Raw genomic sequence first — 72,089 nt, 5'->3', positions numbered from 1 at the left:
CTCTGTGCTATTCTATTAGTTAAACTTTTCGAAATGAAAACACAAATGTCGATAAAAAATTACTTTAAAAATGTAAAAAAAATATGGCGATTTTGAAAGCTATTGTGAGCAGAGGAGAGAAAATGACAAAGCAACATTTAAACTCATGAGTTGAAAAAAAAACTTACAATGCAAGGATAAGAAAAAAAAAGAACAACCTGACAGACAGACAAAGATCAGTACACACAACCGAAAATAGAAAACGTAGGACTGAGCGACACTAATCCCTAACCCTTTTTAAACTGGGATGATTCTCTAGAAGGGGAAGCATTTTCTGCTTCAAAGCAGATATCAAATTAGATGTTTAGGTCGTTTTAGCTTAACCAATTATTCAACGTTTGCGTTTTCAAATGATTTAAATCCCCATTTACAAAATTCACTTGGAAACAAATATGCCCCTACTTTGCTTTCCTTCCGCCGTGCAGTACATCCCATCAATTTGGCTATACGGGTTGTACAAGTTCATATCCACGTCCAGTTAGAATGTGGTCGAAAAACACAACGCCTCGAGTAAGAAGATCACCAATCTCTCTGCACAATTAAGATCATAATATTTTTTCTTTGTGGTTGAAAAAAAGCATTGTGTCAAACATATGGTAATTCTCTAAATATTTCATAAAATCAAATATTTAAAGAATTCAATTTTTTTTTCTCAAATGTCTCAACATGCAAAAATTGCGATTCACAATTAGTAAACGAAAAGAAATTGATTCATACTTTACTCTTAACTACAAAAAAAGAAGATGTGGTATGATTGCCAATGAGACAACTATCATCAAGATACCAAAATGACACAGAAATTAACAAATAAAGGTCACCGTACGACCTTCAACAATGATAAAAGCCCGTAACGCAAAGTCAGCTATAAAAGGCTCTTATATTACGATGTTAAACAATTTAAACGAGAGAACCAACGGCCTTATTTACGAAGTATATAAATAAAATTAACATCAAACAAATATGTAACACGTGAACAGACGACAACCACGGAATAACAGGCTCCTTACTTGGTATTGGCACATACATAAACAATGTGGCATGATTAAACATGTTATTGGGATCCCAACCCTCTCCTAACATGGGACAGTGGTATAACAGTACAACATAAGAAGGAGCTATACAAATCAGTTGAAAAGGCTTAACTCATCAGACGGAGAAAGATACAAGTAGACGTGGGCGGGTACTTGTACATTCCAGCAACTAAAAGACAGTAGGAACAGATGTAAGAGTACTCGCAGTTAACTGGCAGCTAGTTCAAAGTCACTAACAACTTTAAAAAAAATCATAAATCTGAGACTTATTTGTCAATCCGTACACATTCAACATTCAACAGATTTAGTGTCAAGACGTCATCAACAGTAAGAGAAAAACATGACCTTGTCCAATGCCAAGATACATGTACCAACAGATTGTAAATCCATGAATTTCTCAATTTGTCAACAAAGTTTTGAGAACATTCTTGTTCTAGGTTTTTGTTGTCTGATTCATATTTGTTTTTTTATTACATTTTTGTTTAATTTCTTTTCATACCTGTTTATATTTATAAAAAGATGTGATATGGTTGCCAATGAGACAACTATTAATCCAAGTCAGAATTTACAAAGGCAAACCTTTATAGGTCAAATTACGGTCTTCAACACTGAGCCTTCTTTGATTGTTTATTGTTTGTCCGCTTTTGCATTGGTTACTTCGTTGTTTTTACAAAAATACCTATCAAATAGGATCTATCTCGTAAATTTTAGCAATATGTGCTAGACAGATAGTATCCCTTCAACATGTGCTGTTGAACATTGGTTATCCTTGACAAACATTGCAATTGAATATGTCAACAATTTTGAACGAGGTGATGTTACTGCAACTATTTTGTGTTTATACATATGATTTTAAAAATAAATAGTGAGTGTACATGAAATGGCTTACAGTGCCTTTAAAAAATGAATGATAATTACAAGTAACAAAAAAGTTGGTATATTATTTGTATTATTGTTGGAAATACTTGACTTTGAAACATTGGAAAACAATAACTGAAAAAGTGTCTTCTGAATTGTATCAATACAAAGTAAACCTATATAATAACAGAATTATAAGTATAGCTGTGTATTATGTTCTATGACACTTGGGCATTTCATAGCATAGTATGCACATTTAATTGTGTTATTATGTAATCGGCATGTCATTCAATATCAATATTGTTTAACAATATTAATGTTGCTTTTGATGTAATTTTATATTACCATCATATGATGGATGTGCCACTAACATGATGGTAATATAAAACTTGACAGAAATAGATGCAACACATATTTCACAGATTACTATTTTTTCAGTTTCTGCTAAGGGGGTACTTTTTTTTCCCATTTATTGTATACGATCCTGTATAGATTCTTTCATATAACACAACTTGAAAAAGCATGTAGAATGACTTAGTCGTGTGTGTAATTCCATTGCAATCCATTTGAGAAATTTTCTTTTAGTTGAATCTTGATTTAAATAGCCCCATGTTTGTAATTGTATGTGTTAAAGGCTGTAAATGTCTGAATAGATTACCTAAGCTGTATTATGCAAAACGTTTAGGATTTTGTTAAATTGGTCCTCAATGCTCTTATGCTTCGTACTTTATTTGGCCTTTTAAACATTTTTATTCGAGCGTCACTGGTGAGTCTTTTGTAGTCAAAACTCAAATGTGCCGTATATAAGAAAATTCAATTGTGGTTTCTATTATCAATTTATTTACAACTACCGGGTCGATGCCACTGCTGATAGAGATTTATTTCCCCGAGGGTATCACCAGCCCAGTAGTCAGCACTTCTGTGTTGACATTAGTTATCATTGATATGTTCATAATTATAAATTAAAATTTGTAATATTTGAAATACTAATATGTTTTTACCTGAGGAATAAATTATCTTAGTTGTATTAGGCAAAACATTTAGGATTCGTTGGTTCTCAATGCTCTTCATATTCGTACTTTGTTATGCCTTTTTTTCATTTTTTTTATTCGAGCGTCACTGATAAGTCTTGTTTAGACGAAACGCGCGTCTGGCGAATATATTTAATCCTGTTATCTATGATGAATTTATATCTATGTCCACTTTCAATCAATCAGAGTGTTGGATAAAGATCAAGAAGAAAGGAAAAAGAAGAAGAAGAAAAAGAGAGATTTTAACGCACCTTTTATTGTCTTCACAAAAACATGTGTCACCACATCTGATGATGGCTGGTGCTTTTTTTTTTATCTCTCTTGTGATGTCATGCTGTAAGGTGGTTGGGTAGTATAAGTGTACCGCACATCCTTTTGTATTGAATTAACGTTCTTTTACAGTTGAATTGAATATTAATAAGTAAAATCACTAAAAATACTGAACTTAAAGGAAAATCTAATCGAAAAGTTCATAATCACATGGCAAAATCAAATAACAAAACACATCAAAAACGAATGGACAAAAACTATCATATTCCTGATTTGGTACCGGAATTTTCAAATTTAGAAAATGGTGGATTAAACCATGTTTTATAGCGCTTACCGTCTCACTTTGATGACATTTTCATCAAATAATAATCAGTGGAACTAGGCAAATAATATTCAATACTCAACTATGGAGTGTGTGTGCCCTTGAAACACAATTATCTTTTAACATCGATAGGAGATGATCTACACGTGAGTGTCGTTAAAATTTAAACGGAAACGTCATTTGTACTTTGAATAACGACCAAGAGGAAAATGATCATGTATATTTGTGGTACATTGTTTTTGGTCACACATTATATCAACTCATTTTTGAAGTATCTTATTTTTCATCTTCAAAGGATTGATTTGATCAAGTTTTACTTACTGAAATAAAAATGGCTGCATTTAGAATTTGCGCGTATATTGTAAGTTTGTTTTTGACGTGAAAGGACGAGCATTTTCACCTCGTTAAAAGTCAATATAAATATAAGACTTAATAATGCCTTTACATGTCAAAATTGACATAAAGCATGGCATGACAGAAATATTTCTCAAATAATGATTAAAACATGGACAACACAAATATCAACTGGAATGACCGAACTAGTTAACGAACTTCATATTCTATAGATACTAAATAGCGATGTACTGTTTGACTATAAATGACACTCTAAAATTACGAACATCGATCTGTTATCTACATACTGTTTCATATTATTTGACAAATAAAGAAAACGTTGTATGCATATGTGATGACAAAATGAAGCTCGTTTGTTGTATGCGACGATATTATGGTAAAATGTTAAAGTTGTAATTGTGTCATAACTTTAACAATGAGTTGGATAAAGTCAGGAAAAGCTTTTACTGAGATTAAAACAAACTTCAACCTTAAACTTATAAAATTGAGAATGGAAATGGGGAATGTGTCAAAGAGACAACAACCCGACCAAAATAAAAAAAACACAACAGCAGAAGGTCACCAACAGGTCTTCAATGTAGCGAGAAATTCCCGCACCCGGAGGCGTCCTTCAGCTGGCCCCTAAACAAATATATACTAGTTCAGTGATAATGAACGCCATACTAATTTCCAAATTGTACACAAGAAACTAAAATTTAAATAATACAAGACTAACAAAGGCCAGAGGCTCCTGACTTGGGACAGGCGCAAAAATGCGGCGGGGTTAAACATGTTTGTGAGATCTCAACCCTCCCCCTATACCTCTAACCAGTGTAGAAAAGTAAAAGCATAACAATACGCACATTAAAATTCAGTTCAAGAGAAGTCCGAGTCTGATGTCAGAAGATGTAACCAAAGAAAATAAACAAAATGACAATAATACATAAATATCAACAGACTACTAGCAGTTAACTGACATGCCAGCTCCAGACTTCAATTAAACTGACTGAAAGATTATGATTTCATCATATGAACATCAGGCACAATCCTTCCCGTAAGGGGTTTAGTATCATACCATCATAACATATATGAGAAGAACATAACCCGTGTCATGCCAACAACTGTTTTTAGAATAAATGTGTTTAGTTCCGACGCAAAGACCTTATCAGTGACTCAATATTAACGCCAAAATATGCAATCGTTAATGACTTGACAACAGTATCGTAATTATATCCCTTCTTAATAAGTATATTCAAAGGTTTTGTAAGTTTATGAGGTGAATACTGACACCTTTGTGCTTTATAAAGAATATTTCCATAAAAAATTGGATGTGAAATACCTGAACGTATAAAAAGTCTGCATGTTGAGCTATATTTACGAATGATGTCTTTATACCGATGATAAAATTTAGTAAATGTTTTGACTAGTTTGTGATATCGAAAACCCTGGTGTAATAATTTTTCAGTAATACATAAATTTCTCTCGTTAAAATCTAAAACATTGTTACATACACGAGCGAATCGTACAAGTTGAGATATATAAACACCGTAAGATGGTGACAAGGGAACGTCACCATCTAAAAACGGATAATTAACGATAGGAAATGAAAAATCATCCCTTTTATCATAAATTTTAGTATTCAGCTTTCCGTTAGTGATATAGATATCAAGATCGAGGAAAGGGCAGTGGTCATTGTTAGTATTAGCTTTATTTAAAGTGAGTTCACCAGGATAAATTTCATTAATATACATACTGAAGTCGTCATTATTGAGAGCCAAAATATCATCCAAATATCTAAAAGTATTATTAAATTTGTTTATCAGATGTTGTTTTGATGGGTCTTTGCTTATTTTTGTCATAAATTGTAACTCGTAACAATACAAAAAGAGGTCCGCAATAAGTGGTGCACAGTTAGTCCCCATTGGAATTCCGATAATCTGACGATATACGGAATCCCCAAAGCGAACAAAAATGTTATCTAGTAAAAATTCAAGGGCATATATAGTATCAAAGCATTATCAATTAACATAGTTTTTTTGTTTATTGCTACTAAAAAATGACCTAAAAGAGTTTGAACATATATATTCACATTCTGATTTTTTGAATGCCCATTTAATTAGATGTGTGAATTTTTTCTTAATGAGAATGTGAGGCAATGTGGTATACAGGGTAGAAAAATCAAAACTTTGAACAGATTCAAAATCACCAATATAAGCATGCAATTTATCAAGTACTTCCAACGAGTTCTTGACACTCCAAAAGTAATTTATTCCACTATTTTCGAAGGCCTTATTTGAACAATTTATTATAAGGTTTTTAATTGTACCAAGTGTGCTGGTAAGAATAATAGACAATTTAGTAGTTGAACAATGGCTTGAAGACGAAATAAATCTATATTTGTAAGGGGTTTTGTGTAGCTTCGGAAGCCAATACATAGTTGGAACTTTCATTGTATTTGGCTCTGCTTGTAAAGCGGTGGCTAAAAGTTTATGTTTGTTACAGATTTCGTTTTCTGAAAATGGAGTCAGTTGGAATGTTGGTGAATTGGTGATTTCCTTTTTCAGAACCTCGATGTAAAATTTACGTCAAACAATAATAATATTATTAGCAGCTTTATCGGCCGGGACAAAAACAAATTCCTTGGCTAGTTCTTTTAGTTTATGTTTGATACGAGAAATAGGTTTATTGTGGTTATTGTTAATAGTAAAATGTTCTTTAAAATGTTGAATACGTATATCAACTATCTTCATTACTGAATTAAAAAAAGAGTCCAAAGATTTTTTGTCAGCTTTTTCCCGTTTTATCCATTTCATACAGTAAGTAAGGAGTGAGTCGTGGATGATATTACGACACTCATTCCAATTAATAATTGACGGGGGACGATATTTAGGTCCTTTACTGAGAAATGATTTTAACTCTCGGTCTTGAACGATGTTAAGATCTCCTGTTATAACATGGGAAATGGGTCCATAAATATATTCGGAATTACTGCAATTACATGAAGTAGGTGTATTTTCACTGATATTAACATCTTTACACAATTGACTATAATTAAACACAAATTTCCGGGTAGATTTCTTGTAAATATAACAAATAAGAGGTAGCTCAGTATTGTCAAAATATCCAGGAATTTGTTCTTTAACAGAATGGTCGTTAAATATACCGGCAATATTTACAAAATCAAAGCCTTTGTTGACATACTTAATTTTAATAAAATGTTTTTTATGATCTTCAGGGCGATCAATTTTGGGAAATAATTTAGAATAACAATATGCCATAATAATTTGAACAATTTCATACTTAGGACTGCTATATGAAATTGTGTTGCAATCCTCCAAAATTTTATTTAACTTATTAACCGGTAACGAACAGAGTTTTGTTAACAGATAATGTCTGCCGTTGTTTTTTGAAATAGAAATAAGGTCCGAAATATTGGTATGATTGGCCCGAAATTTTCTTTGATTGCGATTTGTTCTACAACCGTGAGAACGGTTTTTACGAACAGTTTTAGAAACAATATCCAAAATGTTAACGGAATTGGTTCTAGATATATTACCAATTCCCATGATATTATCATTTAGACCGAGAGGGTAAACTGTCTGTAATTTTTTAATCCAATTTAATTCAATTATTTTCCGTGATCGTACAAACTTTGAATGCGATTCACCAGGCTGCTTATTTACTACTTCTAAAGGTTGAACTGCTAAATATTTAAAAGGATGGTTGTGCTTCTTAAGGTGTTGGTAAATGATACTTTTGAATTTATTAGGTCTTTTCAAACGATACAGATGTTCTTGAGTGCGTTTTGATAAATATCTTCCAGTTTCTCCTACGTACTGAATACCACATCCCGGTTTGTTTCATGTGAGTAAATAAATAATACTGTTTGTTTTTCAAGTAATATCAGTTTCAAAATTTAAAGAAAATGTGCGACCATTAAACGTCGACCTTACCGTATTGTTGGTGGAAAGACGGGGACATGTAAGTCATTTTTTGGCATGACACTTATCGATAGAAGGGTAACCACGATTTTTATTGTTAAAAATTTTAGCGATGGTAGTATTTTTAGATAACCGATTTTGAAAATTGAGACGTGTAGATACCCTTTGAACAAGTTTAGTATTTAGTATTTTTCCGTTTCTTAGTTTTATAATTGTTTTGTTAGTGAATTACATAATAAAGGAGCAAAGATTGGCGTCCAGAATATGAACCAGCATACAATAATTAAGTTAAGTAAAAGTGATAAATTTGTTCGGCTGAAAATGTCGAACGCTATCAGTATTAATTACCCGAAAAAGATAGTGTATATCAGGGTATGACTGATGGCTGACCAATTAGTAGAATGGGGCTGAATATTGAAATACTACTTTTTGATAAACATTCCTAAAGTAATGAACTAGAGAAGTTCTCGCTCGGACACACACTCCATAATCTAGTATATTATAAGAGCATAAACCTGAAGCACGGGGAGGCACTCTACTGCCTCCACACGGCACTAAAGACAAACTCTGTAAAAAATAAAATTGAGAATGGAAATGGGGAATGTGTCAAAGAGACAACAACCCGACCAAAATAAAAAAACACAACAGCAGAAGGTCACCAACAGGTCTTCAATGTAGCGAGAAATTCCCGCACCCGGAGGCGTCCTTCAGCTGGCCCCTAAACAAATATATACTAGTTCAGTGATAATGAACGCCATACTAATTTCCAAATTGTACACAAGAAACTAAAATTTAAATAATACAAGACTAACAAAGGCCAGAGGCTCCTGACTTGGGACAGGCGCAAAAATGCGGCGGGGTTAAACATGTTTGTGAGATCTCAACCCTCCCCCTATACCTCTAACCAGTGTATTATCTTTTTTTGCATGGCACAAAACTTATATATAATAAGCTCTTTTCAAATATTCAAGAACTCCTTTGACTTGTGTGTCACATGTGTTGAGTAATATCGTTCTAATTCGTTCAAATGTTACCCTCAAGAAGTTGACATAAACACACATTGACACACTAAAGAAAATCTTTAAAACATACAAATAATCAACGACAAATGTATGTAATGATCGGAAGCACTCTACAAGTATATAAATAATCATCGGAATAATTATTGTTAAACTAATAACCATGTCCACGTCATTGTATATGCGCTATAACACTCATGTTTGCATGAACATTCTCTCCAGCATTTTTAAAAGCGCATTAAACAGATTGAAATAGAATACTTGCATTGCAAAGACAAGTTTTGTTATCATCATACCTCCACGATAATATTGAACGAAAAATACCACTTTCGTCTTTTAGAAAAAAAAGTTCAAGGAAAAAATCCCCTAAAACTTCACATATTACATGTACATGACTTTTACATTTTTACTAGTACTGTAGTTTGGTTCATCAAAAGGAACTATTTTCTTTTAATGAAGATCACAACGTTAATTTTGTGATCAAACAATGCAAAAACATTTAAATGCATCAACCAATCAAACAATTAGAACAAGAACCTAGATAATGTCTAGAAACTTAATTATAACAATAGCAATTATCCAAGTGTGTTTTGAGTTGATTGATTTTTTTAGTACTAGTTATTGTGTGTAATGTATACGCATTCCAATGTCATAGATCTATATCATCGAAAGTCGAAATACAAATTTTAATTAAAAAAAGTAAGAAATTATCGCCGGAGTGTATATGATAATAGCAGTTACGGATGAAACCATCTATAACGAGATTATTCTTACCAACACATATTCCATTTCTTTCTGCAAGGTTATTACGGCAGAATAATATCACTTTTCCTCAACTATAAACAAAGAAAGATATGAATTGCATACATATTAGTGAATCTATTTTCATTTTAAAAGGGACATTTGGATCAGACCCAGTGAACCATAAATTATTCAGTTATATCCAGTCTTTCATCCTAATTGCATATTAACCCGCTTCGTTAAATTTAGTATTATGCATACATTTCGTTTACACTCAACCCTGCTATGTTCTTGCTGTAACTTTTCATTATGTGTTATTAACCTGTACGAATCTACACAACACTGAACTGCCTGAAAAGTTTCTGAACAAACTGCATTAATTGAAGGTTTATTGTCTAAATAGTACTAAAAAAATAAAATAAAAAAAATACGTTTCAATGCCTCAGAAGCGCTTTTTTGGGTTTACTTTTAACAATAACAGAAATGCTCAAAGCCAAACATTTGAAATCCATGTACCAAAGTCGTTGAAGACCAATATGACAAAAATACCTAAATTGATGACCAAATTCATCTACAGTCATCTTTGCCTAAGGGAGTTGAAACCTTTCTTATTTAATAATCTTAAAATTTATAAACGGACATTTTAGAAAAATTTGTTAAACCAAAGTACTGACTACTAAGCAGATGATACCCTCGTGGACTGATAGCCCACTAGCAGAGGTACTAAATGTAAGGATTGAAAAAGTTTGAAAATTCACCGAAGTTTAAATATAACGTGAAAATCAGTCGTAACGGCTTTCGAGATGATGTTATTATTAAAATGATCATTTAGACTAATATGTGTTAACTAGTGTAGGTGTTAAGGGTCAATTGCATTCTACATATTGATTTGAATATGTTTATCTTAGAAACAACTGAACGCATTTGTCATATTCAATCATTCTTACTTTCCATTGAAAGCAAACAAAACCCACTTTTTTATCTGTATATTCAAATGTTAAGTTGAATATACATTTGATGTTTATATGGTGACGAAGTCCCCAATTACGGTAGAAAAATCAATAAAAAAAAAAAAAAAAAAAAAAATCGGGAAAATTTCCCGAATTTTTCATTGTACTAATGAACCCAAAATCGCTAACTTTTTTTCAGATCTACTTCCTGTTCCGGTTTTCCCCGCATTTGCGCAGATAACTGTCTTGTTTGCATGAGACTTTGATTTTTTTTTATTTATCAGTCTAGTAAAATATAACATTGGATCTCAATACAAATTCAATTTTAATAATTGTTTGATATGAAAAAAACGTTACCTGATGAAAGCGTTTCTTTTGTTTACATCGAATATGACGTCATAACTTAAAGAACGTCACAGCTGATTCCCTAACAACATAACCAAAATCGGGAACGTGTTACGCACGGTATTTCGTTTTCTTTTATCAACATTTTAAATGAAAAAAATAATACATACAGACTTCGTCCCCATTTACAGGTTACGCCTGCCTCATATTATTCCCTGGACAGTTGTAAAACGTCTGTAAATAGGTAAACTAAAAACAAATATGGTAATTGTTCTATAAAAACACCAACGAAACTCACATATCGATTAATCCCTCTTGTGTCTATATTTTTTTTCACAACTCTTTGTTAATGACAGCTTAATTCTTAATCTGAATGATTGCATACTTTTGTCATTTTAATACTTTTCTCTTTTGACAAACCGATAGAACATTTGTATGTATATGAACCTGTTAATTCGCAAAGATTTCAGATTTATGCATGTGTTCCTAATTTTTTTTTCATTTAACGAAAAAGTAGATGATGAATATTAACTATAGACAAAACAATCATTTTTAATAATGATATTGCATACCTTTGTATCTTCATGCTGACATTGTTTTATAAAATCGGAAACTAAGATAAAAACCGAAAAGGTCTTCACAGCATTGGAGTACTTTCTTTTTGAAATAGAAAGATTTGCGTGATAGGCATTAAACGACTTAGCAACATAGAAATTATTTTGATGAATAGCTATAGTTAACATAGAGGGCATTATAAGAACAACTAATACCATACAACACATCTTTTTATTAAATTTTTGAACCAACAGAACGTATATATGTAAAGGTGAAATACATCCAAATCATACGTCTCATTCATTTGCATACGGAAAAGGTTCGAAAAAGAATTTTCCCTTGAATTTGACAGTAGAAGACAATTAACCCTTATTTCATTGCAATGAAAAATTTCTTGGACATAAACATAAATTTAGGGTGATTCAAAGCTATGATTTTTGTTTGTTTGATGTTTCTATAGAATGAAATGGAAACTGGAGCAACAGTAACATATCTAATCGTTAAAGACAGTAGGTTTGCTAGTAATGTTAAACCAATTTGAAAATGAAAGTTTTATTGTAGATGACTCAATGTTTTTGAATATGGAAAGGTTGGAAATTAGATTTCTGGTAATACCCCTAAACCCAGAATTCCAAAGTCAAATTAAACTGATGTCATAATCAATTCCTTGTTCTACTGGTATGCACAAAAACGGAGGACCAATCAGAAAATTTGCAAGGAATAACAATAAGGAAACACAAACTCATGGCATACATAAGTTTTCAAAATGCTTACGGAACAATAAAGATAAAATGTTAAAATATTCATCGTTTCCTAATAAGCTAAAAGAAAGGAATACTACAAAACACAAAAACAGCATGCAAATTAGCCGAAATCATAAATCTTGTGTTTTTATAGTTGTATATGCATCCGAAATATAAATGCGACTGGTTGATTTGAACGGTTGGCCCGTTTGAATTCCCATAATGACGTATTGTAAGCAATAGCAATATTGTCCGAACAAAAAAAAAAATAGAGACAAGTTCTGACTTTAAAAAAACAACGCTCCCCTATCAAATTGCATTGGTTTCTTTAGAAACAGTTTTGGAAAATTGATTTTATAAAGAGGGGAGGTAGTAATCACTAAAATGTGTGTATAGCGTACAGATTATCTTCAAATGCAAAGTAACGGCTATTAATTGATTTCATATATGTTACCAAATAAAATGCACTTTTCTACATTGTCATTAATTTTTCGTTTTTGTACTTTTACCATGGATATATCAATATTTCAAAATGTTTAAAGATAATGTTACTATAATAGTTTTCAAGGTACCAGGATTTTAATTCAATACGTTAGACTAACGTTTCATCAACATAAGACTCACTAGTGACGCTCATATCAAAACAGTTATGAAGACAAACAAGTACAACGTTGACGAGCATTAGGGATTATAAGTTACAAAGTTGTGCCAAATACGATAAATTAATCTAAAGGAACGACGTGTAATTTACACGAGGAGAACTATATGAAAATAATAGATAAGGAAACAACCGATATAAATCATTCTAACTGTACGGATATACTATTGTATTTTTGTGAGTACCTATTTGAATTTTTACCTCTAACGAACTGTTCAAGGCTTCTATTTGTATGTGCGGGTATAAACAATGTTTTATGATATAGCATGAAAATCGTAATGTTTGCAGTAATGACACAACAGCACAAATGTCTAAAGCAATTATGAGGGTATAAAAAATACACGACAAAATGATTTATACTTTGCGAATAGTTTTATTAATAACCTGCAGTTTTCAGATACAGTACAATTCTTAATTATAAGACTTATGTTTTATGTGGAGGTTTTGCACAATAAATATAGTTTAAGACTTGATATGGATCATCAGGGTTTTTTTTAAACAAAGGAAACTGAAGAATTAGAATATAAAAATAAACAGGGATACAATACTTATTTTCTTTGTTTTTATTTATTTTTCTCTATTAGAAAAAAAAGCAAATCATCTGTACAAATGTATATTCCTTAATAATGTACAATTATTTGAGTTATCTTCCCTTATAATGATTAGTTTTTGATCGTTTGCGTTAATCAATAAAAAAAAACTTTTGTAATTTATCAGATAAACTGTTAGTCGTTATTTTGTTTTTATTGCCGCCATAGTATCTTCTTTCTGCTCTTGAAATGATGGTGATATTACCTTGATTATCATACGGGTCATAAAAATTGATATGTATTTAACAAATAAAACCTTTATTGTACTTTTCATTATGTTTTTATAATTTGAAATGTTATTTTTAAATTGATTTCCATTTTACATGTTATATCATTGTTGTTGTCTACGGTAATTGAATGACACATGGATAACGTTTAAGAATTGATAAAGTATAAAGATTACTGTATATCTTATAAAGGTCAATATCTTTATTCTTGTCAAAATTTGGTTCAAATTTATTTTTAATCTCAAACTTCAACCAGTGTTTATGGCGGTAACTACGTTGTTCAAAACAAAAACAATCTAAAACTATCAAAACGCACATATTGGACAATTAAAGTCTTTTATCGGTAATTTGTCCTTTTTTCCTTTGATGTGTACTCGCTGATAATGTCAGTATCAGTGGACTGGCCGTGATATTAAAATTATTAGGTTAGTACGCAAATGACATGCGCGAATGCAACGCGTAAGGATCTACTTTCCCCTTTCATTCACAAAATTGCGCGTGATTTTTTTTATCGCAGAAACGCACGAGATTTTTGCCGAATGAAACACTTGATATTGTTTGAAACTTTCACACAGTCAGTTTAGCCTTTTTGAACAATTGTTGTTAAAATGTGAATTGAAAATGCATGAAAAACCCGAGAGATTTAAAAAACAAATGCGTTATATGAAATACAACTAACATACCATACCGTCCATGCTGAGTTTTTATTCATACAATACCTGATACATAGCCTGGTGCTGTTCCATGCCGGCATGTAGTTTTCTTTTTCTGTTTCTTGAGAAGTATTTGTTTTACCTGTTGAGTCACTATAAAGTGTTACAATTCATATTTAAACGCAACACATACATAGTAACAAAAAAGGTACCGCTATCGCACAAGAGATCATAAGAGAAGCTAAAAGAAAAATATGAAATTTACACATTTTCGACATTTTTGTGGGACCATTATATAAAAGATGTGATTTCATTGTCAATATGACAGATATACATAGAACAAAAAAGTAAACCGTGATATTCATATGCGGATCTAGGATAAATTTTCAAAAGGGGGGTAACCGGCGTCACCAAACTTTAAAAGTGTGCTTTGACCAGATGATTGTAGCCTTTGTAAGGGGTGACTGTGACCCGGGTCGCCTACTCCTAAATTCGCTTTTGAAATTAAAGGTAATGGCAAGGCCTTTCCAAGTTTGAAATTTCTGGTCGGTGTTGAAAATAATATTTGAAATCAATGTGATCGTTTCCAGTGGCGGATCCAGAGAGGGGCGGTTCCGGGAGGGGGGGGGGGGTTGCAACGCCCCTTTATTTGGACGGTCAATGCATTATGTCCAAAAAAAGGTTATACCAGAGTCACCGGAAGATTTTATATAATAATAAATTATATAGGGAAAGGGGATAGGACCTTTATTGGGACCCTGGGATCAGGTGTTTTTTTTAAAGCTCGGGATTTCGAGATACACTTTTTTGGGATCCAGGAACTCTTTTTTTCCAATTTTTGGATTTCACAATTTAAAAAAATTTAGATGGTGTCCCTTGGAATTTTGGGATCATGACCCCTACCCCACCCCTCTATTAAATAGGAAATTGGTGGAAATAAAATATTTTAAGTAATATTATAATATTCATGCAACGATGCTACACAAATATTAGGAAACAATGGTTTCAGAAGTTTTCAGCACACATATCTTTGATATTATTTGAATGGGAACATGTGTTTAGAACCCTCCTTTTGTCCTGGGACAGGGTTGGGACCGCCCCCACCACCCCCTCCCCCCCCATTTTCCCCCTTTTTAAAATGCCTGGATCAGCCCCTTGTTTGTATGATGAACACTGAGGGAATAATGACAAAATAAATGTTATTTTATCCACTAAACAAAGTAAAACATAATTACAACTTGTTGTTGAACTTGAAATGATGATGGAAGAAAATTCTGATTCATCATTCTTATTTCTGACTATCACTTTGCTGATGCTTTGTGGAAAATAAAGAAATTTGACTTACCGGTATGCTACCATTATATTTGCCACTGTTAGTGTCATGTCAAAAGCTGAATATTAATGAAACGCATGCAATGATTCCTTTTCAATACTTTGTGCAAGACAACGCCATGTTTACTGCACTGTGACAAAATTTCAAATGACGTAATGCAGTCTGTGACGTCAAGTGTGATTTGCCGTGATTCGACGCGAAAAAAAAGTTCGCTTGTTATTTTCTCTATTATTGTATTTATTTATATTTTTTTTAAATTACCGATAAACAGATATTTTTCTGTGATAAAGTCAGTATCAAAAACAAAAAGTCTTTTATTCTATATTTATCATGTTGTATTATATATTCTGATTAAATAGGTACAAAATGTAATACAAATAACAAATAAAATGCATTAACTAGAACAGGAACTGCTAATGCATTCGAATCGCTCACAGGATAATACGTTTTATATTCTGTGAAATGTAAATAATGTTCTTGTGAATTTTGTGTAAAATCCCATATTTTCTTAATTTGATTAGTGTTATAATAAACAATAAGAAAATGTTATTTTCAAAATTGATAATTTTCTTTAATGGACCTGCAATATTGACGAAGTGACTCAAGACGATTCCACCAAATAGATATAGGAAGATGTGGTGTGAGTGCCAATGAGACAACTCTCCATCCAAATAACAATTCAAAAATTAAACCATTATAGGTTAAAGTACGGCCTTCAACACGGAGCCTTGGCTCACACCGAACAACAAGCTATAAAGGGCCCCAAAATTACTAGTGTAAAACCATTCAAACGGGAAAACCAACGGTCTAATCTATATAAAAAAAACGAGAAACGAGAAACACGTATATATTATATAAACAAACGACAAGTACTGTACATCAGATTCCTGACTTAGGACAGGTGCAAACAAAGTCTGAAATGATAGTCTCTCCTCGAGATGAACACATAACTCTTCCGTCTGAATTTATATATAACCAACATATACAGTTGTGTAAATGCAAATATTATAATAAATAATTTATTTTCAAAATGAAATATACAATATTTTTTTATTGGTGTTAGGTAAAACATTTTAGCTGTATCCTATTTTTATCTACAGCGTTGTGTTCAATTAAAGATAAACTCAGTAACATGAAATGGAAACGTCTCACTGCGATCGGTATGTATTGCATATTTTGTTTTAATATACAAGAATGTACGTATGATGATGGACATTTTTTTTTAGAATTGAGCATTTGATTTATGCCATTTCTAATTTCAAATTTGGATATAATCATTCATATAATACATTTACTGAAAGAACATTTATTCGTCCGAATATTTAAGTTATCCTGGAGAATGTCAAACTTCGAACTTTTGGAAGAATACCAACTTTAAACTAAAAATATGAACTTGAAACTAAAAACTGTCCATTTGGAAATAAGAAATGTCAAGTTTAAAAAAGAAAAAAAACAGAATGTCCGAATCATTCTTTCGAAGTTTTCCTCCATCATTACGTCAATGTTATATATTGATAAAGTATTAATAAACGTTAATCTGGTTAGATACTTTGCTAAATCGCCAACATGTTTAAATGTTTTAAGTTCTGTTGTATTGACAAAATTGAACGAACTAGACACATAGACCTTATAGTTTATTGTGACAAAAGTTGGACCAGCAGCTTAAACTATGCAAACACACTTCAACACAATTGACTAAAGTATTGCATGCGTCATATATTTGTCGAAATACAAATGCAAATTTTAGTATAGAAATAAACTGTTCGATGGAAACTATAGACATTTCTAATAGGAAACAGTAATCAATCATGCTAAATGATATGTGACGTTCTTATTTCGATTTGGATGGTGATATTACCTTGATTATCATACGCGTCATGGACAATTTATATGTATATGATTTACCAACTAAAACCTTTATTGTATTTTCCAAACATTTGTTAGAGCTGTAATCGTTCTTTAATGTACTTTAAAAAAAAAATTGCGAGGTCTTCATTATTTCAAATAATGCAATAAGCATCGTAATACTAATAACTAGCAATATGATAGTTGATGCATTTCGTTAAATGCATATTTCCTGAAAGGGCAATCATTTATGTGGCATGTTTGTCCAATTTTAAACTTTCCCAATAACACATGAACACAATAATTCTTAAATTTACAGTGACATGGTAATTGTTGCGATAATAACACATTTGCTTATCATATCCATATGTATTATTTCAGAATTTACTTTAACTATCGTTGGGATTTGTTACATATCCTATGGAAATGGTAAGTTGAAGATTTGAAATGACAAATATGCAACATGTTGTTTATTATATTGCATGTTTATATGTAGTATGTAACTATTTTGAGGATCGTTTTGATATAAACAATAACTAAGGACTCTAAGTAGAACAAAAATGTTAATTGACTCATTAGTTGTCGTTAATTGCCGTTTGTCTTTTTTGTTTTAAGTTTCTGTTTCGTAATAAGTAAGGTTGTTGTTTTATTTGTTTGAAATAAGGTTCAGTTAAGAGGTAATTTTACGATACGAATTGGTCATTATCTAAAAAGTATTCTAATATAACGTGCTTCTTTATCTTTGTAAAGAAACCATACTTTATTATCCAATAAAATTTAGTTTACACATGTGTATATTGACTACTGCAGAAAAAATAATTTTATCAAATTGGTAAACGCATTTAATGTATTTCATTTAATTAGCGACACTTTCAAACACTAAAATGATACACATTTAGTAACTAATACTTTTACAATGACAACAATGTGTGACAATTCGAAATTGATATATTTGACCTAGATACCGCAACGTTCATTGAAACATATGATCTGACGATAAAATATAAGATAAAGTATAGGTTAATTATAAATGTTGTACTGATATGACAAAATTGTTTCATATTTATGATAAAATGGTTTGACCCTAGCAGTGAATCGAACCCCATTCTCCTATAAGAAAAAAATTGGCGTAATTACCAATATACCGCCAAGATTTCCAATCCATTTTACAAATGCAACAAGATTGTCACTCAGTATTTATTTTATTCATCATGTACTACAGCATTTAAAATCGCCAGATGCACAAAGGAGTGCCCTTTTATCAACTTTACAGGGTGTAACTACCGTAAGTATAGTCCAAATAATAATGACGTCTGGCAAAGCTATTTTTTTCTGGGACGACGTTGTAATTATTTGGATTACCTCGGGTATAAATGAATCTCTGTCAAACGGACCCTCCTGCCAAGTCTCGAATGTCAGCACAACTTTATCAAGGAATGAATCCTCTATCAGATGTGAACATATTAACCAATGCTGCAATAACTGGCGGAACATTTACAATTAACTTAGTAAATAAAGATCGACCTACCCGATTTTCCTTGTGCGTCCACCGCCATTGACAACTGACTTGAAAATGAACGTGTCAGAAATTGATCTTAAAGAAAAAGACGTTGAATTATAACGTTTTTGTTATATTGTGACACAAATATTGTTTTAGTTAATAAATTTGGTAATTTTTGTTTCAATTTTGACTATTAGAAATACAACCTTGCGAAATTAAACTGGTTTGAACTAGTTTGATAAAAATCGAGAGGGAGGTTGATGGAAGAGCCTTCACAAATACTGTACACTTATACACAACGAACATAGAAATTATCGTAATTGTCCTAATCAGATTCGAAATAATTGATGCCAGCTATACGCTCTGGCAAAAATAATCACGAATATAATGCCTACCCATGTTAAAACTACAATAAGGTATAGCTGGCATCAATTATTTCTTAAATATCACATCATTTTGGATATATTTGATAACGTTCTCTCATTAGCAATTTATTTTAATTTTACATTTTTCATGTGATCAATATTATTAAGAACTATGAAAAGCGGACATATTTAATGTTGTCTCTTGTTTTGCCTCTCTGCATATTTTTAGATGATAACATGGCTTTTTTCATACCAGATCCCTTATCAGCCCTATTTTATAATATCATCCCGGGAGCCGAAAGGCTTGAGGGATAATTTTGACCCTGAACTGGTACATGTATGGGCCTGATATGAAAAAAGGCATGTCAAGTTCTTTTTCAACAGATGAATTACAGACAAAAACTTTTTATTGTCAATTTTGTTATGCATTTTTAATGATATATTTTCCTGATTCCTAATAATTTTTTTATCCATTTTTTTAAAAGTTTTTCACAAAACAAACACTTTTGAGATGTACTTTCCGGAATTTGTCGAATGACGTCAAAATGGTATTTGATAATAACCGGAAGCAGTTGCAATACAACGGAAGCAGTTAATTTAAACCGGAATCAGTTTACAACGAAAGTCATATCACACTGCTAAAGCATTTGATCAAATTCAAGGAATTTTGTGCATTTTTTCAAACGAAGGTTCTTGATATAATAATCATTTAAGACATATATATTCGATTAGCAGGTGGTGTTTGGTTGTGGCAACGAATTTTCCTTGTTGTGTGCATACATATGAAAGATATATATTTTTATACAACTTGTAGAAAAACTGACACACCACAATTGTGTGTATCTAGAGAGATGAGATTATCTTGCATGTCTTTTCATTAAACTAATTTAGAATCAATCAAGTAGTTGACAATACAATCATGACAATTAATAATATTAAACCTACTTCACCTTTTTTGTGTTTTTTTTGCTTATTTTAAATCACGGATAGATATCAATATCCTGTCTTCTATATGTAAAGTTATGTTCATGTTATTTTATAGGTTTACTTTGCTTATCATGCAACAAAGCTGCCAATATAAACGATTGTTCAAACACAATGGCCCAGTGTTCAGATGGATCTGAGGTATAAATATTTCTATAACCTTATAAAGATCCGGGTTATAAACAAAAATCAAGGAAATACATCATCTATAAGAGTACATCATCTATAAGACGACATCGAATGAACAGAAACACTAAACAACAACAAAAGCTTTGCTGACATACATCATGTGCATAGAAACGGAGTTTAATTAACATAAGTCGTATATTTAAAACTTAAAACAAGACATTCTAAGCAAAAATGGTTGGTTGCACATTATTTATAGCTAGCTTCACCTCCCGCTTGTATGGCAATGCTACAAATACAAAAATACAGTAAAACAAACGCATGAACATCCAGCACATAGAAATCCATAAATGAATAATATAAAGTTACATTACAACATGTAGAACGCAGAATAGAAACATGCAGGTCATCACACACGAAATGTATAAATGAAGTTGTTAAATGTAGATAAACCAGTTTAGTTTAGTTTACATTATATGTGCAATGTTCATATTTTGATAGAAATTTGCAGACAACTCAAAAATCAACTAAGAATAAAACAAAACGCATTTATGTTTTTGTCTTTTTCAAATATTACTGTATTATACTTATTCAAACTAGCTGAATATTTGTATAGAAAGCACATATAATCGGCAAAAAATATCCTTAAATCTCCAATAGTATATCCATAGATTAGAAATAATAAATGACTGCTCCTTAAATGCCCTACCATTTGTAATATACAATATAAGGTCAATGAATGAAAAATATAAACGTTTTTGTATGAGGCTAAGAAACTGGGAAAGGGCGATGTTCTACTGAGCCTTTCCACAGTTTTGCGCAAAAACGTTTATATTTTCAAGACATCGTCCTAATATTGTTTTTATACTGCAATTTAAACAAATGCATTGGTATCTTTTTAAATGGTAAAACAATTGCCAATCTTTTTTTCATCCCTTAATGAACCCCTAATTGTAGAGAAAGTGTTCCATGCTGAAATTGACATTATAAAAAATATACCTATGTTACTATATAAAGGAAATGGACGCAACTAGCTATATGTATATAGTTGCAGTTTAAAACGAAATATTGGCACGTTTGTAATTAGTCAATTAAAAATCATAATTTGATGCATGTTTCACATGTTTCACTTAATATATTTGATTAAGTAAATAAGAAGTATAACCAAATTCAGCATGTCCCAGAAATCGAAGAATTAAAGGAAAAGTGTATCCTGCAGAAACACTAATATTTATAAAACCCACCTTCATCGAAATTTATTTTCAACTCTTCAATGGTCCGACTTTTTTTTTCTAAAACTCAATCTCCCATGAAAAAGATTCCAAATATATCTTTATAGGAATGTTTCCTAGATTGGCAAGTACTCCCTGATCTGAGTGCTGTATTAACAGCTGGATGTAGAGCAACACACGTAAGATGAACAGCATGCATTGTGTATTATTTTACAACGTTTTTGTTACTTATATTACTTCAGAAAATATCTAATTAGTAAGGCAAATAGTTTATGTTCAAATTTGTCACAGTATGAAGATGATAATACATATAAAAAAGAAGATATGGTATGATTGCCTATGAGACAACTATCCACCAAAGACCAAAATGACACAAACATTAACAATTATAGGTCACCGTATGGCCTTCAACAATGAGCAAAGCCCATACCGCATAGTATAACTGCAAAAAAGATAAGTTATAATAGTAATAAGATAACTCCTCTCCAGAGACCACATGGCATAGATGTAAACAACTATAGGTCATCGTACATATCGTAAGGCGTTCAACAATGAGTCAAACGTATGCTGCATATTCAGATATAACAGCAATTATATTGTACTGCTATGCTTACAAATAACATAGTTTACGTGATTGGAGTCCTTTGGAAGTAAAAGTTGGATGATAATTCAAAATATTTAGCCTGTTAAATTACAAATCTAAACTTGAATAGAAATTCTAGATGTTATCATTTTTTCAGAAAATGTCTTCAGCTCACCAAGCGCTCTAATTTCAGTAGATGTTCTCTTATATTTTGTTTACGTTAATTGTACTTTTTTTATATCGATTCGTTTAACATTTGTTAAATGTTTTTCTAACAGGCAGTTAATTCATCTCTGAATTCTTGCGAGCCAGATTCAATACAGACTTGATTCATAGAAATATATCTGCGAAGAAGAACAGCTCATCTGAGTCCTACTGATTTCACTATATCACTATACTATTTAATGTTTTGCAATCATGACTATTATGTTATTAAAATTAGATGGCTCAGGACTATTCGACTGCGCATAAATTCACGCATTAATTACAAAAGTATTTGTCGTAAATTCGATATATTTTTTTAAAAAATAATTTGATTGATTAGAAATGTTAAATCATTGTAGTTTTGTGACTAATAGAATATTTTCGTTATCATCCATATTTTTAAAGGGTCAAAATGACATTTCACCTATGTTCATCATTTTCCCGCCAAAATGTGGATTTTAAGGCAAAATAATTTTTTTTCCTTATCGGTGACCTATGTTTTTATTGACTCATTCTTTTAAGCTATATTCCAGCTTTTCATTTTACAGTTTTGGACAAATTGTCATATAACGTTTTTGGATATTCCGAAAAAAATATGTATTTCCCCTATCATTTCATTGAATAATGGTCCCTTTTGCATACCTGTTTAAAAGTAAAATTTTGTTTTTAAATGGTCCGTGACCCCCTATGTTTTTCGACCAATGTAATTCATTTTCTTTAAAGAATAGAATAACAAAAAATACGGCACTTCTGATAGAAAATTCGAATACGCCCGATCCACCTTGAATGACTATTCAGTGTAACGCTTATGACACAATATATTTCACAGCGTGTCTTGTCAATTGTCTTGTTTTTGAAGTGCTCTAATGAATGGTACATTTCTGTCGATTTCATCTTAGTTTGAGTCTAATATATAAAAAAAAAAGATGTGGTATTATTGCCAATGATACAAATACCCATATCAAAGACCAAAATGACACAAACATTAACAACTATAGGTCACCGTACGGCCTTCAACAATGAGTAAAGCCCATACCGCATAGTCAGCATATACATCTATGATGTTTTGTATAATTTCCATTTAGGTTTGTAATTTGTTATCAAATGCGTTCGGAAAGAGAATAACACAGAGATCTGTTGGGTGCTCACAGTGTTGTAATAGTCCTCCAAATGGCACACAAGTACCGTGTAATGGTTACTTATGCAAGCAAGGTAAGTCATGCTATATTAAAAGCAATTGCAAGATAATTATAAAAACCTCGAAGCATCACTTGTTGCCAAATTATGTGTTCAAAAATACTCTACGAACTACTGAGTAGTTGAGAAATTGTCCATCAACAATTCAAATAGACGTACAATTTTTAATGTGATGAATAATTCGTTCAGATTTAAAAACATAAGAATAGCGTTTATCTATAAGATGAGTTCTATTTCGACTTCTATTTCGTCTACCAAAAACTAATCAGGCTAAAACATCACAAGGTTGATGGCAAACAAAGAAAGACGTTGACGATCAATGCGAGCATTACATTCCGAACATTTTGTCAAAAAACGGTATGTTGATCTATTTCTTTCGATGAATTAAAAGTTTTGTGAACAATGGATTGTCACATATTACAATACCGATGATGTTTCATTAACTAAAAAAAATAGTCACTTCTTTCTTCTACTTTGTCATGTTTTTGTAATCATTTAAGTTTTTTCCCCCACAATACTATAAATCAAATAAACAAATAAATAAGATACTATTATTTACTATTCCATTAATGAACTTTCTATTTTGAGATTAGTTATAAATCAATTTGAGACGAAGCCTTACTTTGTGTTAAAGTGATTACGATTATAACACAATATTGCAATTGACTGCTGCAATCCAATTTTTAATGCATCTTACCTATCATGTTTGTTTGGTTTATTCACACAGCCTTGTCAATATAATGGAATTTTATGCGACTGTATACAAGTGAGAAGTTTATCTAGCTACAAAACCAGGTTTACTCCACTATTTTCCACACACAAAGTCAAGAACAGTTGATATCCATTCCTTTGATAGGTTTGCGCTTTTTATTTAGTACAGTATTTTTTGTGGTTGTATTCTTTAATGACTCTAGACTCAAAAAAATATCTTTACTGCAGCACCTGTTGCAAAACATACTTGCGGCGTTTGTGACAGTGTTAGCGATCCAAAAGATTGTGCAGTTGACCAATCATGTTCACCAGTGGAGGTAAACCGAATTAATATTGATAATCGCAGTTAAAATTGCAAGTTTACAATAAGTCTAGAACAAACAATGACAATATCAACACTTCTTTTTCCAGAAATAAAGGAAAAGTACGCAAATAGAGCAAGGAATAAAAAGGGTTCGTCTTCGTTACTTTTTAGAATGCATTGATGGTGTTTTGTATGCAGATTCACAAACTTCAGTTGTGATAGAAAACATATAATGTTGAAAATGTTAGAAATACTTATCGAATAAGATCTTTAATACAAGGTTTAAATAGTTTTGGAGTCCGTTTTTCATCATTTAAGTCAATATATTACGCGCAAAATATTAACAAGGACAGAGCAAATCCTTCTGAATTGGTTGAGCAACTTATATCTCATAAATTTCAAACTCAATTCAAGCATAATTTCAAATTCAATGAAAAAAACAACCAATCCAGATGGGCAAACAGAACTATTTGGTTCATGATTTCAAAAGTGAAAAAGAAATAATTGCATTTTTATTTAAAATGAACAAAATTGATATGTTTTCCCTTATTTTCTTAATACCGTTTACAAGATAACTTATCACATTCTATCATTAAAAATCACAAACTGCATTTTTTTTTTGTTTGGACTTCATATCAGTCTATTTCAAAAACATCTTTGTCGCAAGTTTATTGTTTTCTGTTTAGTATTAAATAAATATTAAGATCCATTTTGTTACATCTTATGATTAATTTATTTGGCAATCGCGAATTGCAGTAAGCAGGGTTTAAGAACATCAGTTGTTCGACCTTTTAGTCAAATGTGTTTAGTTAAAAATACTTTTTCACTTGTTTGGTCTTTTGTTAAATGCTTTTTGTGCTGTATTTATACCCTTCTACAACAAAATTTGTTTTGATGCGCACATATATATCCAACGCCATCATAGGTTACAATGTAGTTTTTAATTAAGACTTGTTAACAGATATTTCTTTAAAAAGAGAATAACCTAAACATTTTGTAGGTCGCAACTCTATATCTACTGCAATCATGCTCTAATTGAATTGTTAAACCAAACAAGGACGCATCCTGGTGCGGGAGTTTCTCGCTGCACTAAAGAACTTGGTGACCTTCTAATGCTGTCTGTTTAATGGTCGGGTTGTTGTCTCTATGACACATTCCCTATTTCTATTCTCAATTTTATCCACGGTAGTCTTGATGGTCTATGCAGAACAGGTTAACTGACAACAGTTAACTAGAGTCAATAAACAAACCAATGAAACCTTTTGGTCATGACTGTTTGTCTCTAATATTTAATTAACTGTGCATTTGTATTCAGATATCGCAGATCAAATTTATTCGTTCTTTGTGTAATCATACGTTTTTTGATTGAGTTAAGTCTGCTAATTGATATTTTATCGTATGTTTTTATATGTTGTGATGTTATGCTATTGTTTCAGAAAAAGGGAGAAGGTTTGGGCCCATTAAAACGTTTAATCCCGCTGCAAATGTTTGCACCTGTCCTAAGTCAGGAATCTGATGTACAGTAGTTGTCGTTTGTTTATGTAATATATACGTGTTTCTCGTTTCTCGTTTTGTTTATATAGATTAGACCGTTGGTTTTCCCGTTTGAATGGTTTTACACTAGTAATTTTGGGGCCCTTTATAGCTTGTTGTTCGGTGTGAGCCAAGGCTCCGTGTTGAAGGCCGTACTTTAACCTATAATGGTTTAATTTTTAAATTGTTATTTGGATGGAGAGTTGTCTCATTGGCACTCACACCACATCTTCCTATATCTATCAATAAACAAACCAATGGTTCTGTTTGTAGTCTTTTTATACGACTACTAGCAAGACTTGTCACACTAATGATAGATAAAACGGCTGTTATACTGCAAACTTCGTTTCACATATAAATTAAAACATATAGGTATCCATCTGATCCGTGAAAAATAATTATGATTAATTAAGAGATCGCCCCCTAACTATTGTCACTGTAACTTTCACATAGCTCATTGGACATATCTCACGGACCATATGGGTAATCGATCACCGATCATTCATTTATCAGCCAAAAATGCGTCACTGATCATACAACGACCAGTCAGGTGTCCGTCAAATATGGACAGTGAAATTGATTTTTCAAAATATTCGGTAAAAAAAAATTCTAAACATTTTGGTGTTATCAAGCGTCAGTTGCTATCCTACTTAATATATTTAATTTAAGAAAATAATTTGAAAAACAAATATAATGGTTATATTTCTTATGTTGATTTGTTTCGTTAAAATATAAAAGATATAATTTAGACACACAACTAATAAAACGAGAAAACTTTCGATTTTTAACATCGACGAAAAATTAAATAATGTTATGTTTTAGAATGTAAAAATAAGAAAAATCGTTTTCTTGTTTAGGCATGCAAAATCAATACGATATTTACTGGTGGTTTTATAAAATTTGAACTCGGCTGTGAGCAGAAAACTGTAAGTAAAGTTTGTATTATATAAAACTGGACCAATATAACCAATTGATCAAGATTTATCATCCATAATCTATTAGAAAGATTATTCAATTCTCACAATTTCTTTGTCGAATAGAAAAGTAGCATGCCCTTGTCTATAAATGACCGAAGAACGTGCATGTCTGGAATATTGCTGTTCAAATTAGTGACGTAAAACTTCACAAAAAAATACACATTCAACTATTAACTTTGAGGTGTCTTTAATCAATAAAAATCAAAAGCAGACACCAAACAAAAAAATAGACGGAAAACATGTGTGTATGTTAGATGATGTTGGCTATGCTATGACATATGAACAACTGTCTGAGAGAAATTGTGATACTAAAATTAAGTTCCAAGTAAGTTATACTTACACTGTAAGGCTATTTATTCAATTATCTAGGATGTGCTTGATTACAAGTCATATTGGAAAGAATTGTAATTCTATATTTCAAACAATTAAATTAGATGAAATAAATTGAATATAAAATAAAGTGTTTTGTCTGACCAAACATTATTTATTTTTAGTCGTGCATTACAACGATCAAAAATGAAAAGCATTTATTAGTTGAATAGCTATTTAGTTGCTAAAATAAATCACGCTTACTATTACCGTGATGATATGTTTGCTTTAACTGATTAATGTTCATAATAAAAAATTGCTGTAATTTGATCAAACTATTTTTGCTTTTTTTTATTTTTGACTATGGATTGTATAATTTTAAACAGGTAACCTACTCTTAGGTAGGACATTCTGGTATTCGATTCAATAGACAATCGTCAGAAGTAAAATAAAGAACATATTGGGTACAATTTTTAGGAAAAGTCAATTTATTTTCCGAATGTTCTGTCGTGTATAGAAAACATAAAACAGTAAATATTTTTCATGAAGTTTGTACAGATTAAAGCTTTTATTTACGTTGCTTTTACCTGACCGAGTACCAGGATGTTCAACTAACAGAGAAGGCAACCTGTTGGAATAATACACCTCCGGATTCAAAGGTCGATGTTATGGAAATTGTCTATTGATAATTTTGACATTTTCAACATTTGTTATATTCCTACTCCACATTAACATGTCAACAGCAAGGGATATTGAATGACGGCGTTGAAGACTCGTTTTTCGTTTATTTCGTATCTTCGATTTTACACAATCATATCATGTACAAACGAAATGATTATTTAGAAATGGCCTGATTGATATATCAAGTTGCAATTCGATAAAATAAAAGACATAAATATGTCTTTTCATGTGAATAAGTGTAAACTAGTTTATAACATATTTCTATTTATGGATTGTTTAAATAAGCAGTGTTTGCGCATATTTAGACGACAAAGCCAACTTTATATACGATAATCCTGTAAACAACCTATATTTTTAAAAATATTGAACAAGATGCATGAAAAACAAAATAAAAACCTGAGAGGCAGACGTTCAACAGTACAGTAAATCATTTTTAGGATCTAGGAGATATTATACGTGTTTGTTTTGAAATAAAAGAAGAAAGATAAATCATATAATTATACGATATTTTTCACACATTACCTTTGTACCATGCAAAACAAAATCAAAGACACGGTTTATCTAAAAGTTCTGTTTCAGGTATGCGATGTTCTGTTAAAGGAGTACAAAAGGGTTCACATTACTGGCACTGGTAAACGAGGCGATCATGGAGATCTTGTCCTCTGTTCGGCATGTTGTGACGGCATTGGATGTAACAAAGATCAATGTAGAAACCTTATCAAAAGTATGTTTGTCAAATCATACTTTTGAAATAAGTAAAAAATATTTAAAAAAAAAGTCGAACAAGAGGAAATTTAAAGTTGTTTCTGTTGTAAAACACTACTTCAGTTTGTCTCCCTTGTGCACAATGGTATCTAGGAATAACTACCGATTTAAGGTTCATTTATTAAAATTTGGAATATGCTAGATTAACCAAATTAAACGCATATGACTCTAGACGGTCATGATTGCACGATCTTCGCTCTTTTTACCTTTATTTATTATATGATATGTTTGAATGTCAAAAGTTGTTATTTTCTAGCACATTTGTAAAGTAAACAGTTTACTTGTTTCGACACTTTGCTTCTATCATAAATTGTGTGTGTCAGATTGCACTTATACAACATTTGAGTGTGTTAAAATGTATGTGTTACCACTCTCTGAATGTTATGTGGCAAAACTCTGAAGAAGAAAGAACTAAGCTATTCATCAGCCTATTAACATCTTGGCCTCATCTTGTTCAGATAAAATGGCAACGGTAACGTTATGCATTTTAATGAAAGCGTTTTTCTGTAAATACATGTAAGTCTTTTTAAGTTTGATAACTATGTATTGACTAAAGTATAAGCCTTTCAAATAATACAGCGTTTCTGCCAAACCGATGTCGTAAAGTCAATACATGTAACATGTATTATGTCATTGACATGATACAATGGGAAACAATTTTTGAAAAAAATCAACAGATGATAATCAAATATGATGGAGAGTAATTAACGAATACATCACAAGCTTCTGCTTTTGGACAGGTATCAGTATTAACTGGTGTTTCAAAATTGCTTGATTCAAGATATCGGTTCAAAGCGAAGCAAAACAGCATACAGAAACAATACACACTAAACCATTACAATTGTACTCACGAAAACCAAAAATTGAACTTCAATGTAATATAGCTATGTGTATGTTTGTTTCTTTATACATGTTAATAGTCCGCTTTTAATTTCTCATTGGAGATATCACATACTCTAGTGATTGACGCATGCAACATAATTTTTTCCAACTTATGAACAAACAAATGTTTACCAAATTTAACAGTGTCTATTGTTTTTATGTCACCAGAAGGCATACATAGTATGTATTGATACTCTCTATTTCCTTTATTTTTCGAAATGAAAGATACAAATTATGTTCACCAAAAAAAGACACAAAACAACGGACATATGTAATGTATATTGTTAGTAAAGCTGCTCTTATTATTTTGCAGTTCAACCATGCTTCAACTCTGCGATTTGTGGATGACTATAGCAATAACAATTGTTATCATTTAACATGTTTAAGATAGAAAATAAATATACAACTTACAGGACAAGTGTCTATACATTTATTAAGACGAAACTTACGACTTTTAAAATGTCAAATATGTATATATATATATATATATATATATATATATATATATATAGAAATCTAGATATGGTGTACTAAAGAAATATTGACACCGAATGTTTGTGGCGCAACATCGTAGCCACAAGTTAACAAAATATTTTTTTTCTGTGACGTATTAAATTTATATTCAGATCCATTTTGTTACATCTTGTGATCAATTTTATTTGGCAATTGTCAATGGCAGTCAGCAGGGTTAAAGAACATCAGTTGTTCGACCTGTTAGTCAAATGCGTTTTGTTTAAATATACTTTTTCACTTTTTTGGTCTTTTGGAAAATGTTGTTTGTGCTGTTTTTAGACCCTTCTACAACGAAATTTGTTTGACATGCACACGTATAAAAATTGCGGTTTTTATCCAACGCAATCATAGGTTTGAACGTAGTTTTCAATTTAGACTCGTTTATATATATATATATATATACAACTCGTCTTAACATCAACCCAACACCCAACAATGTTAGATTAGTAAATTTGCTTTCGCAAATTTTTGGTTCTTCCCTCGCCAGGATTCGAACCCATGCTACTGTGATATCGTGACACCAAATCGCCTGCACTGTAACGTCCCGCTAGACCACACGACCACCTGGGATTCATATATATACAAATTTACAGATCTAACATTGTTGGGTTGATGTTTAGACGAGTTGTATATACATTATGTACACAGCCATGTATCACCATCATTGATGGCGATCCGATGGATACATCTGTTGTAGGGTTGTCACTGACACAGACGTACTTATGAATATAATTATTTTCTGTGACTGTATCTTACATTAATTTGTAGGATCCTTTACTATAGATAATTTAGCTGATCTGTAACAATAACATCTTCATGCCTTATATATCATGTACTGTAGTACGCCGCTAGATTAAAACTGACGTGGAAAGGTAACATATGGCCACCGAAAGCTCTTTTTTTGAGAGCCCAGGTGGTCGTGTGGTCTAGCGGGACGGCTGCAGTGCAGGCGATTTGGTGTCACGATATCAAAGTAGCATGGGTTCGAATCCCGGCGAGGGAAGAACCAAAAATTTGCGAAAGCAAATTTACAGATCTAACATTGTTGGGTTGATGTTTAGACGAGTTGTATATATATATATATATATATATGAAAACAAATAATAATAAAAAGTAAACCATAACCGTCATAAATACGTCGTTTTACATTCTACAGGACTAGTTTCATTTTCTTTATACTAATACATAAAATGAATGTCGTTCATTGACTTATCTATCAACATTGTACATGTAGTTTAAACATATAACCAACAATGCAAAAGATGATGGTATGCACATTAAACAAGCCAGTTTTTCAACATTTGTGAAGCGCTTGTTATACCAATACAAATATAAGATAATCTCTCATTCTTAATTGAAATAAAATATTTTACATTTAGTATTAAAAAAAATCCAATTGTCTGATATAAAGCTAACCTTCGTCGATTCGGTCTGTTTTATTTTAGTCCGGTATTTCTTTTTTTTCAACACGCAAACGTAATATATTTAAGACTTTCAATGAATTTGTTTTCTACGGCATATATCTAGGTGTCCAATGAAGGTAAAACAAACAAACTTAATAAATTGATATAGAACGTTGTGCAAAGAATCCATGTTAACCGATGTTATACAGATACAATTGTTCTGCCTTGTTTACTATATTTAGAGGACAACTGAAAATCATTTTGCACTCCATCTGATTAAAATTCTTAGATTTTCCACGAAGTGTTCGGTTAAAAGCAACAATATACAATGTTATTCATACATTTGTATAATGACTCAGCATCAGACTTGTGATAAATATGATAAACTATGTGTTTAAAATATGCACAGAAATATAGACATAGGTTTGACAGACTGAAAACAGAGAAAAACACGAGCACATGACTCGAAAAAAAACCCTGACAACATAATATCAAAACACATAAATTCAAACAATTCTTCATCAGGTTATCGGAGTGTTTGTGATTTTAGTTTTATATAGAAAAACAACAAACGAGCAACATAACCCTGCAACAAAACAAGGTGTCACCGTGATATCTGTTACCTGGTTTTATATAGAAAAACGGCAAACGAGCAACATAAAATCTGCAACAAAACAAGGTATCACTGTGATATCTGTTACCTGGAAAAGTTAAGCAGTTTTTGTACACTGGGTGACTGCCAACTTGTGGCTCACCGTAAGTAAATAAGTTGGTAAAAAAATATATCAATGATGTAGAAAAAAACGGACGAAAGTGACGTTAAAACACAAACGTGGTCACCTAAGATAAAGAACTTCCACTTAACAGTAAAAGTCTGGCGTAAATATAGAATTTCAGTCCTGGTTTCTATGATGAGTTTGTTTGATCAATCCTTGTTGCGTTATCTATTTTACGATGTACGTCAAAATACGACGCAAACTTAAATGTATCTTCTATTTGAAGTGTGACTAGATGCAACAATAAATAAATGTTCATCCTTCCTGATAATCTCCTGTATAAATCGATGAAAATGAAAGAAAACCATTCAACATGGAGAGCATCACATTCTACATTTGAAAATGCCTGTACCAAGTCAGGAATATGACATTTCTTGTCCATTTGTTTTTTTTTATGTGTTTTGTTGTTTGATTTTGCCATGTGATTATGGACTTTCCAATTAGATCTTCCTATAAGTTCAGTTTTTTTGTGATTTTACTTTTTCCTCAGATATAATTTGTATGTCCCCATTGTAGCGGCGTGATCATTAAGGTGTACCCTTGTGCGCAGGTACGTCAGTTAAAGTTTAATAGCCCTTAACAAATCGAAAAATTGCGGACTTGTTTGTTTCCATCTCTTACTTAAATTAGCCAAAACGAAATGTGTTGACACTTATACACAATGCTTATTACCATACAATACAGATCTAATTTGAATTTGTTGATGTCAACTGTTTTGTACTGAGTTATGCCTCTTAACAAATGAAAACAAATGCTGGATTATTTGTTTTTGTACTCTCTCTCTGTCATTTGTTTGACATAGTTCATTTTGGCCTAATCACATTTTCTTAGAACATATTGATAGTGGTAAATTAATATTATTCTTGTATCAAAATCTTTATTGATAAAGTGGCTTTGTGCATCACAAATATGCCTAATGTAAATTTGGTTGCATGTAATAAGGCTGCAATTCCATGAAACATACAACAATATTATGCTGGAACACAGCTTTTTTCGTGTTTGTTATTCTTTTAATTACATGAAATTTATATACATATTTACATATATCTTCAAAAAATTAAATACTTGACTGATGGGTTGCGTTTCAAACTTTTGACTTTATACGATTCCATGCACAACTTATTCTGTTTATCAATGAGTTTTTTCTTGCCTTTTTACTAAATACACTGTTGTAATGTTAATTGTAGCTTATTTCTATTTTTTCTATCAAATTACCAGATAGAACAATAGAACATTTCAATCATGTTTGCTACCCGTTGTATGGTCCAAGGATGATTATTTTGCTAATCTATTTGAAATTTTGTGGTTTTTTTTATATTTGAGGAGAGTTGTCGTATTGCCAACATGCCTCATTTTTTATATCTATATTAACTGCAGGGTATGTCTTGTGCTGTAGATTGCCATATATTGTGTCCTCGTGCCTGAAGTGCATGTCCTTATATTTTTACAATTAAGGCTGTGTGGTTGTGAGAGACTGTCTACATATTCTGTTATATGAATGTCCTTTTTATTTACGTTGAATTTTCTGTACAAGTTTTGAATGAGTGTACAACAAATAAAATATGAAGTGTTCACCAGCCGTGACGTCGACCTAGAAGTTGCGTAAAGACCAAATCGTATGAGAGTCATGGATTTGCTTTTTTTCATGTAAGAGTGAGAAATAAACCATTTACATGTAATAGTTAAAGATATAGTATGTTTGCATGTTACGTTTTTAGTGAACCTAAACACAACAGATATATTTGTCGAAGGTAAACTTACTTTCCCTTGATGATATAAAAAGCATTTTCGAATCCAGTTAAAGATATGCATAATGTATTTAGATGTTTGTCCTTTTTAAAATAAAACGGTGTTTAAGATAGCAACGATTAATATACACAACTGCTATATTGTATTCCATGAAAACTCTCCTAAGAATGCATGAGTGTATTTTTATTTTATGTAAACAAACAAATAAATAATCACAACCCCTGTGTGATTCAATAGCATCTGAAGTGACATATATCGGCCGTTTATATTTCTTGTTATTAAATGTAGGTTCTATTGTAAATATTTAGAAAGAGAAGTTATTGATAAATTTGATAGGTCTGATACATGCACTCAAAAGCGCATTTGTCTTGCCAAAAAGTGTATTTATTTTCTATTTCAAATAATGACATCTGGTATTTGAATCTTCATCCACAAATAGTAGAGTCGTGGCAGGTTTGGTCTGAAAAAGAATAATATATTTGTGAACCTATTTTTTTTAACTACAATTCTTAAGACATGCTCATAATTGAAAACAAGGATATCATGATACTCTCTCTAGTGATATAAAAGCCGAAAGTCTTTTAAATGTCAGCAAACTCTCTTACAAATTCTATTGACAGGGAATAATTATCAATCGATACATATATTAAAAACAGCCAACTTTACTCTGTACAACCACTGTGTACAGTACTTGCAACCTTAGGCGTTACTATTTCAGCGATCAGTCAGCGGTCATCGATCAGTCACCGATCAGTCAAGTTCGCGTCAAACTCACGTCAGCAATCCGTCAGACTTATAGTAAAAGTAATTGACTGATCGGACTGATCGGACTGATAGAACCGATCGACCTTGATAACGGATTGACCTGTAATACGTCACATGATAAAATAATGCAAATTACGGAATCTTAGTTTCGTTTAGTTTAATTAAAATGGCGACAAGTGAAAATCGAACGTTCAATGATCATGATTATACATTTTGCTTTAATAATAATTATTTAGCAAAGTTTTATTGAAAAGAAATGTACAGATAAAACCTAACATAAATATTATTATTAAAGAATGGCATTTTTGTTTTATTTAGGTTATATATTTTCAAACACGGCGGGTTTTAAAACGGTGTCTACATCGCGATTTTTATTTTTTTATTTTCCAAACATACTCGGCAAATGCAACGATTTGTATAGTAAGAACAAGGATTTGCATAGCTATACAAATCCTTGTTATCATCATAAAATTCATTAAAAAAAAAACTCATAATCGAGGACTTTCTATAAATATTCCTGTCACAATCGAAGCCTATAAAATTTTAATAAAAAGTAGACTAATTTTGGATATTTTAAACAACACGAAATAAAATGTAAGTAAGATTTATCTGACACTCTTAATTTCATAAAAAAAAACTATTCTAATCAATAAAGAGTACAAAAATCCAATGGTGGTCAAATTTTTTTAGTAAAATGAAGAAATATTTGCATTTAAGTCTATAAAAAGTACAAAAAATACAAAGGCGGTCAATAATTTTTAGTAAAATATTTGCATTTTAGGCAACGGGTACAAAAATTAAATACTTTTTTCCTTGACGTAGGCATATTTTATGAAGAACAGTCAATTCTGATGTACAAAAAGTACTCAAATCATATGACGGTTAATAAGGTGTATCAAAATAAATCAATAACTGCATTCTTATTCCACAAAAAAAAAGTTTAAGTATTTAAATTCTCATTATATCTCAATTCTGATTAGAAGACTTGTCTCAAGATGGTAAAAATAACTGATTTCAAATAAAAAAGCATCATTTCTACTAAAAAGAAGACTAATTTTGGTTATTTTAAACAATGCGAATAAAATTTTAGTATGATTTCTCTGACACTCTTTTAATTTCATGAAAAAAATTATTCTAATCTATAAAAAGTACAAAAAATACAAAGGCGGTCAATAATTTTTAGTGAAATATTTGCATTTTAGGCAACGCGTACAAAAATTAATTATCTTTTTCCTTAAAGTAAGCATATTTTATGAAGAACAGCCAATCTTGATGTACAAAAAGTACTCAAATCATATGACGGTTAATAATTTGTATCAAAATAAATCAACAACTGCATTCTTATTCAACAAAAATAAAAGTTTAAGTATTTAAATTCTCATTATATCTCAATTTTGATTAGATGACTTGTCTCAAGATGGTAAAAATGACTGATTTCAAATAAAATAGCATCATTTTGAATAAAAAGAAGTCTAATTTTGGTTATTTTAAACAATGCGAATAAAATTTTCGTATGATTTCTCTGACACTCTTTTAAATTCATGAAATAAAACCTATTCTAATCTATAAAAAGTACAAAAATCCAATGGGGGTCAATAATTTTTAGTAAAATGAAGAAATATTTGCATTTTAGGCAACGCGTACAAAAATTAAATATTTTTTTCCTTAACGTAGGCATATTTTATGAAGAACAGTCAATTCTGATGTACAAAAAGTACTCAAATCATATGACGGTTAATAAGGTGTATCAAAATAAATCAATAACTGCATTCTTACTCCACGAAAAAAAAAGTTTAAGTATTTAAATTCTCATTTTATCTCAATTCTGATTAGAAGACTTGTCTCAAGATGGTAAAAATAACTGATTTCAAATAAAATAGCATCATTTCTACTAAAAAGAAGACTAATTTTGGTTATTTTAAACAATGCGAATACAATTTTAGTATGATTTCTCTGACACTCTTTTAATTTCATGAAAAAAATTATTCTAATCTATAAAAAGTACAAAAAATACAAAGGCGGTCAATAATTTTTAGTGAAATATTTGCATTTTAGGCAACGCGTACAAAAATTAATTATCTTTTTCCTTAAAGTAAGCATATTTTATGAAGAACAGCCAATCTTGATGTACAAAAAGTACTCAAATCATATGACAGTTAATAATTTGTATCAAAATAAATCAACAACTGCATTCTTATTCAACAAAAATAAAAGTTTAAGTATTTAAATTCTCATTATATCTCAATTCTGATTAGATGACTTGTCTCAAGATGGTAAAAATGACTGATTTCAAGTAAAATAGCATCATTTTGAATAAAAAGAAGTCTAATTTTGGTTATTTTAAACAATGCGAATAAAATTTTAGTATGATTTCTCTGACACTCTTTTAAATTCATGAAATAAAACCTATTCTAATCTATAAAAAGTACAAAAATCCAATGGGGGTCAATAATTTTTAGTAAAATGAAGAAATATTTGCATTTTAGGCAACGTGTACAAAAATTAAATATTTTTTTCCTGAACGTAGGCATATTTTATGAAGAACAGCCAATTCTGATGTACAAAAAGTACTCAAATCATATGACGGTCAATAAGGTGTATCAAAATAAATCAATAACTGCATTCTTATTCCACGAAAAAAAAAGTTTAAGTATTTAAATTCTCATTTTATCTCAATTCTGATTAGAAGACTTGTCTCAAGATGGTAAAAATGACTGATTTCAAATAAAATAGCATCATTTCTAATAAAAAGAAGACTGATTTTGGTTATTTTAAACAATGGGAATAACATATTAGTATGATTTCTCCGACACTCTTTTAATTTCATGAAAAAAACTTTTCTAATCTATAAAAAGTACAAAAAATCAAATGGCGGTCAATAATTTTTAGTAAAATATTTGCATTTTAGGCAACACGTACAAAAATTAATTATCTTTTTCCTTAAAGTAATCATATTTTATGAAGAACAGCCAATCTTGATGTACAAAAGTACTCAAATCATATGACGGTTAATAATTTGTATCAAAATAAATCAACAACTGCATTCTTATTCAACAAAAATAAAAGTTTAAGTATTTAAATTCTCATTATATCTCAATTCTGATTAGATGACTTGTCTCAAGATGGTAAAAATGACTGATTTCAAATAAAATAGCATCATTTTGAATAAAAAGAAGACTAATTTTGGTTATTTTAAACAATGGTAATAAAATTTCAGTATGATTTCTCTGACACTCTTTTAAATTCATGAATAAACCTATTCTAATCTATAAAAAGTACAAAAATCCAATGGGGGTCAATAATTTTTAGTAAAATGAAGAAATATTTGCATTTTAGGCAACGCGTACAAAAATTAAATATTTTTTTCCTTAACGTATGCATATTTTATGAAAAACAGCCAATTCTGATGTACAAAAAGTACTGAAATGATATGACGGTTAATAATGTGTATCAAAATAAATCAATAACTGCATTCTTATTCCACAAAAATAAAAGTTTAAGTATTTTAATTCTCATTATATCTAAATTCTGATTTGAGACTTGTCTCAAGATGGTAGAAATAACTGATTTCAAATATAATAGCATCATTTCTAATCAAAAGAAGATTAATTTTGGTTATTTTTAACAATGCGAATAAAATTTTAGTATGATTTCTCTGACACTCTTGTAATTTCATGAAAAAAAACTATTTTAATCTATAACCAGATGCTCCGCAGGGCGTAGCTTTATACGACCGCAGAGGTTGAACCCTGAACGGTTGGGGCAAGTATGGACACAACATTCAAGCTGGATTCAGCTCTAAATTTGGATTGTGATTAAATAGTTGACACAGCATAGGTTTCTGACACGGAATGAATGTGTTCTAATGAACTTAAAATTTTTGTTTTCTCTTAGAGCAATTCACTATGCTGTTGAATATTAATCCTCTCAAAAAAATGTTTGAAGAAATTTTCATTTTATTTATGAAATTTCATTTCAAATGAGATAAAAATTGAACCCATTTTTTTTAATCACATCCCCCTTTCCCTTATTCCAAATTAATCTCAATTAAATTTCTAATGGAGTTTGCAACAATAACTACTCGTTTAAATACATCATAAAATATTAAGATGTAAAAAAACTGCTTGTTATCACTGAATGGTAAAGATTATTTGAATTTATCAGTTGGTAGTAAAAAGTGAATATACATTGTATATAACAAAGACTTGAGTTGATTCTGGACAAAGAAAGATAACTCCAATTAAAAAAATATTGCTATTTCACAATATTGTGCAATTAGATATTTCTTGCTTACTATTCTGGACAAAGAAAGATAACTCTTATTAAAAAAAAATATTGCTATTTCACAATATTGTGCAATTAGATATTTCTTGCCATTGTGCAATACTGTGCAATTGAAAAGACTTGTTATTGCACAATACTTAATATAATATTTTAGATCCTGATTTGGACCAACTTGAAAACTGGGCCCATAATCAAAAATCTAAGTACATGTTTGGATTCAGCATATCAGAGAACCCCAAGATTTCAATTTTTGTTAAAATCAAACTAAGTTTAATTTTGGACCCTTTGGACTTTAATGTAGACCAATTTGAAAACAGGACCAAAAATGAGGAATCTACATACACAGTTAGATTTGGCATATCAAAGAACCCCATTTATTCAATTTTTAATGAAATCAAACAAAGTTTAATTTTGGACCCCGATTTGGACCAACTTGAAAACTGGGCCAATAATCAAGAATCTAAATACATTTTTAGATTCAGCATATCAAAGAACCCAACCGATTAATTTTTTGTCAAAATCAAACTAAGTTTTATTTTGGACCCTTTGGACCTTAATGTAGACCAATTTGAAAATGGACCAAAAATTAAGAATCTACATACACAGTTAGATTCCGCATATCTAAGAACCCCAATTATTCAATTCTTGATGAAATCAAACAAAGTTTAATTTTGGACCCTTTGGGCCCCTTTTTCCTAAACTATTAGGACGAAAACTCCCAAAATCAATACCAACCTTCCTTTTATGGTCATAAACCTTGTGTTTAAATTTCATAGATTTCTATTTACTTGTACTAAAGTTATGGTGCGAAAACCAAGAAAAATGCTTATTTGGGTCCCTTTTTGGCCCCTAATTCCTAAACTGTTGGGACCTAAACTCCCAAAATCAATACCAACCTTCCTTTTGTGGTCATAAACATTGTGTATAAATTTCATTGATTTCTATTAACTTAAACTAAAGTTATTGTGCGAAAACCAAGAATAATGCTTATTTGGGCCCTTTTTTGGCCCCTAATTCCTAAACTGTTGAAACCAAAACTCCCAAAATCAATCCCAACCTTTCTTTTGTGGTCATAAACCTTTTGACAAAATTTCATAGATTTCTATTAACTTAAACTAAAGTTATAGCGCGAAAACCAAGAAAATGCTTATTTGGGCCCTTTTTGGCCCCTAATTCCTAAAATGTTTGGACCAAAACTCCCAAAATCAATACCAACCTTCCTTTTGTGGTCATAAACCTTGTGTTAAAATTTCATAGATTTCTATTCACTTTTACTAAAGTTAGAGTGCGAAAACTAAAAGTATTCGGACGACGACGACGACGACGACGACGACGCCAACGTGATAGCAATATACGACGAAAATTTTTTCAAAATTTGCGGTCGTATAAAAAGTACAAAAAATCCAATGGCGGTCAATAATTTAAGTAAAATGAAGAAATATTTGCATTTTAGGCAATGCATACAAAAATTAATTATCTTTTTCCTGAAAGTAAGCATATTTTATGAAGAACAGCTAATCTTAATGTACAAAAAGAACTGAAATCATATGACGGTTAATAATTTGTATCAAAATAAATCTATAAAAAGTACAAAAATCCAATGGCGGTCAATAATTTTTAGTAAAATGAAGAAATATTTGCACTTTAGGCAACGCGTACAAAAATTAAATATTTTTTTCCTTAAATTAGGCATATTCAATAAAAAGAAAAACAATTTTGGATATTCTAAACAATGCGAATAAATTTTGTATGATTTCACTGACATTCTTTAAACTTTATAAACAAACCATTTATTTTAAACTATATACAGTGAAAAAATCAAATTGTGGTCAATAATTTCCATTCAAATGAAGAAATGTATGGCAATGATCGCATTCTGGTTCAACAAAATTAAAAGTAAAAAGATACTTCTTCTTCAAATATTCAAATTTTATACAAAATTTGTCAATAAAAGGAATTTATAGCAACAGTTTGAAATTGAAGTTACAATATTTTCAAATATGAGAAGAAAAACTAGCATTTTATGCAACGTGTACATAAATTTAATATCTTTTTCCCTAAAGTAAACATAATTTATGATTAAGAACAACCAATCCTGATGAACAAAAAGTACTGAAATCATATTGCGGTTGATAATTTTTATCAAAATATTGAATAACTGCATTCTTATTCCACAAAATAATAGTTTAAGTATTTTAATTCTTTTTATATCTCAATTCTAATGAGAGTATTTATCTCGAGTTGTTGAAAATAACTGATTTCAAATGAAACAGTGTCATTTTTAAATAAATAGTTTTGTTTTGGTAGTTTTAAACAATGCGGATGATATTTAAATATGATTTATCTGACATTCTTTTAATTTGATGAAAAGCGACCTTTTCTAAACTATAAAAAGTTCAAAACTTCAATGGCGGATTATCGGCATTTTCGTAGGTAGAAGTTCATGTTAACTGAGACATATTATGTATTAAATATGTTTCTAATGTTTACAATATGTAATACAAAACTATTAATCAACAGAAACAATTTAACGCTTTAATTAAGCATCTAATATAACTGTTATACTATTTTTACTTTTGTATTGCAACCAAATTAACGTGTAAATTATGGTGTCTTCGTCGAGGTCCGCGTTCATGGATCGTAAACACTGTTGAGTTCGGTTTACATAAGAATTTGAAATATATACGTATCCGTCCGATCCGTGCATAAATTTGATTTACTGATCGATCGATGACCGTTGTCACGGTAACTCCCACATAGGTTATTTGACTTATATGACGGATCCTATGGGTCACCGATCACCGATCAGTCATCGATCAGTCAAACATCCGTCACCGATCATTCACCGATCAGTCAAGTTCACGTCAAACAGTAACGCCTAAGGTTGCAAGTACTGTATCAGTAAACCAATTGGTGATTGCAACCGTTCACAATACTGCTTCGGTACATATACGTACACCCATTTGTAATGTTGATCGTAAAAAAAATTGTTTTGGTCAACCAACAGGTGATTTCGACTGTAAGTACAGCTAGTATAGTGATGATGTAATGCGTTTAATCTCATAATTTTGCTTTAATTGTTTTGATATTATCTCCATGAGTCCGTCCAAGTTAAATGTTAGAATTTTGATCATTTACGACCGTCATGTATAAATTAGTAAAATTCTATGCAAATATCAATTGGAAAATAAAGGGAAGGAAGTATTTTTCAATGAGAAATTTATGGTTGTTGTTGAAGTTTGCATTTCTGTAAATATTGACAATGCATTTTCCCATAAGAACTCCTTTTACGACTAAAACAGTACCACTTTTACTATGATTTTTTGAATAAAATCTTATCTTAGAATTGAAAGTTCTTTTGCAACACTAACGGGTTATGCTCCTCTCATATATTTTATGATGGTATAATACATGTCATACTTAACACATGATAGCAGGAGGGATTATGGTTGATATTCACATGATGAAGACCTAATCGTTCAATCAGTTTAATTGAGGTATGGAGCTGGCAGATTAGTAACTGCTAGTAGTCTTTTGCTATTTATGTATTATTTTCCTTTAGTGTATTTTTTTTTGTTACCTTTTCTTACATCGAACTCGGAGCTCTCTTCAACTGAGTTCAACTATGCGATGTGTTTTGCGTTTGTATTTCTACATTGGCCAGGGGTATAGCGGACAGTTGAGATCGCAAAAAACATGTTTAATCTCGCCGCGTATGTCCCAAGTCAGGACCTCTAGACTTTGTTAGTCTTGTATGACATTTAATTTTGGTTTAATACATGTATAATTTGGAGTTCAGTATGACGTTCATTATCACTGAACTATTAAACATATTTGTTTAGGGTCCAGTTGAAGGACGCCTCCGAGTGCGGGTTTTTTGGCTGCATTGAAGACCCATTGCTGGCGTTCGACTGTTGTCTTTTTGACATATTCCCAATTTCCATTCTCAATTTTATTTATTAATATTACTTTAACCGTTGTTATTATTTTTTTGTGATATTCATTTGACGTGGATCTGTACTTATACATCCCTTCATTGTGTTGTATGCATTATGTGTCATGTTAACTTGTCCGTTTGACATGTTGTGTTTCTGTAATACACATGGCGTTATTGTTTTGTTCTAATTTTGTATTATGTTCTTTCATACATTGTATTTGCGAATGCTTTGCCTAAATGCCCTGTTGTGGTTTTTTTTTATAAATATTGACGTGGCTCTTTTTTTAGAAGAAATACACAACGAACCTATAGAAAAGCGACAAGAAGTGAATTTAAACTTTTAATTTATATTCTGCAGAGGATAGGCATAACGAACTATAGGGTATATTATTTTCATATTTTGAACGACATTTTATTATAATAGTTATCAGAGGTACCAGGATTATAACTTAGTACGCCAATTATTTTAATCTAATTCTTCCTGTGTGACGTTTACTTTCTGACTTTATCATTACGATAACGCACGATTCAATGTTATAGCAATGTTGATCTGGCAATTCGGTGGGCTTGCCAAAAACCTTTCAATCGTTTATGGGTGTATTTAGCGTACATACATACAATTCAAAAATAAGATATTAATGAAGGTGATTTTCACATTTAATACATGCCTTTTTGTGCATCTTTATAACAAAATGTAAAGATGTGTCTGTTTTTATCGGTTTTAAGATGCGTGTAGTACTTGTACAGTCTGTCATTATTGTTTATGATATCTTTGTACTCTTATCTTTCATTTTGTCTTGAGCTTTGTCTATATTCCTTTTGACCAATATGTTTTGATCGTCTTTCATTTAATCTAGTATGTGCTTTGTCTATATGCCTTTGTACGTTTCTTCGTTATATATATGACGTGGCTCTGTACTTGTGCATCCCTTGTTGTGTTATTTGCATCGGTCTCGGCGCTGCTATAGTGTCGTAACTGTATTACGACGTCACCGTTTTGGAGTCCGTCGTAAAGGTTGCTAATTCATAAATAAGCGAGCATCTCGAAGGGACGTTCCACTAAAGCAGGAGAAATGTTAATGAACATATCATTTTTTTACAACTATTATATTAAATTTAAAAATGTGTCCATAAAAGAGGGTTTGATTGTATTCGGTTACAGAATACAGAATAATGGGCAAATACTGCAGAAGAAAATGCAAAGAAAAAAGATTAGAGGATGATAAAGGGCTTAGATACAAAGAATAAAAAATATTTGTAACACAAAACAAATATTGCTAAATTAATTACCCATTGTCCCTTATGATAAAAGAACATATAAATACAAAACACATAATCAACACTAAGAACGTGGGAAATTCAAAGCATATTGAATATAATTAAGTACCCTCTCGGACCCTTTTCTCGATAACGAAGTCAGCGACATATACTTTTCTTTGGCAGCCAAGGGTTCAGAGTTTTTCATGGTGATATCGTGAATAGGAACAATGCGTTTCGACTTCCCGTTTTCTCAGATCACATGCATGAAATGTCATAAAAAAGGGGGACGAGAGATATAACTATACTCTTTATACTACATGTATGAATAATTCATTTACAATCTAATTTCATATTTGTATATATCCGGCTCTGCATGTCGGGTTAATACAATGCAGGGTCAAAATTAATATGTTCTAGTTCTGAATACTAGTATGCATTACACTTGACAATAGACAAACTTATGTGTGACTTGATATTTCAAATCGTTATTTATTTCACATGTTTCCTAAATGTTCTTTTGACATCTAACGCCTCTCCTTTTTTTTTGGGGGGGGGGGGGGGGGGGGGGATGAAAACGAGTGATTCGTAGAGTTATATTTATTGGAATATCAAATGTTAATAAAATAACGCTAATGAAAATTATCGGATTTCTAAAATTTTCATCGGTTGATGGCTGTCGAACTCAAATAAAATATAAAAAATGGTGTCATTAAAGTCTCTTTTTGAAGTGCCGAGTTTGTGGACTTTTAAACACGGCATGTCATGTTTTATCTTCCCGGTGTGAATCGAAAAGTTTGTGAATTGATTCTGTTCGTAGTCTAAATGGAACGTTTACAAATTATTTCTTGAATACGGCATGAATATCAATGAATAATCGAAATACCTAAAAAAAAAACAAACTTTGTAGCGAAAAGGTTTCCTTCCTTCCAATAGGTCTAAGCATGGCAAGAGATGTTCCAATGCTAGCAACGGCCTTCGATAACGTTAGTTAATGTTCCTGCCAAAAACGATAATAAAATTATTTCCGTTTCAGCGGATTTCAAACATCGGTGACCTCCTATTTCTATTTATGCTTAAAATCGTCCCTGAAGCTGCAACTTATGCAGAAGTTTGAAGGAAAAAGCATAAGGAAATGTTCTATTATTTTATGAAAAATCTATTATAAATAGAAATTGAAAATGGCAGGAAATGTCCAAAGGCCTTGAAAACTGAGAAAAATAAATGTGTATAAGGTAAAAGTTACAATTAACTGGTTTTGTTTTACCAGTAAAACATCGTTTTTCAATAATTTTGCCATCAATTAACAACTTAGAGCGTTATTTCTAAATTTCAGTATAACGCGATTCTTTACTTTTTGATGACGTCATATCTCGAAAACAAAATTGGTGACCCCAATTTTTTTCTCGCCCAAAATATTGTGATGAGTATGATCTGTTTACATGAAAAATTTCAAGGAATTATTATTAGTAGTATAAATAGTGTGATTTCCCTTCAAGAACACTTACGTTTAATAACATTTTTGCAATCATCTTTGTTACAACCTGTTCCTTCACAGCAAGCGCTACAGAGGACAAGATCTCCGTGGTCTGCTCGTTTACCAACGACTCCGGTGTGAGTATTTTTGTATTCCCTTAAAAGTTGATCACAGACCTGAAACACATCATATTTGATTGACAAAAGGGGCGTTGAATTGTGTTAACTGTCATATACATTGCAAAAATCGTGTAATGCCTTTAAAAATAGTATCTTTATATATTTAAAAAAATACCGGAGTAGGTGACATTCTGTTCTTTTTTCTATTGTATATATCTGATGTTTAAAAAAAACCATTGCTCTTTTAAAGTGCATACACATTATTTCAATTAGCTATATTAACAACCATAACCTGTTAATGCTAATCTTGCTCCCTTAAACCCCCGATAAAAAGTAATTCCTAAAGATAATGTGTTTACCATTTAAATAACGGGAATGTAAAGATCAATATTTGTATTTGAGTATTTAAAAAGGTAAAGTGGAACTTCAAATGGCTTCAGTATTATATTACTATATTTAAATTAGAATATATGGACTATGAGACTATCCATCCAAGTCACAATGTAATAACACATTGGATCAATGTACAGCCTTTAATACGGAGCTTTCACTCACACCTCAACAAGTTATAAAGGGATCTAAATGACTAGTGTAAAACAATGTAAACAGGAAAACTAAACGTCTTTTCTATAAAAAACAACAACAAAAAAAAAACAACAGCACGAGAACGATTGATACAAACGAAGCACATCAACATACAACATCCACTAAATAACAATCACCAGACTTAGGAAAGTTGCATATTAATATAGCGAATGTAAACGTGTGAACAGAACCTAATGTTCACCCTCACATTAAACAGTAATGAAACTTTACAACATACAAATAACACTGTACAGTTGAATGGTTTAAGTCGTACAAGAAGCCATCCGAAGTTCAAAAACATTGAATAAACTATTTATAACTGGCATATGCCTGAATTGATACATGCATTTTCTTATGACGATAATAGTTGATAAAACCATGTTTTATAACTGGCTAAACCTCTAACTTAAATTTCCCTCTGGTATTTTTTGCTCCACTGTTCATTTGACAGTCGAATACATTTCCATTATATGACAACTAAAATCTACCATAGCACAAAAACACTCATAATATGTAACAAGAAAAATACTCGTATCTTGTACGTTAGAAATATCCTCCTGAAATGCACGTTTTAAAGATTTAAAACAAACTTCTTTTTTTTTAAATAATTTATGCGCTTTTTAAAAATCTGAAACAAAAAGGACTATACTTTCCGTACGGATAAATGAATCTAGTTTTTCCTCTTATAGGTAGTGTGTATCTCCAAATTCAGTTTTTGACTCGGAATGTTTGTTTGCTAAATCGAGTTGTAACTATTGATCAGTGGTATACTACTGTTGGCTTAATTTATCTTAATTACAGCTACTTACACGTTTCTGCTCACATCCTAGCCTATGTTTTATAACGCCACCAGTAAACAACGTTAAAACTGCACATACCTTTAAATCATGAAAATGTAGAAAATTGATTGAAAATAAGGATACGCAAAAAGTGAGATTTTTCTTTTTAGTAACAATAACAACTCTTTTCATCAGAGAAAGTCAGCTACCTTAATATGTATATAATGACCAGTTAAGGTATTACCAAATGCATGGGTCAAAATATTTTTTATGATCACTCATCGGATTTTGTATAGTGCTTAGTTCGTTTATTTGTGTTACATTTTAATGTTGTGTTTCTGTTGAGTCGTTCCTCTTATATTTAATGCATTTCCCTCAGTTTAAGTTTGTAACCCGTTTTTTTTTCGATTTATGAGTTTCGAGATGCGGTATACTACAGTTGCCTTTATGTTGGTCCGTATGTACAATATCTAAACAGTTTCAAAATCTGTTAAAGGTTATATTCTTTCCCTAACGAATCGGACATTTTCGCATAGCGGTTGATGCAAGTGGAGCAAGTGTAGCAAGTTATGCCTTATGTCTCGACAAATTAGACCCGATTCCTTGTGTATTGTATAAATTTCACAGACAGGTTTTTGTAACTTTTATCTAACTAAAAAATAAAAAAAACAGTAACGATCGAAGACGAATGAAGACTCAAATCCGAAAGTCTATGATAACATGGCAAATTTAAAAGCTCGAACACTTGAAAACGAATGATAAACTACTGTCATCATTCTGACTTTGTTCAAGTATGTCTATACAAATCGATACAAATTTGAAGACATATATTGTAATAATTTATCTATATTACAATTCAAAACCATATTGAGTATTTTTTCATCGCAGCAACAATGCGTTAATACCCCACTAGTTTAAATAAAACTTCTATGAAAAGGTAAGATATACATGATATACAACTTTGAAAATAAGGTTATTTAAAGTTATTTTGAAGGTTCACATTAACAAAGCGCTCGCCACTTTAAAACTGTTTTATCAAAGGGTTTCATGACTTGTGTAGGCGGTTCTCTCAATTTGTTCTCAAATTAAGACTGTCCAATACGAAATAGTCAGTACGGTAGACAGTTGTGTAAACACCAATCAATAAATCAAGTATTTTCCTAATTTTAAAACTTTACCTATTTAAAAATATGAAACTCAGAAATTCCGATACATTATCTTGGTATTTCATTTAACGTTAAATCGATTACATTGCATGATAATCAAATAAATAAATGTTTTTGAAAGTTGTACTGAAGATTTATAGATTATGGATTTGACATGATATTCTTTATTTATTTTTAATATTCTCTGAACTAGCAATACAACCAAACTATTTGCAAGTTTTTTTCGAAAAATGCTTGTACCATTTTAGTTAACGACATTATTATGTTGATTAATAGTGTTAGATCTTGACTTCGCCTTGTTGAATTTGCGCTTGAGTTTGGTGTTTTTACTTCTCCATCTAATATTATAATAATTGTTTGAAAATCTGAGTGATTTTTTTTTTTAATAAAGACAAAACATTTGTATCAATTGTTAGTTGCTGCTCTATATCTATATGGCCACTGTTTATATTAAGCTGAAAAGAGGAATGACAGGTGAATATTCAGTTTTAGACTAGAATGTGTTTTTTTAAGAAACAAAATGTATTTTAGATTATACATGTCCAAATAACTGACTATGAAAAAGATATCTTATTATTGGTCATAATTGTTTGAATTACCTACCTCATTAGGTTGACATTGCTGCTCAATCGCACAATCTTTCGGATCGCTAACCCTGTCACAAACGCCACAAGAAGATCCCCCAACTTGAGCATGTTGAGGTGCTGTAGCAAAAATTACATATTAGGTATTATAAATAATTGTGTACCACTTAATTGTAAATAGTTAGGTAATACACAAATACGATAACAGAGAAAAACTTTAGTAGGTACATATCTATATGTTGTCTTACAGTATCAAGAGAGTGCTTCGGACGACAGGGTTTGCAGGTTCGTGAAAATCAATATTTTATTTTATAACGAACATACAGACGAAACAGTTAATTATCAAAGATTTCGTTTTCCTTTTCATATCCTTACTTCAATAGGTGAAAGGCTTCATGTGATTATCTGTTCAAATTGTATCGTCCATATTTTCAAAAGAAAGCCGGAAATCAAAATTAGTATTTGAATTAGTTCTGCTTGATAATGATTTACTATAGTATTTTATAAAACAAGCTCACAGGTGTCATATTGTATTGTAAAATCAAAGGGCTTTGGCTTTGACATACGAAAATCCTTACTTTTTGAAAGTGTCTTATAGGTCCACTTAGAAGACCAAAAGTTCTAAAACAGGGACGAAACATACCAGAGGGAAAGTCAGACTCATATAACAAAAAAACATTGACAACGCAATGGCTTAAAATAAAAAGACAAACAGACAACTAGCAGTACAGAAGAAACAACATAGAAAACTTAAGACTTAGCAACACGAACCTACCAAAAACTAAGGGTGATCTCAGATGCTCCGGAAGGAAATTTCACAACTAGAATCGGAATAGTTCTATTACGAATTGCTCTATAATGTGACAAGCCGTTCTTTTGTCTTTGTCATTTGATTTGATCGCGTAATATCACAGCTTCCCTTTTACAGCTGTACTGATCTTAACTATATAGACATATTATTCGTTAACAATTAACACCTCGCTGAATGTAACCAATGCACAACACTGGTATAAAATAGTGACAATGCTTACCCAGTTTAAACATAAACTCATAGATCAGGTAATGAACAAATTATTTCTTAAACATAATGACCGACTAAACATGTACATGCTAAAAGATTATTTACCGGGTTTGTAATAACATGGGTACTACGACAGATGCCACCTGTTTGGCAGAATCTGCTTTCCCGCCCGATCTATGAGTTTGAATCTCCCTCTTGTATATCTCGCTAATCTTTTGTACGATTTTTCATATCATGTTTAGATAATTTACAAACTATATAATAAAGAGTGAATCAATCTTACCTTTTGTAGTAACAACATTTATAAAAGTAGTTTTTCGTTCCAACACATCGGTTTTATTTGTACACCAAATTTCATTTTAAATTAAACGTAAGCTTATAATGACGTTAAATATACAAATTTGAAACTAACAACATGAACAAGAATATAGATTGAATCTACCTGTAGTTTATTTAATATCAATCTTAATTGCGTTTATGTTTAAACAATAGTTTAATGTATTATTTAATGAATTTGTGAAGACCGCCGTTCTTTTAACCGAAGCTCCCTGGGTGCAAGCAAATATTTGCAGTTATTTGTATTGAAAACACCGCAAATGTTGCTTGTTTGAATGAGTTTTCATTTGTTTTCATTGTTTAGTTTAAACATAACTCACCTTGATTACACAAGTACCCATTACACGGAATGTGTGTACTATTTGGTGGACTATTACAGCACATGGAACATGCCACAGTATCTCTCTTCCCAACAGCACTGGATATCAGATTACATACCTGAAAAATAGATATTAGACTAAATTAATTGTAATCAATTCATTTGACGTGTTTGAGTGTCAGATATTTCCATAAAAAAAAATAAAAAAAATAGAAATTGAGCATTTGGAATGTTCCGCTAAGTTCAGTATTATTGTTACTCTACTTTTTCAGACTAAAGTTTACGCATTAAGATGAATTGTTATTGCAATTGAACAATTCCAGAAATAATTACACCATATATAAGAATGCCAGCTTTTGATTGGCTAATAGCCAATGTATTTTTCGCATATTCTTACATTTTTTACTCATTTCAAACGAATCCGACTGTTTTTCACCACCGGTGAAAATACCTCAAATACCATGGTATTTACCATTTCGGATATTCCTTTTTTACCCTCGCGAGCATCTTCCCGCCATTTTTTAGGATATGACGTTACATAAAGACAGCGCGAACGCGTAAAAGTACATGTATAGTTCCCGCGGTATATTCTATGACAGTACTTGTCCTCAAATAAATAATTCCTTTTCCTAGTATAGAGAGTTTAAATCAAAATTTATTCGGTGTAATTAAACAGATATATCATGTGATGGAGGGGTATTTGCAAAAAATACAAGTCTTGGAACAAAATTTCCCTTGCCTAGCGGCCCGGGAAATTTAAGTCCTTCGACTTGCATTTTTTCGCAAAGACCCCTCCATAACATGATATATCTGGTCAAGAGAACCCCTTCAATGACATGTCACATGCAAATAACTTAATATGGTTAGTCATATCTGTCAATAAGTGTAATATCAAATGTACACGATTATTAAAGTTCAAATTGACTCTACACTAATCATCTAATATTTATAGATAAAAAAGAAGCACACAAACTGTAACTTTCCAAAAAACATTTTGTTTGAAAGAACATCTGCCTCGTTTATATAAAAAAACAAAATCAGGGTATGAACGGATACTTGAAAAGCAATATAAAAAAAATAACATGCTTTACTTAATTCGCTTGCCTTTTAATTTTTCTGTTCAAGAGACTTTAATGTTCATCTGCAGGTAACATTCAAAAACATGTTAAAAAAACTGTTATGAATAAATCTTTGTAACTCCATGACTTATTATTTATAGACTATGTTGAATATCAAACTTAAATAATTGCGTTCCATTTGATTTAAAGATGCATGCTTATTCAACCCACACATTTCCTCTATTAAAACGTAATGAAAACAAGATGAAACTGGAAGAAGTAACTTTAGATAGCGTATTAGATAAGTCTTGGACATGTTAACCATTTTTTTAAAGGGTTATTTTACACAGATATATCTACTTACTTGTTTTGATCTACATCCACCTGAAAATACCGTGCTTAGATCAGCTAGTATTATCTTATCTAAGAAACATTTCTAAAAGAAAATATTGTTATTTTGTCAACTGTGACATTCAGTCATGGTAATTCAGTAAATGACAAATACAAAGCCGAATTCCAAGAGCGAATGCTTTGAAGATATATCTGGAAACGTGAGTCTGATCTTTTCTTTTAAATACTACAGAACAGTTTTTGAAGTTTCATTTATCTGTTTTAATTTCACGTATTAAACATAATCAAATTGTACATACATTTATTGTAATTTGTTTTAATCACAACCCGTAGTGAAATCAAATTTCTCGACAGTATCATCCCGATTATTTACACGTATATAAAAGTACACGTAATGACATTTTGGATATGTAGATTTTACGAAATTGGTAGTTGTCAATAGGATGTCATTATCTTGTGAAATTGCATTAACAACATTCATTTCAGTTGTGTACATGACTCAACAATTTTATATACAACTACTATGTTTCAACTTTGTATCCAATCAGTATTTGTAAACACACAGGGATATGTGAGATAGTATTATTCACAGTGAGCAAAAGGAGAATATCAATATCATATGACAGTGAATACCATGATTTTGATTTATACGTGTTCCTTTTATTGTCTTCACGTAAACTGCGCAAATAATGAGTCATTTGAGTGCAAAAATACATCGGCTTGCCTGTGTTTCTAATTAAATCAATTGAAATTGCAACGAAAACTTTCACTTATCTTTTTGATTTGATCGAACAGTCTAACTAATTTATATGATGTGTTGGTTGAATTGTAGAATCGTCATCATAGTGATTATATACACTCCGGTCGGTTCTGCATACAAAACAACAAATTTGTTTTCGCTGTAATGTCGAAATCTTCCTTAATTAAAACTAAATTATATATTTCCAAAATAATGTTAGACATGTTAAGGTTGTCATATTCTGTTATAACAATGATGTTCATTCTGATATATGGAAGGAAATGTTTTTGTTACATATGTTAAATCTGCAATTAGAATCTTATCCCGAGGAATAACCCAAAAATATATTCCACTTTCTTCTCCAAATATAAAAAAAAGATGTGGTATGATTGCCAATGAGACAACTCTCCACAAGCGAAGAAAATGACACAGAAATTAACAGCTATGGGTCATCGTACAGCATTCAACCACGAACAAAGAAAAACAACTTATATTAACACGGTAGCAAACAGTTACATACCTCATCCGTATCACATGAAATTTTCTGGCCTAAACAGTCAGTGATATTAATAGCGCTATTACAGGATAAGCATATTAAACCTACAAAAATCACATGAAAATTACTGGGTAATGGGTCATTAAATTGTCGACCTATCAATGAATAATAGTTTCAGATGACATATGATATGGAGACTACTAATATATGATAAAATCAAGCGAAGCAAAAAAAAACAACCGAAACCAAGTGATTCATTTTTTGTATAAGTTGTATGCTTCCGTATGTTACAAACCGGTGCTTTTGTTTTTCATGTATATTCAACGCATACACATATTTGAGATACTTAGGCTATTACAAATATATATTTTGTTATCTGATTGTACCTCGAACTAATCCACTGCTCGGTTTAGGGTTGTAAATTGATATGTTGTACTGATAATTAATTTGACATGCCTGAGTGGAACAAAATGGCCGGCAAAATTGCATGATTTATTTGAATTGAATATCAGAAATTTAAAATACCGTTGGTAGGTTGAATATATCCAGTAAATGATCTGACAGTGATAAACTTATAAACGATGGCAAACACTGGGAAATATTGACAAAAAAAGGAATTTATTCACACACTGAATGCATATGTCATTTACCTTAGTTTCCATTATAACTTGTAAATTCATTTCGTTTGGATTGGCATACGTCTAGCATGGCCATTTTATTTATTTGTCGATATTGTCTGACTGATTCCCTTTTTTATTTGATCTTTTATCAATCTAAAATTGTCCTTATAAAGTCTCAAATTTGTAAAGATGTGGCTGACCTTGTTAATGTTGATACAGGTCAATCATTTTAACTCGTTTATAAATTTTCAAACGGTTGATGCGGTCTGAACATTTTGTTATACGAGTCAGTCGGAGATGTCAAAAGTACATGCTGCACTAAAAATTTACGCGAACAAAAATTGTTGGTCATCATTTTTTCAATATTTTTCTACAATTCATACTTACCATTAACACAGGATACAAGACAAATCAAACCAATGACAGTGAATTCTAAATAAAACATAATTATTTGATAAACAACTGTTCGATAACCACAAAATTAACAATTGTGACAATACGGATCGATGAAATACGTCATGCTGACTAATTCCTCCTGAAATCCTGACTTTAGTTTAAATATATTTATTCATTGCGGATTGGGAAACACGCTATTACAACATATACTAATCGTTATGCTCTTTGCAGGCACGAACGCAACACTTGGCGGCATTTGCTTTCTCTCTTTAATATCTAAGAGAGTGTCTCTACGACGCAAGGATGGATTCACGAACCTGTGTTAGTTGTCCAATGCGCTTATTATAACACCACGCTCTCTTAACAATATGGAAATCAAAGTTTGGATTGCGTTAAAAATTAAACACGTTTATATGTTCGTAATGTGCGCAATGTGGCATTCCTAGAATACCTTCTAAAGTTAACTTTCACAATTACAAATCTTGTTATCATTTACGGTATCACAATACACAGCTATTTTGCTTCCAATCTCTAACCGTTAAAATGCTGCGACTTTCTTAAGACTGCATATCAAATTGACAAAAGAGCAAAATATAGATATATACAAGAATAATCTTTATATTTTTTTTTGTTTTGCAATCATTATGTAATCAATAATTGTGCAATTAAAGGTAAAATCTTGATCAGTTCACTTGAAATAACTGTACAGGAAATGTCAACGAAATCTCAATAAACACAGCAGATGCTAGAAAACTGTGTCTCAAATTATCGATCTTTGTATTGCGCTACCTTAACTGCACCTAAACGGTGACATCTTTTTATCCTCGGATTTGTTCTGTAATAATATCTGTTGTTTTATTTTCATTTGTTGGGAGGGGGAATTTTTCCACAATTATTTTTATTTTCATCTCGTTAATTCATTGGTTCGTCATATATCATATTCTTGAAAATATTCTTGAATGATACCTTTTTATTGAATATCCATTTCATATTAATAAGGAATATCTTTCGTTCCCATATTATCCCTTAACCTTATTATTCTGATATATAAACATGTCCAGCATCTTATCATGCAATACCTTATAATATACATTGTATATGTCATATTTTAACTGAGAAATGTTAAATCAAAATTAATCAATGACAAATTTATTTTGCAAAATTCCATTAATTGAATGGTCCTTGTTGTCTTAAAAAAAGAAAAAAATTAATTAGAAAAATATTTCAACAAAATTCTATACATACCTATTCCAGAAAGTAGTTTCAAGTTCATATTATGTTTTTTCTGCAATTAGTCAAAAAGCTGTAAAGGAAATTTTGAAAACTCTTAATCTCAAATTCATACCGAAAGCAAGAAGAAATTAAAAAGTCTTTCCACTAGTTAACATCTATTTTGATTATTGAAATATGGAAATTCAGTTTAAAATGTCAGTTCCTATGGCTTTATGTAGCATATTAATCTATTGCAATAAAAATTCATCATTTCAAATAAAATTTGTAGATTTAGCTAACTAAGTCCTTATATTTGTATAAAATAACATTCGTTTATAGTGGATCATTGTTTTAACAATGAATCAGCTACAATTAGAATTTGCTTGCTAGTCCCTCTCTGTGATCACAAGCAGATAACTGTGGCTCATTCCCCAATCAATCTATCATGAAGGGAAGCAATTTCCTGCAATTTTCATTCATAGTCTATTTCAAAAATGATAAAAAGGTCTTTATATTGGTATGTAAACAAATTTAACGTTTCAAATTTATATAATTATATTCGTACATCAATTGGTTTGATACATCAATAACAAAAACTGAAATATATTGCATTGATTCATCTTGTAATTATTCAAAATTATAGCAGAAACCTTAACATAATTATAAAAAAAATGAACCTGTTAAGGGGAGACAATTCTCGTATAACTTTTTCGAATTGGCACATAACACCACGGAATGTTACTCATCATACAAATGGCACATCCATATATAATTAATTAACTGCGCAATCGTGCTCCACCTTCAATGATAATTCTGAATTATAAATATAACCAAAAGTTGTTAATCTATAGATAGTGAAGACTAATGAAAGCTAACCCACTGTAAACAAAATGTTTTGCACTTTTTTAAAATTTCCTCAGAAAAATTCTCGAGCCACTTGACTTCCATAGCTCAAAATTAACGTTTTTACAGAATATTTGAATAAAGTAGTTACAGATTATTCGCTTCTCAAAGTGTAAGAAGCAATAAAAATCGTATGCTTGCACAATATTACCGAAATAAGGATTTAATTAAGTCCTAAACATTTTGACATTTCTTCTTATATTTTTATCGAAAACCGGTTTAAACAAATCACAAATACGTGTTAAGATCCGACTAAATACCTATTTTCCGATATGGTAAGGTAAAATTGCTACTTTATGATGTATTATTATGAATTTAAAGCAAAGGTGAAAATTTAGAACGTCCTATTAACCTATGACCTTGACATCAATTTCAAGGTCACAAATCAATGACCTTAAATCAGAAGACCCTAGGTCTTTAATATGTTTGGTAAATGAGTAATATAACTTTACGCGCAATTCTAAATGTAAGATGGGTCAAACCTCCCATGTTTTGTCTGCGCACCCTTTCAACCAAAATATACAAGTAAGGACATGTCGCAACTAACAATTTATGAAAAATTGTTTGTCGATATGTCATAAGGTATTTGAAAATAAGTGAAAATAAGCGAAAATCAATATTTGGAATATGACCGTGACCTTTGACCCTGACCTCATTTTAATTTTTTGGACCAAGGACCTGAAATATGAAGACACTAGGTATCTATCACTTATGATTTACAAGTTAGAATTGCATATCACTTGAATCAAATAAAAAAAGGGGGAATAACTGTCATATGGAGTATCCATATAGTTTCGGTCCAAATGCATATCCTTATCTTTAAGATGTAACGAGCAATTTGGTAAAATAAATTTGTCGTAACCTTTTACGGTTGCAAAGGAGTAGTGGCCACAAGGAAAACAGTGTTCGGGGAGATAACTCTTACAACGTTATGTGTTTTGTTACGCAGTTGTAAATTTTTAAAGAGTATAAACTATATGATATCATATTGCAAATATCTAAGCGACAACTTATTAAACAAAACAATACTACGCAAGAAAAAAAATTAGGCAGAAGAAAAAAAAAAGAATAATAATAATTAAAAACCCAATGTTCAGGGAACAATTGAATGTCTTTCAACCAATAAGGATCTATTTTGATTTGAAGATATTGAAATTCAGTCTTCAAATGTCAGTTCATATGGCTTTATGGTGTATAAATATGAATTTCGAGCAAAGGTCAAAATCTAGAACGTCCAATCAACCTATGACTTTGACCTTAATTTCAAGGTCATAGACTAAACATCTCAAATCAAAAGACACTAGTTCCTTAATATGTATGGTCCATCAGTAATATCACTGTACACATAATTCTTTATATAAGAGGGGCAAAAACTCCCATTTATTGTCTACGCACCATTTCAACCAAAATTTTAAGTTCCGACATGTCGCAACTCACAATTTATTAAAAATAATTTATCGATATCTTATAAGGTTAATGAAAAAACACGTGAAAATAAGCCAAAATCAATATTTATAATTTGACCTTGACCTCTGACCTTGACCTAATTTTCATTTATTTGGATCAAGGATCTTAAATCAAAAGACCCTCGGTCTCTATCACTTTTGGTTTACCAGTTATAAATGCATATCACTTATATCATATACAAAAGGGGGAATAACTCTCATATGGAGTCTTCGTATAGCTTTGGTCCAAATAGCCAACCTTATTCTGAAGATATAACGACCTATTTGGTAAAAAAAATTTGTCTTAATCTTTTACGGTTGCGACGGAGTAGTGGCCACAAGAAAAACAGTGTTTGGGGAGATAACTCTTACAACGTAAAGTATTTAGTTACACGGTTGTCATTTTTTAAAGCATACAACCTATACGATATCATCTTCCAAAAATCTAAGCGACAACTAATGAAACAATCATACTACGCAAGAAAAAAATTTGGAGGAAGAAAAAAAAATAATAATCAGAAAAAAACCTATAGGTCTTTCAACCGAAAGGTAGAGAACCGTGGTGTAGTGGTTAGTGCATCGGACTACTAACACAAAGGTTCCTGGTTCGATTCCCGTTTGGGATGAAAATTTCAGGAACCCAATTTTCGCCTCTCCCTTGACACCATTTTGCAAGTATGGTCTTGAGGAAACGATGATAGTCCGTCGGACGGGGACGATAAATGGCTGGCCCGTGTTAAGAGAGAGCCACATCTCTTGCACGTTAAAGACACCCTTGTAGATTTCGAAAAAGAGTAGGCTAATGCCGCTACAAGGCAGCACTCGCACCCGCAAAGTGGAAAGGGATTAATATAAGTTGCAAAACTTGTTTCCCAATCCACTATAAATAAATATGTTTAAACTAAATTAAATTAAAATTGACCGAAAGGTTGAAAGACCTAATAATAATCAGAACACAATCAAAAGGTATTACCACCAGAAAGGTGGAAAGACCTTATTAACGTCAGTTAAGTAAATAATAAATATAGGAAGATGTGATATGAGTGCCAATGAGACAACTCTTAATCAAAGTTAAATTTTAGAAAAAAAACAACATTATAGGTCAATGAATTTTGATATAGTTATGCTGTTCTTTACATTAGGAATATAAGTTTCATAATTACATTTAAACAGTGTTTTGAGATAAAATGCTGAAACGTTTCTCTATTCAATTTTGAAAAAAAATTAATATACACTGAATGTGTCGACGGCTCAATTATTTTACTGAAATTTTGGAAGGATTTAACTGAATAACTATTTGTAACATAGTGTAGTAGTGACGTCTAAATATATATGCAAGTAAGTACTATTATTTGATCAAAGTTTGATATGTAAATCTAGTGCAATTTTACGAATCATTTACACATCACTCATTTTGGATAATATATGAAAATTTTAAGTGAACTTTATTAAGGAATTGTTAGCTTTACTTAATCGATAAAAGTATGTAAATATATGACCAGCTTTTAAATGTAGTACTCACATTCTGAGTCTTGGAGGCATTGCATTTGTTTGGAATTGGATTGGAGGTAGAGGAACAAAACTGTCTTTGAACATGTTGAAAAGAACTATGCAGGCTTTATTGTTACATTTTTCTTCCTGTCAGTGTATACACTTTAAGAATAATGATATTGATGCTTTTCTTTCCATTAATTTGAGTCCATTAATATAATTTCCAGAACCAACATTTTAAGACCCAAAAAATATGACTGCCTCGGCCTCATTTTAAGACTTATACCGGACATTTTACAATGGAAGTCAGCTCTGTAACTGAATATATGAAAACTCCAACATTTTTCAAGTTGTGAATTATCAATGCTCCTTGACCTTAGAAGCAACATATCAACTAAATCTCATATGGGATATACAATCTCAACTTAATTGCGATCGATGTAAATGATCATAATGATAGAAATGTGTACTCACATGAAACGTTAAGGTATCTCCTTGAGGAATGAATGGCAATGCTTATCATTTAAAGTGGGGGAGTAGCTTATCTAGATTTAACTTTCATGTATGTCTCGTTCACCTTTTGTCATTTGCACGTGCTACCATTCTTGTTAACGTCTTTCTTATAGCTTATTTTTACATGTTTCTTTAAACATTCTTCGTACAATATATATCAAACAGGATATTATTTTTAAAATACACAACTATGCTGTGCATTTAAGTATATGCAGTTACGTTGATGGTTGATCAGAAATATTAAAAAAATCCAATGAAAAAAAATATATCTAATGAGTTAAAGATACTTATATTCTTTGAATAGGTCATTGTGATCAAGTTCGTTAAAAACACTTGGTAGCGAAGTATTAGCCGATGTCCACCTTTATCTGATGTACATATTGTGGAGATGGTTTCAGATAAGAATGTTCATTAAATCCGTATAAGTACATAATGCACTGATCGGTCGCTGACTTTTATCACGGTAACCTCTCACATAGCTTTTTCGACATATCTGACGGATTATATAGATCATTCAACAGTTAAGCAAACACATGATGCTGTTTATCCACTAATCAGATATTAAGTTCCCGCCAAACAGTTACGTCTAAGAATGCAAGTACAGTACCTCTAAATTGTGTTTCTGTTCAGCTACATCATATTTATAAAATTGAATTCGACAATATTTCTTGTATATTCATTTATTGGTCAAACAAACTTATCGTACAGCATAATATACGTGAATTTTATGATAAATTAATACCATACTGTAATTGGAATTTACTAGGTTCATGTTCATTATCATAATACATATAATGAAAAGCATTTATATATAAATTCATCAGTGTTTTTGCGTTTCTCGTCTGCATTATAGATTAGATAGTTGGTTTTCTCGTTTAAACGGTCTTAGCTAGTCGTTTTGGGCTCAGATAGCATGCTGTTCGATTTGAGCTGAGGCTCCGTGTTGAAAGCCATACTTTGATGGAAAGATGTCTCGATGCCGCTCACACCTCATATTCTTATATCTTTTTACAAGAAGCAATTTATTATAAGGTAATTTTACCTGTATTACCTACTGACTGTATCTGACATACTTTTCTGCTAAAACATGTAACAGTTGGATGACAAACAGTGTAACACAAAATGTAATCACTTAGTGTGAGTGTCTCAGAATTTATATCAATTCACATCCATGTTATTCAGTAAAAGTGTGAACAATCAAAACGACAGTTGTCACATCATGTTGAGCAGAAACTTTCATATTTTTATGTAATTGTTAAAGTAATTTACTTATTTTAATTTACATTGTTGATGAGTTCTACTCCAACTTTCATCTAAGACCAACCTCACACAAGGAAGTAACAACCTTATTATTCAGTTATCTACTTCCTGGAAATCAAAACATAAATCAAGAATCTGGTAAGTATTGTAGATTTGACTTTACAAATAATAATACTTTTTGGAACAAACAATCCCCAGTAGTGAATTAAACCAAGTGCCAGTATCTGAGAATTATACTTAATTTCCATTCGTTTGATGTGCTTTTATTATTCACCTTCATCATGACCGTCGATACTCAGAAAGCCAATGACTCGAACACGTGATCAGTTTTATAACCAACACATTTAGGGACATAACAAAAAAATCCGAATTAATCCAAGTATAACAAGCGTTATGGAATTGGAACCGTATAATTAGTTTTAAAATGATTCATTAATTTAAAAACGACTTTATTCGTATATCATCTCGTATGGTACTTTGATTAACTAATAATATGTTTTACTAACCTGCTCGTGCATTTTTCATTGTTGTTCAACGCAAAATAATTATCGAAGAGACCTGGCACGATCTCATTTCACAAAGGATTTCTATTGTCTTCTTATTGTACCTCGAACTTATTTACCCAGTGTAGGATTTTAAGTTGAGGTTCAATATACTTAAAGTTAATCGGGCATGACTAATTAGATACGCCCTCCTAAAATCAGGGGGTCCGAAATAGGATCGGCAAAAAACATCCAGCAAAGCACCATAATTTACAATTTTAGATTTTGTAAAAAAAAATTTAAGTGCTTAATGTTATTTTTATGTTGTGTCGTTGTTATCCTCTTATATTAAATGCGTTATAGTTTGTTACCCCAATTTTGTGTTTGTCCGTAGATTTACGAGTTTTGAACAGTGGTATACTACTGTCGCCTTTATTTGGTTACTTAAATATCTTTGATCAATAATCAAGTAGTATTTTGTGGAAATAATAACCTGTTCAAAACTGGTAGATGTTGGCTGCAATAGGAATTTATTCATACACAAAAGTCCATATCTCATTTACTTATAATGGCTGTCATTGATTGTTAATGCATAACGTTTCATTTATGGCATTCGTCTATCGTGAATAAAAAAGGGAAGGAGGGTTAAAAGCTTTAGTTACGAGTTCGATCATCATGATTCTAATCTATTCTATTACGGCATTCGTTTATTCGTTTTATTGTAAAAAGTGCCACTCTAAATTTGTTAGCCTTTGCTACAGATTTATCCACTTTGCATCTAGTCGTGAACATGCATGACATATTTGCCACTGGACACAAAATAGTATTAAATTAATCAGATTCATTTAGTGATGTGTAACCATTTATTTGTTCTCAGTTGATTATTATCTCAAACAATTTTCCAATTTTTATATATTTCATTTTTATATACATTTGAATTTTTTAAGCGTAAATCTTAGCACTTTTCCGTCATTGTTCTCTTTGCATTTAATCTTTATTTTAACATTAATAAAACGTTGTCGTAGTGCACATAAGAGGCTACATTATATCCTGTCCAGCAAATCTAATATAGGGGGAGGGGATAAGAACAGAAAAACAAATCTTCATTGAGAGACAATAACTCTTATATTGAAGCGTACAATGACGGCTGTCTCGTTTAGGTGACAACATTTGCTGTTTTATTAAAATTGAAAATAAAAATGGGGAATTAGTCAAAGAGACAACAACCCGACCATAGAAAAAAACAACAACAGAAGGTCACCAACAGGTCTTCAACGTAGCGGGAAATTCCCACACCCGGTGGTGTCCTTCAGCTGGCCCCTAAACAAATATATACTAGTTCAGTGATAATGAACGCCATACTAATTTCTAAATTGTACACAAGAAACAAAAATTAAAATAATACAAGACTAACAAAGGCCGGAGGCTCCTGACTAGGGACAAACGCAAAAATGCGGCGGGTTAAACAGGTTTGTGAGATCTCAACCCTCCCCCTATACCTCTAGCCAATGTAGAAAAGTAAACGTTAGGTGTATTTATATCTCAGACTGGCATAATAGTTGTAATAAAAGCAAAATGAAAATGATAAAAAAATGTCGACAACAATTTATAAAAGGTTTCAACCTATTTTGGATGTTTCAGTTTTTTATTATAATGTCTTGCTGATCGGTTTTGTTATATTTTTTTGTTCAACTACTATTGCCCTAGCAAAAGTCACAAAAATGTTGTGCAAATCAGCCATGCAACGTATTTAAAAAGTTTAAGATGACCTTTCTTGTTGTTTACACATTTCAATCATTCAACTCGTGCGCAGATCGTCTTTACCCCTTATGTTTTTTATGGTATAGATATTGTGAAATTCTCACTACACCAGGCATCAGATATACATTCCTATTATTTTTCGATCGGACAAAGCTGCGTATTTATATATCTGTCCTGTGGAACGGGAAAAGTCCAGAGATGTCAATATCCAACTGAATAATTTGGATTTGAATAAAAGGAGAAAAAGGTATACATTGATGCGACAGCAACCCAAAGAGGCAGATAAATCAAAATATTTATAGAGTCAACATTCATACTATTTTTTATTGAAAGATGCGTATACAGAATAATGAGCACAAAACCGACCCATTGTTAAATAATAGTTATACGGATTTAATTCAATAACATTTACCGTCAAATATCATATATCGGAAAAGTCACATTTGAATTGATAGTATTTACCGTCAAAGATATCCCAACAGTCGCAAGTGTTTTGTTGAATAATTTTAACTGCCCTATTTTAATTTTGATCGGTGAAAATTTAAGAAGTTGTTATACATTTGTATAAACCAGTAAAAGAAAAACATTTCACTGTATATAACCGTAACATAAATGATGATAATGGATGACGACCAGCGGCTTATAAAATTAGTATTCCGGACGATAACATGTAAATATAATAAGTGTATTAACCCCGTTTTTTACTAGACTGACACGCTGAGTCGGTTTTGTGTTGTGTAAGTTCACAAGGAAGAAAAGTCACCCGACCCTGACACATTTCCGACTCGGAGCCGACCAGTCTGCGTGTGCTCTAACTATATAATGCCAACAAATGACATCCCGCTCTCGAGACGAACACCCCCTCACGAGACCAACAAGAGAGACGATAGTGATCGGTAGTACAAAATATCATACCAAAATACAATACACACTACAGTTTTACAGAGTGTTCACAGTTACTGAAGCGAGCTAACGGTATCTAATAACCTAAATTGAATGCGTGAAATGATATTGTAAACTTCACGTAAACATCAATGATCGATCTCATGGAAGCTTTTATTGATCAACGCTCTCGGCAAATTAAAAAGTCCTGCACCTATTATTTGAGTTGTCCGAATTTTTCCAGCTGTTGCAAGTTTGAATTTCTGTCCTTATTCAATACACCCTCAGTATGGTCTTAAGGAAACGATGATTGTCCGTCGGAAGGGGACGATAAATGGCTGTGTTAAGAGAGAGCCATATGTCTTGCACGTTAAAGACACCCTTGTAGATTTCGAAAAAGAGTAGGCTAATGCCGCTACAAGGTAGCACTCCCACCCGCAAAGTGGAAAGGGATTAATATAAGTTGCAAAACTTGTTTCTCAATCTTAATAAATATGTTGAAACTAATACACCTTCATTTTACAGTGGTATTTTTAAGTTTCACGTCCAAACTCTTGTATTTAAAATTTATGTGTCATAGTCATGAATATGCATGAAATATTTGCTACTGGACGTAAAGCAAACAACAATGAATAACAATCAACTTAATAAATTTCCCTGTACTAGTACTTAACACACAAAGACAGGTCTTGTAAAATGATATAATGTACAGGGTCTCTTCAATTTATCACATAACTGACTGCTTATTAATAAGTTTTAAATATTTTGTTACTTTTGTTCTTATCTACTGTTTTAATACGATTTATAGCATATTATTTTTATGTCAGGCAAGGATAAAACTAAGAAAGATAGTTTTTTCAGGTGATTTTGCTTCATTTGGACATGAAAAGGGAATAACGGACGACTAAATTATAAAGTTTTTAACACATAATACATTGAGCTTATCTCACTTTTATCGGACTGACTAGTGGAATCTAGTTTTATTCATTGAAGTTTGCATGCAAAGTTTTTATTTCTAAAAAAAAAAGAAGCAAGATCTATAAACTAATTGGACTGAATAGACAAAACTAATTATTTTGCATTCGCATGTTACGTAATGTAGGAAAATTACCGAATCAGAAATAAAATGAACATTTACCGGATGAATATTCTTGGAAGAGTTTACTTACTGTTTTCTAAGGTCTGATCTTTACGAATATTTTTCATCACTGACAGATCAAAATTATTTGTTGTTTATTCTTTAGTTTTCTATGTTGTGTCATGTGTACTATTGTTTTTCTGTTTGTCTTTTTCATTTTTAGTCATGGCGTTGTCAGTTTGTTTTAGATTTATGAGTTTGACTGTCCCTTGGTGTCTTTCGTCCCTCTTTTATCAAGTATATATAGCAAGACGTTGTTGGCCAGAATATTCATTGGTCAGTCATAAATGAGGTCTGTATGGGTTTTTAATTGCCTCAATAATTAAAATTGAAATTTTCGTTATTTTGAAAAGTTAGCTAAAAAAATATAAATTTACCCTCTAATTTGGTAAAACTGTCATTTGGTGTTATTTTAATGCTAAAAAAATATGATAAATAAATATTTATATGATGTAATGCTATTAAATCGGTCCGCTTTCGTTACAATTTGGTAACTGTTAATTGTTCATATCTGTCTGAGTACTGTTTAACTATCATTTAAGTTGAACATATTTGAAGTCGTCCAATTCAGGGGAATAAGGTGTCTGCAAGTGTTTTTATGTGCTTTTTGTAAGTCATTTAAAGTTTCATGATTAAGTTGATATTGACATTAAAAGATCTCCTTCCAAAATCGCTGTTAACCCATTTTTGTTCGGAGGTCTTTTAATATCAATATTAACTTAATATTTGAACTTTTACTACTACATAGTTATGCAGTTGTTGATCAATTTAATTAGTTCCTACATTTATTCTGTTACATATAGATATAGAAAGATGTGGTATGAGTGTCACTGAGGCAACTCTCCATCTAAGTAACAATTATAAATGTAAAGTAAAATATTGTAGGTCAATGCACGGCCTTTAACATGGAGCTTTGGCCCACAACAAACAGTAAGCTATAAAGGTCCTAAAAATTCCTAGGGTGAAAGCAATCGAAGGGGACAGCCAATGGCCTTATCTATATAAAATCGAAAACAAGAAACACTTTTGAACCATAGTGTTAATGAACCCATCAAAGTGCAAGAAAAGTCCTACAATCCTACATAACACATATACACTTATTATCTACAAATAATGTATATGACTATTGATATAATGCATTAGGAATGCTGTCGAGTTATATGTCTTTAAAATAAAAAAATAAAAAAATTATAAAATATACGAGAAAATTTAACAAAGATACTATTGTAGAAATAGATTAGTATACCAATTTAGGTATTCAGTCTTATTTGCTATACATTTTATGAACGATCTCGATAAATTCTAGTAGTCAGCTATATTAAAGATATGCAATACCAAAGTACAACGTACAACTAACACAAGGTGAAGGAAATTTAAGTTCAATCAAGTTTAAGCAAGATAAACCACTTACCGACTTAAAACGATAATCATTATCATGCATACATCAAGGAGAGCTCTTAACTATATTAATGTGAGTACTTATTTATATTGTTAACTTAATTCCATAATGATGTTAAAGTATATTATCAATATTTGTAGGGATTCAAAACTGTGTATATACCAACGGCAATGTAAAATGAAATCAATGCATCTTTTGCACATACATGAACATTACTTTAAGAGTACTTTTACAGAACAAAAAATACGTCTATAAGACATGTGAGAGAATTTGAATTTAACTAGTTTTCATTATTTTAAATGGTGTTGTGATTTATTGAAGATAAAACAAATATGAACTGGAAACTGCTAACTGGAATCGGTATGTATTGCATTTTTTTTGTATTAATACAGTTCGTTTCAAATTGAGTGTTCTCTTGTTTTATAAGAAAAAAAAGAACATAACATTCAATTTGTCTTTTTTATCTTATTTTTCAAATTTGGCATTTATTAATTCTAATTTCAACTTTTGGATTTTCAACTTAACATTTCACGGTTTTAGATGGATATTTCTCAGTTCCAATTCGTCACTTCTAATTCACACGTGGTCATTTCTCAATTCTAACTTTAGATTTGTTTCGAGGTACTTAGTGTAAATATTGAGCTGAAAATGCGCCTATAAACTATATTTGTAATTTGTTAAACTGTGAAAGTTCTACTTTGAAATTAGAAGAGTCAAGTTAAAAATGAGAAATTGTATTTACACATAATCTCTATCAGTCTACCAAAATGTTTACATATTCACTCCTTGAGGCATTAGATTTTGCATTGTTTTTGTGTGTCTTAACAATTGATGGTATGTAGGATATCAAAAGACAAGACAAATGTATTCAAACAAAATGGCAACGATAAACAACGATAGACATTGCAAAATCAAATAGGAGATAAAACTGAGAAATAATATAATTTGACTAAAAAGACTAGAGATCCTTAACAAATAGACCAATAAGAATAATTTGAAATACAACAAATACAATTAAAGTTGTCATTATTTGAGTTTTCATCAAATAATTATCAGACCTGTTACTGATATCGTTTATATTACAAGGTATTTCATAAATGTCTTATACGTACATGTAAAGATGTTTTTATGTTTTACGTGAATACTTACTGAGACTTTCATTAAGAGACGATTGTGTGTGATAGAAATCAGCATTGACAAATTGGAAAAGAGCTACTATCAATTTTGATTGTAATTATTATCTATGATGTGAGTATAACACATTTGTTTATTATATAATTATCTATTTTTAGAATTCACTCTTATTGTTGGAATATGTTATGTATCCTGTGTACATGGTGAGTTATGAATTTAAAGAATACCATCTACCATGTCTAACTTTTAACAAGTTTAGTTCGACTTGGTCATTTGAGTATAATTTGTCTTTACACTTTGTCAGAATAGGCCACCACAATCAGGTATCTGATAAAACGGTCTCACTTATAAGTTGAAAAACTGTATGAATGATAGACCAAAATCCGTTATTAGAAACAAAGAGGCTGTAAAATGTATATCGTCTCTCCATCATAATAGATATAGGAAGATGTGGTGTGAGTGCCAATGAGACAACTCTCCATCCAAATAATAATCAATAAAAGTAAACCATTATAGGTTAGTGTACGGCCTTGAACACAGAGCCTTGGCTTACACCGAGCAATAAGCTATGAAGGACCCAAAATTACTAGTGTAAACCAATGGTCTAATAAGTATGTTGTTGTTCCTGCCGACAAAGCTTTACATGATATTGTCTTTGTATTTAAATCGTATTACTACGAATGCCGTGTACATGAATAAGGAATAAATGAGCACTCAGATAATCCAACATAGAAAGAGATATCATTTGACAAGGATGAGATCTTAGCGAATAATAAGTCCTTCATAGCTTCAATGAACATTACATTGAACAACAAATCGAATGATTTACTTTGTTTGTATTGGATACCCTAGCTTCACAGAATGCCGTATAAACAACGGTACATTGCTGGCTCATCTGCATGTTCCACTAAAAATATGTCCATTACATTTACTAAATTTATGTCTGTAGTGAAACAGGGTTTTTAGAAATACCGCGAAACTGTTTACTCGCGTAGTGATATTAACCATATGTAGATTCTTAAAAATTCTGTATAATTGTAAATCTCGATCTTTTTGTGAAATTGGTCCTATCCAAAGTTTTGACTTTTCAACACTGTATACCACCATTCCCCATGTAAAATTGAAAAATCGCTTCCAAGAAATTATTTCCAATGCGTTTCATCATACAAATGGTAGTATACGCTATAAATTTATTACTTAGAGATACCATAAGACATATTTTGTTAAGAGTAAATATGAGGTTAAAACATGCTACTCAGAGGAACACATGGTCAGTTTACTGGAGTTTCTTATCGACAATATATTTGTTGAAAATGGAGGAAGACTTTTTCAACAAATTGTCGGCATCCCGATGGGAACGAACTGTGCGACTCTGCTTGCCGATCACTTATTATCTTTTTTATGATACGGAGTTCCTTCAGACACTTGTCAAAAACAAGAGACCAAAGAAACCAGGTTATTTAATTTGACTTTCAGATGAATTGATGATGTTCTGTATATTAACAATCCAAACTTTCCTGATTTGGTTCCATTAAATATCTAGAAAATAAAGAAACAACCGACATGGTTTCCTCCGCTTCATTTTTAGACTTAAACCTCAAATTTGACATACACAGTCATAGCAGTACCCGAATCAATGACAAACAAGACGATTTTAATTTTGATATTATCTATCCCCCTCCCCACACCACCACCACCATATTAGCTATATACCGACCTCACCTGCATATGGGATATACATTTTCCAACTATTCAATATTCAAGATCTTGCATCTCCTACACAATCTTTGTAAAATGCACCAGTGATTTAGCAGAAAGTTGAACAACAAGGGGTTTGTCAAAGAACGTTTCGTCCGTTTAAAAAAAAAGTTCATAGGAAGGCACTAAGACCTTGATGATAAATATTCCATATCAACTTATCAAATAATACACGATGGTCTTGAAATATAGATTATGCGTACTGACTCTGTTTATCAGAAGTTATTGAAAAGCGTTCTTTTATTTGTTTCAAATAGTATTCCCGTTTTTCTTTCTTTTTTTTGGTGATAATTTACATGGATCTGTACTGATACGTCTCGTTTTGTTGTTTGCAATGTATTCATATTTACTATGTCCGTGGGACTGTTTGTGTTTCTTATACATATGCCGAGACTCTGTACTTAAACATCTCGCTATTGTTTTATTGTTAATTTTTGTTTTTCCGTCTTTTATATTTTCTAATGCCTTTCTCATTTGCCATATTGTGTTTCTTTTATGCATAATGACGTGGCTCTTTTTCTTAGAAGAAATACACAATTTATCTAGAGACAATCGTCAAAAAGGAAATTGACCATCTATTTTACATTCTGCAGAGGATATGTCTAAAGAACTAAAGACTATATTATTTTCATAATTTTAACGACATTATTTTATAATTCTACCTTGAGACGTTTACATTCTGGTGTCGTACGCGCGATTCGATTTAAGAGCCCCGTGCTCAAAACCTTTCAATCGTTTATGGTAGATTAACATACATTAATAACATTAAAAAAAAAAAAAGAATTGAATGAATTTGTTATATTTGATATAAGCCTTTTTGTGAATATGTGTTAAGTATTTAATTGTTTTATTGGTATTACGATACTTGTACGTGTTATACATTCTGTAATTCATGATGCTTTTGTAGTTCTGTCTTTCATTTTGCTAATGTGCTTTGTCTATATTCCTCTTGGTGTTTCTTCGACAACTTAGTTGTTGCTCCACTTTCATTTTTGCTATGTGCTTTGTCTATATGTTTTTTTTTAAGTTTTTCGTTACACGTATGCCGTAGCTCAGTACTTATACATCCCGTCATTGTGTTATTGTACTAAGAAAAATTTGTGTTCTTAATTTTTTCTTATTTGCTTGATTATGGACTTTCCATTTTGAATTTTTCTCGGAGTTCAGTATTCTTATGATTTACTTTTCAATATGTTATGACATTAAAGTCTTTGTAGTGTTAAAATATTCAGCCAAATAATAACTGCGTCAATAAATTTGGTCTCCTGCTGCTTTGTTTTATTGTTTTGAACTGCAGAGAACCTATTTTTTATGATAGGTGTAAACATGACGTCAGATTCCAATGTATTGCAGGTTAACCTTTCAAAATGAAAATCGAAACGACCTTTGGAAAAAAACACACCATGTAGTCGCAGTTGTGTCGTTTGTGATTTTAACGGTTTTCTTTTTTTTCATATACATGTTACCTAAAACAAATGTGTTGGTTGCTAAACTGACGCCAGGTTATGAATTAAACCGCAATTGCGTCATAACTATTTAACCGTTTTCAACTGCTCAACATGGTTTACTTTTATAAAATGTTATTTGGATGGAGAGTTGTCTCATTGGCACTCACACCACATCTGCCTATATCTATTAGTTTTTTTAGATTTAAACAGGGATACATTTTATGTAACAAAATTTTTTATTCGAAAATAGTTCGTAAACAAAAATATGGTGTTGGTAGGAAGAGTATCAAAACATTGATTCCATATACAACTAATCAAACTATCATGAACTTTGTAAACTATGTGTTAATCAAATAAAAAAAAAGATTACCGATTGCTATATTTGCTGAAGTCGGTATTTACATGGGTTTTAATAATTGAAACAAGATTTCAATTGTTTTACATTGTTATTTCGGGGCCTTTTATAGCTGACTATGTGGTATGGGCTTTGTTCATTTTTGAAGGCCGTACAATTACCTATAATTGTTAATTTCTGTGTCGTTTTTGGTCTCTTGCCGAGAGTTGTTTCATTGGCAATCATACCACTTATTCTTGTTTTAAATTGTCGCCTACTTTTGAATTCCGTAGAATATGAATGATTTTTTTATGCCTCAATTGTTCCTATGACTACTACTGTATTACACATTAAATTGAAA

General features: G+C 31.2%; 1 protein-coding gene and 2 long non-coding RNA genes across 3 annotated transcripts; 2 read left to right on the top strand and 1 right to left on the bottom strand.

Moving 5' to 3' along the window:
• The first annotated feature begins 28,776 nt into the window (after window positions 1–28,776).
• LOC134696979 (uncharacterized) lies at window positions 28,777–30,256 on the top strand. Its single transcript, XR_010103041.1, has 2 exons — window positions 28,777–28,915; window positions 30,152–30,256. It is a non-coding gene; the product is annotated as an uncharacterized LOC134696979 (long non-coding RNA).
• Window positions 30,257–34,670: 4,414 nt separating this feature from the next.
• On the bottom strand, window positions 34,671–60,132 carry LOC134698111 (uncharacterized). Its single transcript, XM_063560401.1, has 8 exons — window positions 60,094–60,132; window positions 55,814–55,871; window positions 54,560–54,604; window positions 53,577–53,656; window positions 52,331–52,402; window positions 50,910–51,027; window positions 49,252–49,352; window positions 34,671–34,739 (listed from the first exon to the last, which is right to left on the bottom strand). The coding sequence occupies exons 2-8, from the start codon at window positions 55,839–55,841 to the stop codon at window positions 34,671–34,673; spliced, it is 513 nt and encodes a 170-aa protein (XP_063416471.1). The 5' UTR covers window positions 55,842–55,871; window positions 60,094–60,132.
• A 6,942-nt stretch (window positions 60,133–67,074) lies between these two features.
• Window positions 67,075–68,392, top strand: LOC134696013 (uncharacterized). Its single transcript, XR_010102884.1, has 3 exons — window positions 67,075–67,126; window positions 67,376–67,414; window positions 68,347–68,392. It is a non-coding gene; the product is annotated as an uncharacterized LOC134696013 (long non-coding RNA).
• The last annotated feature ends 3,697 nt before the right edge of the window (window positions 68,393–72,089 follow it).

Source organism: Mytilus trossulus, chromosome 14 (assembly GCF_036588685.1).
Source record: "Mytilus trossulus isolate FHL-02 chromosome 14, PNRI_Mtr1.1.1.hap1, whole genome shotgun sequence".
Classification (NCBI taxonomy): domain Eukaryota; kingdom Metazoa; phylum Mollusca; class Bivalvia; order Mytilida; family Mytilidae; genus Mytilus; species Mytilus trossulus.
The sequence above is the reverse complement of the archived record's forward strand: the minus strand, read 5'-3'. Positions and strand labels throughout refer to the sequence as shown.

Coding starts and splice junctions, on each gene's coding strand:
- LOC134698111 (XM_063560401.1), bottom strand. CDS start 55,841: ATGAACTTGAAACTACTTTCTGGAATAG. Junction 53,657..54,559: donor TCTTGTATCCTGTGTTAATG/GTAAGTATGAAT, acceptor TGATTTTTGTAG/GTTTAATATGCTTATCCTGT. Junction 51,028..52,330: donor GTGGATGTAGATCAAAACAA/GTAAGTAGATAT, acceptor TCTATTTTTCAG/GTATGTAATCTGATATCCAG.